The sequence below is a fragment of the Chrysoperla carnea genome, chromosome 4 (genome assembly GCF_905475395.1).
Source record: "Chrysoperla carnea chromosome 4, inChrCarn1.1, whole genome shotgun sequence".
Lineage (NCBI taxonomy): Eukaryota > Metazoa > Arthropoda > Insecta > Neuroptera > Chrysopidae > Chrysoperla > Chrysoperla carnea.
Window position 1 is genome coordinate 65,270,323 of NC_058340.1, and position 72,089 is coordinate 65,342,411.

The 72,089-nt window shown below is 29.9% G+C and overlaps 2 protein-coding genes across 6 annotated transcripts; both read right to left on the reverse strand.

Moving 5' to 3' along the window:
• Nucleotides 1-23,444: 23,444 nt before the first annotated feature.
• LOC123298504 (ubiquitin carboxyl-terminal hydrolase 10) lies at nt 23,445-34,526 on the reverse strand. 5 transcript variants are annotated; one of them, XM_044880528.1, is made up of 9 exons: nt 34,385-34,526; nt 33,663-33,879; nt 33,297-33,371; nt 31,481-31,790; nt 30,422-30,720; nt 27,942-29,144; nt 26,487-26,947; nt 25,905-26,397; nt 23,445-25,623 (listed from the first exon to the last, which is right to left on the reverse strand). In XM_044880528.1, the coding sequence occupies exons 1-9, from the start codon at nt 34,400-34,402 to the stop codon at nt 25,337-25,339; spliced, it is 3,363 nt and encodes a 1,120-aa protein (XP_044736463.1). In that variant the 5' UTR covers nt 34,403-34,526; the 3' UTR covers nt 23,445-25,336. The 5 variants fall into 5 exon arrangements, with proteins under 5 accessions (XP_044736463.1, XP_044736464.1, XP_044736462.1 ...); XM_044880529.1 differs by having other exon boundaries at nt 23,452-25,623; nt 30,377-30,720; nt 31,481-31,736; XM_044880527.1 differs by having other exon boundaries at nt 23,452-25,623; nt 30,377-30,720.
• Nucleotides 34,527-42,213: 7,687 nt separating this feature from the next.
• LOC123298520 (ras-related and estrogen-regulated growth inhibitor) lies at nt 42,214-46,874 on the reverse strand. Its single transcript, XM_044880549.1, has 6 exons — nt 46,749-46,874; nt 46,017-46,153; nt 44,861-45,022; nt 44,620-44,769; nt 43,350-43,521; nt 42,214-43,006 (listed from the first exon to the last, which is right to left on the reverse strand). The coding sequence occupies exons 1-6, from the start codon at nt 46,852-46,854 to the stop codon at nt 42,678-42,680; spliced, it is 1,056 nt and encodes a 351-aa protein (XP_044736484.1). The 5' UTR covers nt 46,855-46,874; the 3' UTR covers nt 42,214-42,677.
• Between the last annotated feature and the right edge of the window lie 25,215 nt (nt 46,875-72,089).

The following is a 72,089-nucleotide window of genomic DNA, read 5'->3' on the forward strand; positions in this document are numbered from 1 at the left end:
ACATTCTACAACCATGTTGAATTGTTGGCGTACAATTTTTTTAAAATAGAGACACACAATTGTTTAATATCAACAAAAACCAACAACAACAACAACAAAAAATAAGGTCGTTTGCTATATATTATAGTTTATAACTTTAAATTGTATTAAGATTTACATTTGAAAAAAAAAAAAATTTTTATTATTTTTTGGCAATATTTGTAAAAGACGATTTAATACAAGGCAGGGCATAAGAAAAATATCAATATATTTTATTTTAAACGGAACTGCTTACACAGGTTTCTAAGTTTCACCCAATATAATAAATTAGAAATGGGTAGGAAAATTGAAGAATGTTTCTTTTTGTAGAATAGTATATCTGTCACCATAATATTGCAATTTCCGTCAAATTGTAAACTAACTAGTAAAATTGTAAATTTGACTTCTAACAAGCGAAAACAAACAATTGGCCGAGTTAATTGTTGAAATATCATGAATAGGCAGTGTTGATTACTCTGCCACACATTACACATAAATACATGTCACACATATATAACTGATATTCCCATATAATACATACTATACAATTTGCGCATAATTTGCGCTCTCACGGGTGAACAGTGATATTTACGAAAAAATGTTTCAAGCGAAAGTTGTTTTTTTATAAAGAACATTCTTTATATTTAAACTTTTGTTCTATCTCTAACGGTTTACAAGATGGGTCCTGCGAACCCAAGACCCAATTAACCTATGTTGCTCATTTACGAACTCGACTTTTTATGTCCTAAGCACGCTATATAAATTTCGGCTAGATATCTCTTTTCGTTTTTGAGTTATCGTGCTTATGGACAGACAAACGACAGACAGACAGACAACTGGGAATGGACTAATTAGATGATTTTATAAACACCTATACCAAAATTTTGTTCATAGCATCAATATTTTTAAGCGTTACAAACTTGGGACTAAAACATAGTATACCTTGATATGTTTCATATATATGGTATAAAAAGAGCCAAAAAGTACCTCAACTCGTGCTAACTCGACCCGGATCAACTGAACATAACGCAAGGAGTTGATTTTCGTTAATAGATGTTGAGTAAATGCTAGTTGGAGTGAGTTTTTGTAACCAGTTTACAATCGAACGGAAATTATATTATTATAGTGAAATATACACTGATTGTAAATAGAAAAAGATTATCTTATTAACATTTGTATTGCTTGATACATTCGATAATTGGGAACGTCCAGCATTCGGAGCACTTTACGCCTACCAACACCTTTTACATCACTCTTTGCCATTTACACAAAAATGATATTGTTTCTTTGTATGTATGCCCCTATTTGTCATTTTGTAGTTACCTATTTTTTGTATCTCCAATTTCGATAAAACTCAGTATATAAGGTAATATTGACCCAAAGAGTACAAAAATCGGGTGCAAATTTGATGACTGGTCGAATAGTTTTTGAGATACGGACTAAAATCGTTCCAAATATTGAAGTTCCGGTTTCGGTTAAGTATCTTAAAAAACGTGACCTATCAACTTGTATAACTGTGAAAAATTTCAAATCGATATTCCTGTAAATAACGGAAATATGAGGATGTCATCATCTTAAATGCGACACACTGTATATTTAGGAGCAAGCCTACGCTTTTTTACGAATTATGACCAAAATTAGAACATACCTACTCAGAATATTATACAGGAAAAAATGTGAGACTCTTAAATAGGCGCCAATTCGATTACTAATAATTACACAAATGTTTCATTAAAAAAAAAAAATTATTTTTAAACGCATATTTTTAGAAGCTTTTTATAATATAACTATTTTTATCTCTACAAAAATAGATAAAAATAGATACAAAATTAATAAATTAAAACAAATAATAATAGGTATTTTAAATAAAACACAGTTTTTTATATCAATGATCACGAACTATTAAATATTATCTATTGAACATATAAAAAAGTACGTGTTATCATGTTTATAGATAATTGATTCTGAACTAATAATAATAATAATAATAATAAAACTATTTACCTACTGTTTGTGTTACAGTTACACTGTTACAGAATATGTTACATGTGAAGTCGATTTGTATATTTTAATAATTTAAAATTACATTAAAATTTACATTACATGTGTATGTAAACATGTATAATATGCCTACTTATAAAAAATTATGGTCCAAGAATCGATTCCAGTAAACGCTACCTTTGTAAAAATACCAAATGGTCATTTTATTACGTGTATGTATGAGGTGATTTGAAAATTAGTTTGCGCGTAAACGATGAAAATTTGAAGAAAAAATTGAAATTATATTACATTCTAGTCACAAAGTTTTCTTACAATTCTAAAAACTATGCAAGACTTGGAAATTTCCTTGAATACTTTCTTTTAAAATTTTCGATATGTGTTTTTTCGCTGAACAAATCGTTCTACTCGGTAAGAAATTTATAGCGTTTACTACAATTCTTGTACGGTATCGAGTCAGATACTATAGTACCTGTGTTAGCATAAGTAATACTACAGTATTCAATAGGGCTACCCACCAGAAGTATTGTGATATCGCCATCAAGTATAGGCCTGACGCTCGTACTGCCATAACTATTGCTAATGTTACTATTCCCTCAATGGTCAATTGACTCTCATTCTATAAAAATGTTTTTTGGAAATTGCTTGAATACTTTTAAAACTATGTTCCTTATCGCATGTTATCATTTTGATTTGCTTGTGAGTTGGGAGGTAAAGTCAAAAAAAGTGTATAAATAATAAAAACGACACCAAAAACCAGCCATTTTCACCTAGGCCATCTAGGAAACTAAAACTTTTTCAAGCGATTCAACTTGCCATGAATTTTGAACATATGCAAAAATATTTTTATAATTTATATAATCTACCCAAGTGTAGATACAGATGCACCCTCCTGAATGTAATCCTGCCGGCGCCCATGATTAAACTACAATAAATTTTAAATAAAAATGGTATCTAGTTTTCTCCTACGCTTATAAATTGGTAAAAAATGGATAAAGAGATATATAAAAATTGATTAATTCTGGTGATATCGAAAAATTACTATTGCGAAGCGTAAAAGAAATAATGCTAGCTGAGGTTAAGCTAGATGTTAGAAGACTTCAAAATTTTTCTTTAAGGAGGATTTTCTACAATCGGATCTCATACTATAAAAATGAAACACCAAATTGTAATATGTAATGATATATATTTTTTTAATGGAACATGTGCATGCATGCTTGGATTACATGCAAAATATTTTATTAAAAACATATCATTATATAATGTGTTCATGTTTTGTTTTTTTAGCCAAGAAACAAACCGTTTAGTTTTACAATTTATCGATTGCATTCTTGATATATTTTATTGATATCCAAAAAAACAGAAAAGTGTAAAAAAAATTCCTTTACAGAATTTTAAGGTATTTCCAGCATGGTATTTGCAGTTTCTATGTTAAAGCAATGGTACAATTTTTTTTTCGACAGAATTTAACGAAAAATTAAATTTAAGAATTTAATAATGCTTACTATTAATTCCCAAAGTTTCAGAAATTTTGACCGTTTAAAATGGGAAATAATTATGCCAACGTCCCAATTTCGATCAATTTACGTCAAAATTAATATCTCGAAAGTGAAAATTAATTTCTAAATTTTTTTTTTAGAATTGTATTGTATAAACATTTTTTTCTACTTTTTCTTCAATATATAATAATATCATAAAAAATAGTTGGAGAGACCGGACATTTTACATACTTTAAATGGGACATGACCCTCAAAATCGCGAACTTTGTCTTTAAATATCTCGCGATCTAAACGGTCAAAAATTATGAAATTTTAGGAATTCATAAATAAAGCTATTATAAACCCGAGAAAAAAAATTCGGCCAAATCTGTCGAAAAGTGATTTCATGCTGGTACTACCTTAAGAAAATTTTGATACTCTAACGATCACACAAATCAATTTCTTTGTTCGTTGTGTGTCTTTATTCTATTTCATTCCTATTCCTTCGGAAAACTGCCTGCATTTAATGTATTTCCAGCATGAATGCACTTGTCGACAGATTTGGTCTATTATTGCAAATTGCAGAATTTTTAGTCGTTTATATCGCAAGATAATCGCTACAAAGTTCGCGATGTCCTCATTCACTAGTAGTAAATTTTTTTAATGTTTTCTTAATAAGCCATGACAAATTTTAAATAGTAATTATCGTTTATTTTCACATTTTAGAGGCATAGTTAAAGTTTTGTACGATATACGTGTGATAACGCATTATTAACGTACTTCTACGATTGCCCAACTTGTGCTACGCACTCGTTGTGCAAATTTCGTAAGCGTACGTTAATAATGCTCTTATCCCACTTGTATAGTAATTAATACCATAGCTTTAGCATATACACTAATTCTAATTTTCTAATCCTTTATTAAGTTTTTTGTTCGCCTAAAATAGACAAACGTAATATTTATTTTGAATTTAAATCAAAAATAATAAATAATTCAAATTGCAATTAAATAATCATTTTATTCAAAAATTTCCTTAAATTATTTATTTTATAAACATAAGAATGTTGGCGCTTAAGAATTATTTTAAAAATATTTTCGAAAATAGATTTATGAAGTAGAAAATTACTACAAATTATAATAATTTTATTTAATTTTTATTACGAATAGTTAATTTTAATGATTGGATGCCTTATATATTAAGTGTTATCGAAATTGGAGATATAAAAAATTTATCGATTTTTTGCAATTTTTTAAGTACCCCTTTGAAAAAATCGAGAAAAACGCAAAAAAATTTTTTGTTTTGGAATTTGATGAAACTTAGTGGATGGGTTAATTTTGGTCCAAAAAGTATAAAAATCAGGTTAATTTAATGATTGCGCCTATAGTAAAGTCAAACAAAAAAGAACTTGATAATATAAGGATGAATATATATCCAATTCCGATAGATTTAGAAAAATCGAGAAATTGCATTTTCTAAAATAATTTAGAATGAAATCACTGAAAGATGATTATGATTCAATAATTATACTTTCGATGGAAATATTTGATAAATCTGTAGATTTTGAGAAAATTGCAGCTCCGAAAGTTCCGCAATTTGGTTTTTACTCGACCCTCCCAGATATTATATTATGCCGTTGAGTTTTAAAAAATTTTAGGGATAATTGAGTTAAAGTTTGAAAGAATTATGGAAATTATCTTCTTCGTATTGTATATATATATCTAACATTGTTATAGAAGGTCCTTTTCCCGTGATAATATTAAAAACATATTTTAAAAATGTGCATAATATTCTTTCATAACAATATTGATTTATCATCCCTATATTATTAGACCAGATAACATAGAAAATTGTCACATTTCATACCAAAAAAAAATCGTTATGGATATTCGCCTAAGATACCAGATCCATAAAACTGATTCAATAAATTATTATGACTGCATATTGATATATCTATTTTGTACGACTTTGCTTAGAAAATATATATCCCTGCAGGGCAGTAACGAGGGAACATTGCGCCGGTGGCAAGTATTTAGGTTGCGCCTAATATATATCGGGATCGGCTCTAACGATTTTGATGAAAATTCGTATACTTATAGTATTTACATAAGAGTAAAGGCAAAATGGGGCAGTCGCCATAATCGTGTCATTTTACCTTAAAGAGTCTGTACATTTAATTGATAAATTTTTTAAATTTTTTTTAAATGATAGAGTATTAAATTAAAGTATTGATTTCTCTCTACGTTTCCAAGCAAAACAATGAACTCTTTGCTCTCCTAAATGATTCTGGGGTATTTGAATAAGGAACTGATTAACCGCCAAAATCGAAATTTTGTTTATAATATAAAAAATGAATAATACAGAGTAATATAAACAACATTATATATTCGCTTTACATTAAAAGGTATCAAAAAGTACCATAATGGCAATTTTGTTAAACCAAGTATGTAATCCTACTAAGTTTGGGTCATACTTTTCAAATATGTGATCAATATTAACCCAGCTCTAATGGGTTTCCAGAATGTGGAATCCTAGTTCCGGAATTCAGCACATAAGTGATAACTAGCGAAAAACTGACATCCAGCTGATAAGAATGACCCAAAATTAGTGGGTTTCAAAAAAAATTCCAATTAGATTGGATAAAATTTGCCTGTATTATCAAAAAAATCGAATTTTTTAACTTCATGACGTCAACAGAATCCAAAAAAATTAATTTTGCTCTATCACATCCAAATTTTATCCAATTTTGATCATCCCAGTATGTAATCCTACTAAGTTTGGGTCATACTTTTCAAATATGTGATCAATATTAACCTAGCTGTAATAGGTTTCCAGAATGTGGAATCTTGGTTCCGAAATTCAGCACATACATGATAACTAACGAAAAACTAGCATCACAGCTGAAAAGAATAACGCAAAATTAATGGGTTTCAAAAAAAATTCCAATAAAATCGGATCGAATTTGCCTGTGTTATCAAAAAAATCGAATTTTTTAACTTTACCACTTTATGTAAATTAATAAGTGCCTTTTACATGATTCTTTACTAACTTTTTGTTTTACGTACAAAAATACGTTTTTCTTTGCGCGTCTATTTCTTATGCGCCGGTGGCGGGTGCCAACTTTGCCACGAACTAGTTATGGATCATTTTCCGTCCTTCCAAAACCTACTTTTCTGCGAAACAAGAATGAAACCTCATGAAGCCCATAGGAGATATCCATAAACCACGGCCACATAGGATGGAACTGAATCACGTATATTATGGACGCTCTCTTGATCCAAAATTTTTAAATGCTTTTATTATATTGTAGTAACTACGATTTTTGTTTTCGAGTTTCGAGGTAACAAACAAAAACTTTCAATCAGAAAGTTAGAAAAACAAAATTTCTCTCAATGATAATAATCCTCTTTAGGGACACATGTATCATAGAATATACAGCACGGAGGAGAGTGAAGTATATAATTCGTCATAATTTGAAAACATTCGACAACTATATGTCGACCAACACCTATCAGCCTGGTGATGATGTCACATATCTTTTCGATATTTTTCAATTCCCAATATTCTCATATTTATAGGATTCAAATAATATTTAGTATACCGAAAAACTATATCAAATTTTAAGGATTCAGTCTCTGAAGTTATGTGAAGAAAATTCCATAAAAATAGCGACGATTTCTTTTGAGTCCAATTGAAATTAAAACCATTTTCGAATGCAATTTTGACAGAAAATTTAAAAGTGAGGTCCATTTGATTAAGTGAATAGTTTTTGAGATATCGTATAAAACCGTATACGAAGGGTGATATTCCGAAGCGATGACAAATATCTCAGAAATTTTTCATTCCCTCATAAAACAAAATCAAACGTATCTATGGAAAATTTATGTGGGCTATAAACAGCTCATTTGACGATTAGTTGAGTATGTTTGCGGCTTTGAAAGAAAGACTTTTCGTTCACCCAGAAAATTTAAAAAAACAAGTCCCAAAATCGTATAATGGGGGACATATTCTAGAGCAAGTAATTAAGCCGATATCTTAAATACTTTTCGTTTCATCGAAAAGTAAGCAACTATTGTGTTTTTTACAAGTATCCAGTACTGCTGTGTTTTGATAAGAGTGTATCCCAAAGTGTACGAAAACAAAGCAGAGGAGGCAACGAAACAAAAAGAAAATACTATCATGCAAAATAGATATTTTTAAAGTTAATTGCTCAAAAAATGTTTCCGAAAAGTTCATATCATCAACGCCAAAAATCGAGAGCCAACCAAGGCACGTATGTAAAATATAAAGCCTTTAGAACACTCATGGCATGATACCCGCTTCATTCTTGACCGTATATTTTTTTTAATATTACGTTTGGAAACTGAAATAATAAAAATATTCTGCTTATATATAAATTCATTTCTCAGCATAGATAATAGATAGATACATCATACATCACTAGAAACCATAAATATTACGATAGCGAGTTTCTAGCTAGATATATTTGGTTATTTGCGGAGAAAATAAAGAAAATTTTGAGCATCATAAATTTTAAATAATAATAAAAATTTCCATCCTTTTATACCTCTCCGCCCATATGATTTCGATAGAGACATGGGTATAGGGTATGGGTATGGAGGTTAGCGGGCCATGCTCGAGAGTCACGCCTCGAAGCAATGGTTCAGAGCACCTAGCCAAGTAGTTCGATAGAGACATATATGACAGACTTTCTTTCTATTGTCTATGCGTTAGCGTAAATTTCTTCTTATTCCCTTCTCATTTTCTAAGATGAAAATCAAACCAAACTGTTTTCTATTTCGAAATGTGTACAAGTGACAGTATTCGAATGTTCCACTTTAGGTTCTATCGATTTTGCTACGAAAATTCAAGCTTGAAGGTTATTGCAATGATTCGAAAACTTGAGTAATTAAATTTATATACAAGGTGGTCCAAGTTGTGAGGGCAGAATTTTATCAGATGGTCGCTCACGTTAAAACAATGATAATTTAGCCTCACTTATAGCCGAGAAATCGTTCTCATAGATACAAAATGTTGAAATTTTGGAAAAAAAAGTATATTTTTCGAAATATAGCCAAAACGCTTTTCTGATTTTATCACAAATACAATAATGTTATGCTTGGGTCATTTTTGGGTCATCAGAACTTGTCCTTGTAAGGTAACTTTTAAATAAAATTTATTACTACAAAAGCCACTAGACCAAGTATTTATTTATCATTAAAATGGAACCATAAAATTTAACTTAGAAATGCTTCAGAAGCATTTTAACAAGCTTATAAATTATAACTTCCATAAATTCTAAGATATTATCTCCAAACTCAAAGACATTTAATTAATTTAAAATTTTATTTATGATTCACAAAATCGTTTTAAGAACAACAACAAAGTGAGTTGTTCAGTTGTTGTTGCAACGCTCATAGAAGCACTCACAAGCAATGAACTGAACAAATATACAAAATAAGAATCGTGAGTAGCAAAATAATACATTGTAGAATTAAAACAATAAAAAAAGCACCGTTTTGTTATAGAAAAGTAGTGCTGCCGCAAGAAGCGAAAACAAATTATAATCCACAGAGATTAAACGTAAGGTTTATTCAGGTCCGGACTTACAGGAAACGGACAAGCGGGAATTTATACAAGGCTCGACTCAAAGTGCAAAACAAGGTAAACGGATTCGTCTAGCAAAGAATTGACCAGTCACGTACTTCAATCTTGGGTAGACGTATTTGTTAACCTTTCCTTGACTCTGAGATAGAGATTTTTAACTCATAACAGCCGAATTTTTAAAATAAACAGGAGTAATATTGCACTTCCTGGCCAGACGTTTTAAAAACATGTTCAGAATTCATGTTCACAACGAAAACTTTGTGAATACAATTATTTTCGGGGATTTGGCGTGACACACGATTTGTCTGTTTTTCTCTTGATATAAAAACAACTTAGAAGAAAAATATCTCATAAAGTGTCAACCTGAAAAAACTACGTACATTATCAATGTCATCTTGCGACAACACTACAGACAAGTTAGAAGTAGGAACTGACTCAATATTCTATACAAAGTTGTTGGCGCTGTTCAATATTGGACAAATGCCAATCAAACATGCGGTCAGTATATAATTACTATACAACACTATGAAGTATGAGTTAACATTGTACTATAGCGAAACACGAAGCGAAACGACATTAAATTAAAACAATAGAATTCATTTTTATAAATGTTGAAGAGTCATATAGGACAGTAAAATAAAGAGATAGAGAGATATTATTTTAGACCTGTATCCAGTCCGGCAAATAGGTTTATGTTAAGTTAGGTTAGAGTTGATGTCCTGGAGTAATACCGAAAAAGTGAGTTGACCTATCCTCGACCACTTCATGAACCATTTAAAGCTGTTTAAGAATTCCAAGAGTGCTTTTACGTCAACGGACTTCAGATCGGAGAGCTGGGCAATGACAGAGAAAATGAGATATCGTTTCCTTTTCCTCCTCAATATGATAGCTCATGATGCACTGGTAGGGCCCAGTCGTATATCATTCCTTCCGCTTAGCTAATGTCTGTAATAGCCGTGACGATTTTACTTGTAGTGACTCTTTAAAGCAAGGTAAGATTTTCCCAATGCCTACGATTGTTTTCTGATCATATCATTGTGATCTAGAACTGCGTAGAATTCATTTAATTCAAAATTAATTAATAAAACATTGAATCATGATGAATCTTGGGGTAAAACGGATTAAAATCTAGCCAAAATCAGCGCAATGCGTATAAAATTATTGGTCTCAAACTGTTAGGTGTAAGATAATTTCGACACTTTTATGTCAGGCCAGGCTTGATTCGATTCCAAGCTATGTCATTTGAATCAAAATGGAAGAGGTACAATGGGGAAATAAAAAAAGTGAAAGACTAATGAGAAAATAACTGGCAAAAGAGTCCAAAGCAAATTAATACGCGTAAGATACCAACAATTAACTCTGGGTATTTATATCCAGCCAAAATCAATCGAAATTCTGAATCGACCGAGCCTCAGATGATCTGTAGCGGTATAACTGATCCATTTTTATTTTTTTGGAATTGATGACAAAGAGGAAAAGGCACCCTTGAGGCTGACCTTACAGCACAATGGTTAATTTGACATATTATAATTTTTAATTGTTTAATTGCGCTTCAATTGATGTTTGAAGAAATCCCAAAATCTGAAATGAGTTGCGTCTATAACAGATTTGAATTAACCTACATTAGAGCCACAATCCATTTTTGAGACTTGATTCCGGTCTACTATTATGGATGGTATTGGAGATATGGCAGATATTTAATAAATGGTGTCGTAAAATAATTTAAATTATTTATAAATGTCAATTTTTGTTCATATAATAAAATATTAGTATTAGTAGGACATTTTATTTGATAATTTATATTTGGGAAAAAATTTGCATAACATAGGAAAATAATATTGTATTTTATTATAGGTATTATATATATGTTACAATATAATATATTATTTTATATCTTTTTAATATACTCATTGGTTTTAAGTACAGAATGTTCAAGGGATTAAAATATATATAATTACTGCATTCAAAACAGAAAAAAAACCAAGCTGGGTTTGAAATATAAATGACTGTATATACAAGGTCATAAAATCGCAACGGCAAACAAGGTTCAGGCATATTTTGGCATCAAAATACCCGCAAACTTAAGCAATCCTACATTTGAATAATGTAAAATGCAGAAGAAAATCGTTTAAGTAAGGCAGCTCTATTGGTCGATCCAATGAATTTTTTATTTTTCCTTCAGTTATCAAAATTTATTTGTTTATTTACTTTTCTTAATTCATGCAGGATAAATATTCTTTTCTGTTCTGTTTTCCGCAGTACAAATATATAATTTCCCATTTCGGTCGTTAAATTTACTTTCAATCGCAATCAAATTACCATTTACCAGAAAGAGATAATGAAATAGTGTGTGTGACATGTACGCGTTGTCTATTTCGCACTTGCTTGAGAAAAACACTCACTTGTTGCACATTATACTATTTCTTAATAGTAATAAACTTTTTTCATGGCATTACAAACGAGAAAAGATAATAGGGTGAAATTTGATTATAAGAAAAAAAATTCAAAAGATGTTTTTGATTTCATTTTAACAATACCTACAATTTAAATTTCCGAGTATCACATAAGCCATAAAGGACAATAAGGGCTATGATCATGTCGTTAAATCTACCATAAACTACTTTACGGTATTTGAAGAAATTTTCATCGAAATATATGGAATACCTTGGTATAACTAGACAAGGAATATTAGCTCGACCTGTGTGGAATTACGCAGTGCGGTATCCGTGGCTTAAAACAAATTAGTGAATAATTTACTTTTTCTTTATTTATAGGCAATTTTATTACAGATATGATACACAAATTACAAAATGAAATCTTAATATTATCTCACTAGTTTTTCCCAAGCGGTATATTTTTAGACCGTGAGTCTATTTTTCTTCAATATCCATGAAAATGAAGGGTGGAATTTGATAAAGGCATAAGGGAAGATATCCCGTAGGCAGAGAAAAACAGGCTATAGAAATAATATATAAAATAACGGGAAGCTCTATTTCAATCGATCAAATTCGGAATTCCTAGTAATGAAAGCAACCAGGGAAGTAAAGACCAACTTTGTTATCTAGGACCTAATTTTCTCTAGCTAGTAACTACTTTATAGCAATTGACTGTTTTTTAAACTCTGTAATAAATAATAAATGAACGAATTCGGCTATGAATATTATGAAAATCCTTGATTTTTTGCATATGACAGTACTAATTATTATGAATAATAATATATTATATAACTGGTAGGAAAATGACAAAGGGTTTAACATTTATAATTTATTAAATATGAGAAAAATAATGAACTAATAAATTAAATTAAACCATAAATTAATTACGGTTTTTTAATACAATATATAATTTTCATTTTACAAAACTGTGGTTTCTATATTCAGTATTTTTTTTAAATAAAAAATTACACATTTTTTCTATTAAAAAAATATTTATATTTAACGAAGGAGTGAAAAATGTGGTAAAAGTAAATTTCTATGAATATTCTACGGGTGTTAAACCACAATATTTATCCAGATAGAAAAATTCTATAACATATTATAGTAAAAACCACTTATGATTCTAGAGGTGACCAATTTTCCACATATCTAACATAATCAAGTTCCTTTTTGTTCACAAAAACACCACATCGCCAGTTTAAAAATTATTTAACGAAAATCTAATTCAAGCTCACGTTAAATTTATAGTTTTTAAGTCTGTATTTCGTTTTTCGGGAATCAAATAGGAAATATTTTGAAAGCCATGAATTTTCTAATTTTTTTGACGTTTTTGTCTCCAAAATCCATGAAAATCATTTCTCAAGATCAATTTGGACCGAAAAAAAAAACAATACTCTAGTTCAAATTATACAGCAAATTTATTGTTTCAGATCTGGGATCTGGAATTCGAAAACTTAAAATGAGAAATATTTTGAAAATCATTATTCTTTTATAATTTTAAGTAGATTTTCTTAATTTGTGGGTCAACATAGCCCGGACACATCTTTTTTTTTAATAAGATTAGGTTAGGTTAGGTTATATTGGCTGTCCACGAAGGACACACTTAGGCTATAGAACCCAGTGAAACCATACATGTGTTTTACCACCTTTTCCGCTGATAATTTCATTTATTAGCTCCTCAATTACTTTCAGAGGCTGAGTTCACCTCCTTTATGCATATACCATGCACTACACCAGCCCTTCTCAATTATTAATTAAATTAATTTTTGTTGTGACGGTGGAAATTTTGGATAGAAGAAAACCAAAAATGTAGTCCAAATTAACAGCAAATTTGTTGTTTTTAAGATTATGTTTCAGATCTGTAATCTCAGATTAGAAAAACTAAACTTAGACAATTTTTAAGTGTCCAAATATCCCGGAAACATAATTTTTAATAAAATTGGACATCGCGCCATTTCCTCGATTTTTTTAAAGGTACAAATCTAATAATTATAAAACATATATTTTCTACTCTCCGGGCGGAAAGTGTTAGCTTCCGTCTCGTCACTGCTTTCCTCCTCCGTCGACCAGAAAAATAATATACACTCCACGAGACCAAGTAAAAAATGTCACAGATCTCATGTTCCGAAGCCGAGACTGGCAAATTTTACTTTTGCTACTTATGCTCCCTTGATATGTAATATACTAATTTTTATTGATAAAACAAAACGGTCACGCACTGCTCGATTTTAATTATCTAAATAATTTATTAAAATTAGATAAAAATCAAAATATCAGATAAGCTTTTTATTATTTGTTATGATAATTAATTTTTATGATCATTTAGATATTAACAAGATAATAAAATTAACTAAATTGTTTATCATTATAGTCATTAAGGGGGTTGAGAATGGTGGCAACAGTTTATGGGTATCGAATTACCTACATAATAGTATAATATAAATTATTTTCAAATTATATTTATTAATGAAAATAGACAAACTAATGAAATAAACAATTCATGGTACAATAAACCTGCAAAACATTATTTCATCTGATGATAAACAATTATGATTTGGAAAGATATTGAATTTCCTAGGATTCCGTAGAATGCAAGTAAAATTTACAAAATTTAAAAAACGCCCGACAAATTTGATTTATTCCTTGTAAACCGATTTTTGCAAACTTAGCTATAAAGTGATTTCAATCAATTCGGTTCGACTGTTTAGGGGCTACGATGCCACTGAGAAACACACAGACGCACAGATAAACACTTTAAACTTATAACATTCGTTCTTAAATCAATATCAAAGTGATGGTCAAGGACATCAGATGAGATGAAAAGGATACTTAGACAGTTATCAATTTTTGGGACAAATTTTTGGAAATATTTTAATTGAAATTGTAATATTTGAGTTGACTTTATTCTTTTGAATTATTGTTTTGAATTACCTAATTATTTTACCATTTCACTTTTCGAAATGAATTGAGCCAGGTTTATTTGACCATTCATTTCCATAGTAATTATTTATATGTTAAAACTATACCATGCCCTTTTCCAAACTGAATCGATTTTGAAGATCATCGCCAATTTTTTCGGGTACGGAAACCTAAGCTCGCACTTGCTCGCATAGTTAAGAACACTCTCATAAAAAGTTTCCGAATGTAAAAATTTCTAAGATCTTGATTCTAAGTGAAAATAAAACTATTTCTAAGATGTTCTAGAGAAAAAAATATATTTCATTTAAAAAAACGTACGTAGCAACAGATTTCAGAGAATATAAAGACCCTCAGTATATTGTAAAATATCTCGAAAATTCTACCATAAAACGGAAATCGATTTGTTGAAAAATCTGAAATGAATTCAACTCGAATCAACGAAACCCTTGATAACATTGCATACAGATTTCACACACTTATAAATAAAATTTTCAATTACAATAAATATTATACAATATACATATAAATATTATTATACCCATTTTATATACTAAAGGTATTAATTCTGAAGTACATACTCGTTTCTCCTCAGTTTTGAATAGATATAAGTATTCAAACAAAAAACGAAATATTAAAAAAAACAATCAAACCGTGATGAATACAGCCTGTTAAGCTCAGTTCACTAGCTTTTCGGTTATCTAAATTATTCGGTTCATTGTTAAGTCTTTTGGATGAAGTAAATTAAATTAAATACTGTTGTGTTCATTGATCAGTTGAATATACCTGTAGTTAACAACACGTAAAATTGTTTTATTTTGCAAAATTATGTCTGCCACTAATGCCCACCATATTGTTGTTATTTAGCTTTCGATATTTCGAAAACCGAGGCAGATATCGAAAAATTGTATTCTTATTTTTCGTCTACACTAATGAAATTATATCAAAATTCATCATCAAAGTTGAAATTAAGGTACAAATAATTTCAACCCTAAATCTAAAATTGCCTTGGTGCTTGTACTACCTTAAGTACCAACTTGTACTAACTCAATTTTTTACAGAATGCAAAAATGTACGCCACCAAATTAGCAATGAGTAACAAACAATGTTAGAGTAGGTTAGGTTAGGTTAGAGAGGCTATACTGGGGTGGGAAAAACTTAGACCATAGGGTCCGTTGTAATACCGAAACAGAGTTGGTTCATCCCCGGTCACTACTCCATGAACCATTTATAGCTGTTTAAGAACAGCAGTTTGACGTCGACGGACTTTAGGTCAGAGGGGTCATCAAAGAGAGGCTGGCTCAAGTAAGTTCAACTTCTCATGGCAAGAGCTGGGCAGTGACAAAGAAGATGAGACATTGTCTCTTTTTCCTCACTACTGTGACAGCTCCAGCAGTAGTCGTGATACACTTCCAGGCCCATGATGGTGACTACGTGTTAGGCGAAGTACGTATTTATATAATACAAAAATTGACCTGGAAAAATGGGGCAAAAATCGAAATTTATTTAAGACAAGAGTGTTTTAATGAGTGCTTCACTTAAGATTACTTTTAAGAGGATACTCCGCTTGAATGAGGATAAAAAAAATGAGGAGAAATTTTCGAGGTGAATATGTAAATTTTCTATCAGAATGTTGAAAAACTATAGTGTGTAGTATACCTACACAGTTATTTATCCTAAGTACTTTTCGAATATTACTTCTATTCTAGTGTTATTCAGAAAACTGAAGTACTTATAACTATATAGAATTGCTCTACTGTTTTATCATGCATCAAATTGTATTCAAGTATCAAACGTTAGGTTTTTTTTCTACCCATTGTGTTTAATGTAATAAATTAATATTCCTATAATTCCTTCTTTTCTCGAACTCTTCTGTAGATACAATGTAGAATTATTAAGAAAACGTAATTAAAGATTTACTAAGAAAAGTAATTGTTTCCATTTCTAGAATGAGTTACTGTCATACCCCTAGGCAAAGAATGTTTATCTTAGCTGGAAGCACCAGTCTTATCCGTTTCTTGGCTTTTCTTAGGAATTCAATCAAGTTGAAATAATTATTTTGTATAACATTATTTTGTATTTAATAAACAACAAGTTAAAACAAACAATTGACTTAGTTAATTGTTGAAATACCCTGTATAGAAATTGTTGAATGTCAATGCTGGCAATATTTTTAATAAATTAGAAGTGTTAAAAAACCAACACAATTATGACGACCTTTCGGGCTTTCGGGCTTTCGGCCAGGAGAATCTTTCACAAGACCACTAGTTGAAGCTACATGCAAATTTTCAACTGCTTATTTTTTATAGTTTTCGAGAAAAAGGTCACTAAAGTTTTAATTTTTTAATCAGTTGCGCCCTCTCGGGTAAACAGCGATGTTTACGAAAAAGTGTTTCAAAGAAAAGTGGATTTTTTTATAAGGAACATTTTTTACATTTAAACTTTTGTTCTATCTCTAACGGTTTACAAGAACTTGACCATATATTACTCATTTACGAACTCAAAATCACTTTTTACGTCCTGAGCACGCTATAAAAGTTTCAGCTAGATATCTCTTTTTATTTTTGAGTTATTGTATTTACAGGCAGACAGACAGACAGACGGACAACCGGAAATGGAGTACTTAGGTGATTTTATGGACACCTACATCAAAATTTTGTTCGTAGTATCAATATTTTTAAACATACAAACTTGGGACTAAACTTAGTATACCTTGATATATATTTCATGTATACAAGGTATAAAATTCTAAAATTTCTCTTAAAACGTAAAATAGTGATTTTTGACGTCCATCCCTTAATAATTTTGCTAGATAAACTTGACCCATTTCTAATCAGAGAAAAAAAATTTTCTATAACTTTTTGTAAGAAAAAACAAATCGTGTACTAAATCGCCTGTACTAATTTTAAATTTCAATTACAAATAAATTTAGTTCAATAAAATATTACCTCACACCGAACTAAAAATACATGTTTTGAAAATAAAATCAAAAATAATAATAATTAAATGTTTTAAATCAACAAATCACACAACAGCTCAGCTACCAAAAAAAAAACGCACTTAAACAATAAATATTTTTAAATTATCAAGGATTTTTTTTGGCTAAACACTCTAAATTTAAACTCAAAACAAAATTTTCAACTTACCAGATAATCATCATATAAAAAAACAAACTAAACAAAAAAAATTTCACCTCAAAACTGTATATCACTATGAAACATCACAGAAAACACCAAAACAAAGAAACAATAATTTTTTGGAGGGGTAAATAACCCCGTTTTTCTATATTGTTGTCGTTTAATTTACACCCTTGGAATGTCTTCGAAATTTAGTAAATTAGTGTGTCTTCCAATAATAAACACGCAATTACTAATATGTCAAATCGATAATTCTTATCAATATTTCATAAACCAATTTTCTACTATTTGGTAATCACATTCAAATTAACCCAATTCGAAACTGCTCGAAAAAATTAAAAAATATTAAAAAATTCAATTACCGAAGAAATTCTTTTTTTGGGACAGAATAAACATTGTTATTAAAAAAATGCCACTTTCGATATTGGTCACTAACTGGTATAAAATACTCACCTATACATAGAGATTATTGTTAGGTTTTATAAACAAGTCGTCGCGACGTCGTTTACTCTCACAAGAAAGAAAATCAGTTGTTATGCATAATGAAGAATATAGTATGTGGCGCCTGCGTTCTTTTTTTGTATTGTTTGTGTGTGCACAAAGTGTGTATATTTATAATTTGGTTTGTAACATTGGTTATATATTAAATCGGTAAATTTTCATTCGTAAGGTAGAAATGAGAATCTTAAATTAGAATTCTTTAGAGAGTATGACATAATTTTATTAATGTAGGTAAAAATCGTATAAAAAGAAATTTTTATCAAAAAGTATGTGTACTAAAATAAGCACTGTCTCATGTGGTTAGGCAATTGGTATTACATTTTTGTCAAATGTTTGCTTCATTTGTAATAACTATGAGAAATGCTTCTTTATTGTTACAATTTAGAAATTTAATTTCTAGCAGTTTCTTCGAGTTAATCCGTCAGCCACTAGCGTTATGAGCATTTTGGTGGTGCTCGATTTAAAACGTAAATAGCTTTTATTTTTAAAATGGTAAATGTGATGAAACTTTTTCTATCTTCATATACTATTATCTATTTTCGAATTATGATTTTTTCAGATTTTTTTCAACCTATCTATAGTATTCAAAAATATTTTTTTTAAAGTCCTTCAGATATTGTGAGAATTTCTCTCATTACGAGAGTAAAAGTATAAGCAAAAAAATATTGACTTCAGAAATTTTCGGGTCTCTTCGTGTGCTTTCGGTAGTTTAATAAAAGTCGTACTTAGTAAAAAAACTTTAAATATGCCGAAATAAGTTAAAATGAATTTAATTATGCGAGTGCTATCGATCGTGCGATTGACACGAGTGCCAACGATTTAAATACCCTAACTACCGGACAAAATACTCATTAACTAGACCTGATAATGTCGAGTTTTGACCGGTAATATATTTTACTATCGAAATTTAACTTCAAAATTACAAAATTATGTTCAAAACTTATTAAATAAATCTATCTTTTAAAATAAGTATGTGGTAATTTTAATTTACTTATAAACGAGGAACCAACGGAATACAAAATGAGTTAATCAAAAAATATGTTTTCGGAAAGAAATGGACTTTATTTTGGTAGGCAATTTGTATTACACACTTGATGGTATCGATACTCCAAAGCCAACAACTACAACAAAAGTAAAAACCCGTCCCGGATGAGGCGGTGACGGTCGAGGTGATATAAAAAGCATGTTACTAAAAGAAAACAGTATAGTCAACAACTATAGTTTAAAGAATAGTGACAAATAAAGAAGCAACAAAATGGCAGATGAACCACCAACAAAAAAACAAAAATCTACTCATGAAGAAAACAACGAGCGAAGTGAATCTCTACTGGAACTAACGATTGACAGAGTGGACACACCAGAACTAGATGGTATGTTTCGAGTTTTTCTATGTTGGTATTTTCCAACTTGTTTTGGAGTTGTATTTCAAAGTCCAAGTGATTTCCAGAACTTTTGGACGAAATCCCTAACAACTTTGAAAAAACGCCGGAACATCAAATCAAACGAATTATAACGAAAACAATACAAGTTTTCAACAATGTATGGACGAATCTAGAGTAAAAGGAAACTGCGAATGGATGCTGCACCGAATACTTCGATGCAGAAATAAATGAGAAATTAGTGGTAAAACCATTGATGTTGTATACCAACCAATTTTAATTTACTTATAAACGAGGAACCAACGGAATACAAAATGAGTTAATCAAAAAATATGTTTTCGGAAAAAAATGCACCTTATTTTGTTAGGCAATTTGTATTACACACTTGCAAATTGTTGGTAGGCAAATACCAACCAAATAAAAAAAAGTATGCTAAAAAACACCTTCTTTATGCTATTTGCATTACACTCTTGTAAAATGTTTGCGCTATTCATATTATTTTTGAAAACTCACAGAAAGTTTATTGTGTCTATTTACCAATAAATAAATGTAAGCTAATTTTATTCATTTTTTATCAATGTTACTGGGTGAAAAATGTATATTTTATTTCAATGTATTCGTTGTGTGCGTAGTCATGGTAGGGACAATAAAATCGATGCCAGCGCTTTAAGTGAAAAATTTTGGAGTTAAAGGGGGCTGTTATGACTAATTTGCAATTCTTTACAATGTTAATGTAATAGAAATGTCAAATTAAAATTATTGAAAAACACTATTTAATTAAACTTAATGCATTCAAAATTGTGAAAATAAGAAATCAAATTGAACAAATATTATTTTTCAAATGTAAATTATCATAATTATATATTTAAATTTGTGAGACAAGAATATTAAATTTTAAATGTAAGTCTTAAATGCAATCCATACAATTATATATGCATCCATACAATTCTATAATTAAAGTAGTGTATCGTTACCATGGAAACGAAACTCACGCACGGAGCGAATAGTGTGTATTCTGTAGCTATATATCGGGGCATTTTTTTTAAAAGCATCGACATTCTACTTATATTAGTCTGTGATTCGTATGCATTTTAGAGTCTTATGTATCTTTGTTTTAGAGATCACATTACAGTACTGGAGTAAATTAAGATAAAAGTTTGCTTTTATTTTTTCGAGTTGCAATAATTCTTACACTTAATGATTATTTCTAAAAATATCAAAATTTCCTACCTTGTTCAATGCTTACTTCAAACTGTTTCAATTTCCTACCTTGCTCTTTCAATCTTCCACACTCTGAAGCGTCCGGGGCTTCCAATAGATTAAAGTCGGCTCTGTATACTCTTCCTATATTTTCATTTTCTCAACAATATGTAATATAAACTGGATTTTCCACAAGTACCCAAGACTTTCATTAGCTTAAAGACGACTTTACATACTCTACATTTATTTTTCATTTCCTCAACAATCTATAACATAAACTGAATTAGTTCCGTATATTCATAATTTTTTCACACAGAAATTTTGAGAAATTCCCCTTGGTTCGAAATAGGTAATTTTTAAAATTTTTTTAGGGACTTAATCATAACAAAAAACATTTTTTTTATATCTAGTCTGGTGTTGATTTTTATTTATTAAAACAAACTTCAAAAGCATTGTTACAGTTTATAAATTATAAAAAATGGTTCCAATATAATTTTTTTTTACAAAGTTAATTAGTAATTATTGTTATAAATTTTATATTAAATTGTTTAAATATGTACATAACAATTTTTTTAAATAACAAGAGTATTTTTGATTTGAAAATGTTTATATTTTGTTCAATATATAAATGGTTTCTTAATTTTTTCTTTTCATATTAATCGATTTCTAAATATTTAAAAAGGTTTTGCCAAATCATTAAAAACAAATTTAAATAATTATTTTGGATGCAATCGATATTTTTTACCTTCTAAAATAGTAAATTATTATTACTAGCTTTTTCTTCGGATAAATAATGGTTTATTAACATAATATTTAGTACAGTAAAAGATGTTATAAAAATTGGCTAATAAAGGAAAATGAAATAAACCGCTCAAATGAGTGTTTCGCAAATGTTTCTATTTGTTCATCAACAATTAATTGGGTATTTGCAAGATTTTTTAAGGGTTCATATAAAATTGACTTAAAAAATGAACAAATAGGCAACTTATATTACGTATATGTATGCATATACCTAAGAAACACATTCCACCAGGTTTAACCAAAAAGTGAGCGGTTTATTTCTGTTACATTTTTGATTATACTAATTTGTTCGTATTTTCTTTCGAGATATCAAATTATTATAAAAAAGAAAAGTTTATTATTTTTGACTCCATATTTGTTTCGAAGCTTTCATAATATGTATATAATTAATGCTATCCAGAATGCGTCATTAAATAATTTGGCAATACAAGGTCGTATAAAAATGTGAAATAGTTTAAGATTGGCTACATTTAAAGGCGTACATCTAATCTAATTTTTTATTTACAAAAACCACTGATTACGAACTCGAGCGGTGGTAGTTTAGTTATGAAATCAATGATATAAATTAAAAACTGAATCGCTTCTGTAAAATATTCTGTATGGAAAAAAAAACATGAATGTCGTACTAACCCGGCAGAGTAGGTTGCAAAAATTTCTTGATATACACTCCAACTTCTGCAAATGTGGCTTTTTGCTTTTAATAATCCAACATGTGGCTACAGGAGATTCTATGAGCCCGGCTCGAAATATTTCCATTTTAAGTCGGCTTTTATTTTATTCAAATTAATTTTAACATTTCTAGTCTCACGGAGCTACAACCACGCCATATCGCAATGTTTGACCGTGAGAACTACATTAAGCCAACATTCAATTTTTCGAGTGATTTTTTTTAATATTGTACTCACTATTTTTAAATAACTGAAAATTTTATAGGGATTCCTATCTCTCTCTACTGGATGTTTCTCTAATTTATGAATTTCATCTGAATAATTGCAAATACTCCACACTGTGCCTTCGTATGCTTGCTTGTGATTTGAAACTGAAAAGCATTTTGTATAGAAATATTTTATCTTCACAGTGGTTTAAACTTCTCTCTGAAAATTATAGAATTAAAGAATTAATTCTCTTCGACCTCTACATTAAATTTAATTTTTAGGATTCTTAGAAACTTTATACAAAAAGGATTTAATTTTTAGTTTAAGGTATATTGCATTAAAAGTATGCTTTTGGGTTTCCGGCAAATGAATGTGAAAATTATTGTTGTATCCTTTTTACTTCTGCATAACTTATTAAATAAGAAATAATTTTTTTGCTACTATTTTTGATACTATTTTAATTACCAAAATAATTTTCAACTTTCATGTAATATTTGCCTGCTTGAGGCAAATTATGAAGACTCAGATCTGTGTTCGTATTGGAACGACTTTGGCAATTTTTACACAACACTTTACTTTTCTCGTGATTTTAAATTGAGGTAAATACTTTCCAGACGAAATAATTTAATTTTTTTTTATCAATTATTTATTATTGTAGTATTTATAACTTGCAAAAAGTAATGAACTCCAAACTTTTCAATGCTCAACACTAAAAGCTGTAACTTGAAATTAGTTTCTACTTTGACAACCAGGTGCCATGCCTCCTTTTGTCAGATCCCAATAGTTCGCAATATACCTTAATAAATGAAAATGTAATGTATATTTGCTAGAAAATGGCTATGTAAACAAAATACCTTAAATACCTTAAAAAAATTAATAAATAACAAAATATTTGGATTTACCAAAACAATATTTTTATATTTAAAAAAAGAAATTATAACAAGTACGAGTTTTTTGAGTTAACTAAAAGTACTTTCATTAATTATTAAATATTTTTTTTTTTATACAAACATAAATTACATATAAAACAAAAAATAATTGTTATTATTTATTTAGTTTTGTGTACATGAGTTTTTCTCATATCTTAATGTTGTGAATAAACAAACGTAAATTTTATATTTTTTGTTTTTTTTTTTTTTAAATTCTAAAATGATAATCTAGTAGTAAAAAAGGGGATAAGATAACAACAAAAATTTAATAAATATACACAAAGTTATTATGGATTCAAAATTAATTACCTTCGATAATTAACACTTCAGTTGAATATATATAAAAATTTCTCATCTAAAATAATTACTTTCTCAGGATAATAAAGGCATCAATATATTTTAATTTTTTTTTTACATATAGTTTTTTTTTAACACCCGATAAAATTTGTTTAACAACTTAATGATGGTGATTCGGAAGGGCCCGTAGAACATATTTTCTAATGAAATATTTTTTTTTACTAAACAAAATACACAAAAACAATTTAAAAATTCTTTCTAAATTGAGGTTTTTTGGAATAAGAACTATCTTTAAATTACGTTATTTTTTCTACACGATTCATCATTTTGTGTTATTCCTCAATAAGGCGGTCTATCGAAAGGATCTAACAAGAATGGTTACGAATAATATTAATTTATAATCTCTACTTTTCGATACGAGGACTGAAAAGTATGATTTTCGCGGGGCAAGATAAAAAATTATTTCTCTTAGGCGATTACAAATAAACATTATACGCCTGAATCAAATCTGATGATTAACGATATCAAGTTTTGCGGAAAATATGAAGAAAAACTCGATTCATAATATCCTTATAATCCCTTCTTTGCCCTATAATTTGTTTATCTCTCAATCAAGCCTAATAACCTTTGACTCTTAGAGATCCTAATATTTGGAAAAACTATTTTGTTTGTCTAATTTTTGTAAAATATTTGCGCTGTAAATCCCATAACCCAATCACAGAATAAAGAGGGGTACTAATCCAACTTCTAAAAATTACTTTCTCAAAAAGATGAAGCTTTAAATTTTCCTCTTAACATATGTCCGTGTACGTAATTTATAGATAATCCAAAAGTTAAAACCAAGCCTAAAATATTGTACAAAAATAAATAAATATTCTTAAAATGCACAATAAAACTTGGAATAGAAGATAGAAAATTCACCAACACCAATTTTGATTGACTTGAATTATAAATTTTCGCGAATTATCGGACGAAAATATACATTAAACGTTTAATGATGAATTAATAATTTAGTGGCCAGCACTATTTCGAAGTTTATTTTATTTTTTTAAATTCAGAATGGCAACATTTTTCATAATTTGTTCAGTTTAACATGAAAAATTATTCTTAATTCAACTAATCTAATTTTAAGATCATTTGGGCCATAAAAATTGACTATTTTGGCATGGTATTTATAGCTTAAATAAATCTTATCATTATCCTTATATTTAAATCTAAAAAAATTCTAAAAAAATTGTTACTTAGATGTCTACAATAAAGATCGTAACCAATTAAAACAGTGAACTCCAAAAAAACAAAAGTGGTGGTAAATATTTGTAGATCCACTTGTGTTATATTTTAGCAAATCCTAATTTACTTATTTTCAAAATAGTAAACTGAACATGGATTACATCTACGAGTCTTCCTCGATTCGCTACGATTTTAATAGTTCATTATTTTCCTAGTTTATTGTGCAGTCATATTTTTAATAAATAATTCCTACCACTAATAATAATAATAATAATTTAAGAAAATATTATCATAATTAGAATATTCTACGGGCCCTTCCTATTACCGACAGTTTTGCATTTTTTTATGTTTTTTTTGTTTTTGTTTTTTAGTAGAAATTAAATCAAAACCAAAAAATGTTTTTAGAGAAACTGAAACAAACAAGAAAATTGATTTAAACTTTAAATTTTATAATTTTCTTAATCACTGTTTTTTTTTCAATTTTTTTTTTTTTTTATCTTTTTTTTTTTTACACGCACACGATGGATAATGTTGTCTCTACTCTTTTTTTGTTTGTGGTTGTTGTGCTCCTTGATTTCCGATAGTGTCACATCGTCTGTAATACAATAAATAAGGCATTCGTGGTGCACGTGGTCGCAATACTTGTGACTCGGATACACCTCGGACGGAGCTATCATCATACCGTACCCATCCACCATAGCCAACATGGAAAGCATCGGTGATATAATGACCTTTTGTTGCTTCTTTACCATCATGATAGACAACAGCAAATAGTTTGTATTGTTTTTGTTTGTTCGTATACTTTTTATTTGCTGACATCAATTCTGTAAAAGAGAGAAGAAAATTTATTGAGGTTGGTATTGGGTTTTGCAATTAAGATTTCAGCGCCATAATGTTTAAAATATCTACAATCATCTTCGGTAAAATAGCTGTTTTTTTGTTTACGTATAGCAATAATGCCAAATTTTTTACTTTTTAACAACCATTTTTTTGGAATCGGCGAGGTTTAGGAAAAAATAACAAAGGACAAAAAATGCTAAGAATAGTTCAAAATATGAGATCCAATATTTTTTGCATAACTGATGATAAAAAAATTAAAACTTACTCGAATCAATCTTTAAATCAACAGGAAATTCTACATTCTTGATAATCTTCGAACATGTATCTCGTTCATAATGGAAACACTTCAAATGTAGAATAAGAACCAAAGGTAATTCTTCAATAGATACTTGTTGCCAAGCTTCCACAGCTTGTTGCGTACGTGAGCACGTAACACCTTCCAAACGATCTTTTCCAACCAAAATTTCAAGTGCTTCTTTAACTGATGTAGCTTTTTCTATATCTAATTGCAAAGTGAAAAATGGTTGTACATTATCTGTTGATTGATCACCAGCTCGCTGAACACGTGAACGTAGTTGACCCCGAAATATATCACTGACGGGTGATCGACTGAATTCTGTTCGTCTGGTAATTGATCCTTTATTTTTTGGTCCCATTACTTTCCATTCATCTTCATCGCTGATATCTCCACTATTTCCACTCTTTTTACCATCAGCCGGAGATGATTCGGCCATATTATCTTCCACCAATTTTATTAACTAGAAAAATTAAAAACATATTATAATAAAAACCATTTTCTACGACCTCGCATATTCATCGAAGCCACACAACTTATCAAAATACTTACCTCAACCATTTCATCATTCAAACTATTCAGCAAACATCCCAAAAACTCTTCAGCATCTTCTTGTCGGCCATCAACACTAAACGAGTCGGACCGAATCATATTCAATGATTGATACACACTTGATGGTTCTAAAGCTGGTCCGCAATTCACAAACTCTAGCACTTCGCCCTTTTGATTAGCAGTTGCAGCTGCATTATTCTTTTCGCGACGTCCAACACGAGCACCAGCCGGCAATGGTGAGAATTCATTGATTAGATCAATTATACTATCGATGATTGGATAAGGGGATTTTTCTTTTAAACTTTTTTGTTGTGGAAGAGCTTGTATTAAATTATAAAATGGCGGACATGCCAATAATGCTTGCAGTATTGAATTCACGTAACAAAAATTACTACGATTTGTCAATCCGCGTGGTAGTAAACTTATTGTACGGTTATCGATCACATATTTGCTGAGGAATTCTGTAATAAATAAATAAAAAGTATTATTTCCTTAATACATTCGAAGAACTGATTGATTTACCAACGTACAATCAAAATTACTAAAGTTAGGTTTGAAAAATTAATAAAAATTCGAAAATAATAAATCAGTTTCGAAAAAAAATTAGAAATGTAACTAAAATTCCTTTGGCTGATATAATTTGAAAGTATAGCAGCCATACACAATTGAAGTTTTACTGTTCCCACCAAGAGCACACTAAGAACTGCATTAATTAGCAGATTTAGCCGGCTTTACACAGATGGGGTACTTGACTGTACCTAGGATCGAACCCTGAACCTTTTGTTTACAAGTCTAACACGCTATCCACACAACTACAGAGAGCCATGTTAACACGTTCAAATATTTTGTTCAATACATATCAACTTTGAAAAAAAAGAACCCCATTATAAATAGGAAAAGATCAAATTTTTATAAACGTATTGTTCGGAATCTATTTCTACCAATTTTAAGGTTATGCTGCCAATCTAAATATATATATAAGCGAAATACTACTCCCTAACTAACTCATCAAGAGATCTTTAGTTCAATAGAGAGGTCTTTGGTAGACGTTCAATAAAAACAGATTTTAGAAATTTAACTCTTAAGATGGTGAAAAAGGGGACGATCAACGTTTGCTATAATATCAATGTTACTAAAGTTTTTTTTTTTTTTTAAACTTCATATGGTTTACAATATCTACAAAATAGAATTATAATTATTCTTCTCACAAATAGTTTGTTAGGAATGTTTTATTTACAAATCGGAAATCTTTAACTAGATTTTATCGTTGCAGAAAAAATAATTATAAATAAATATTAAATAAAAAGTTCAAGACTGACAGAAAAAGTCGACGACAAATCATCGAAGATGGAAACTTTTTATACAAGAAAGGATTTTTTGAAATTCAACCTCGAAGGCAGGCAAAATGAGACATACAAATTTCTAAAGGAAATAAAATGTTTTTATTTAACTTACCTCCCATTCGATATGAATTTGGATCATCGAAAAATGCACTACCCACAGCTTTTTGTGGTTTAGTTTGATTGTTCTTCAAATCTTTATTCCCAACCTTCTTATCTGCTTGACTATCGAATGGCAAAACTCTTGCTAATGGTTTGTTTACAACTTTTGGTGTATTTGCTGCCGTTGCAGTATTCGAAGAATTTATGGTATTCGAATTCGCCGTGTTATTTATGACTGGTGATGAAACTGAATTATTATTAGCTGATTTATTAAATAAACTAGCCCATGATTTTTGAGTACTGTTATTATTGGTTACACTTGGAGAACTTTCGATTATTTTAGGCGTTATTCCATTTACTAAATTCTTCTTCTCCCCGACAGCTTCCTCTTTAATACTCATCGCTTTATTAAATACGGCACAAATTTCTTTTGGAGAGGCGGCAATTACATTTTCTTTAAGGGTTGTATCGCCTTCTGGGATTTGAATTTTTGGTTTTTCGATTGACTTAGGTATAGTTTTTTGTTCAGAAGGTTTGATAGCAGTCTTTTCGATGGAAACCGGCTGTGTTACGGGTATTGGAGCAGCTACAAGTTGTGTTGCAGGAACAGGTTGAGTTGTGGATACTGATTTTGGAGGATTATTTACAACTGGTTTCGATTCTTTATTAATTGAGGCGATGTTCTGTACATCTTTTTGTGGTTTTTCAATTTTTTTTTCAACAACTGGCGTTGAAGGTTTACCATTATTAGCAGCTACCGTTACAGGGACTTTGGGCGTAGTATTCACAACTTTTGGCGATGTTTTTGTCTTATGAATTTTTTCAGACTTTTTCACCATATCCCCTCCGCTGGTAATAATTGGTGATTTTGTTACGATTGTAGTTGCACTAACTTCAGGGACTGGTGTAATTACAACCACTTCTGATTTTGTATCATGATGTTTTTCATTTGTTTCGTGTTTGATTTGTACATGCGTATTGATGCATGATGACTTATTGGTGTTCTGTTTTTGTTTGGATGGTTGTTGATTACTCACTATGATTGTGGTTCCACCAGGCATCGGATTTTGATATGGTTGGGCATTCTCACGTTGTGGATCAACGGGTATAGCTTCTTGAACAGGATGATGAACACCTTGGGCATCTGTTGAATATGGAAATTCAGGAACTGGCATAGGTCCTGCTGGAACGTACATACCATGTGGTGGATAAACGCCTGAAAAACAATTTTTGGAGATTATTGACTTAAAACTTGAAATACAAAAATAAAATTGGAACCAAATTATCCACGATATATGAGTATCAAAAAAAAAAAATAAATAAAATGTAACTAAAATTCCTTTGGCTGATATAATTTGCAAGTATAACAGCCATACACAATTGAAGTTTTGATGTTCCCATCAAGAGCACACTAAGAAATGCATTGATTAGCAGATTTAGCCGGCTTTACACAGATGGGGTAAATATTGCAAGTCTAACACACTACAAGGATAAAGAAAGACTCTTTAAACGATCAAAGATTTGTTCTATTCATAACAATTAAATTTCAAAAACACAAAATTATCTGTTAGGGCAATGAACGAAAGAAATGAATAAGGAAAGCAACTATCTGATAAAATAAGCATTTTTTTGAAAGCAGCAGAAGCATAGTTTTTATAATTGAATATTCCATTCGAATAAAAATTTGCAGTTTTCCTATAGTTTTTTGGAAAATGCACACATTCTTAATAGTTTTTCCCGGGAAATATAGAAAAAAGCTTTTATAACGAAATAATCAATAAAAATAAACTAAAAATATTTTTATTTCTGTGTTTTATTTAAAAAAAGGTATAAGTATATTATCATAGATAATAAATGAGAACTCAAAAATAATTCTAATTATGTTCTTCCCCCAATCAATTTTGTATTATTAAAATACGTATTTCGACTACCACATAGTCATAAACATGAATTAGCTAATCGTAATCATTCTTATAAGTAAAGTATATTACTGGATTCTAACTTGATTTTAAATACTATTTTACGAGTTTTAAGGCTAAACAGCTCACAAGGCAAAGATATGTTGTATATTAATTGTATAACGCGTATTGCTTTAACATAAAACAAATAAAAAAACCCGGCTGCAGGTATAATTAATGATTTATTTCTATTTCCACTTTTCGAAAAAACTTTTATAGGTACTCTTTTGGTATAAAATTTAATTCCTTCAAAGGATTTTGTTTAAGAGATCGAACAACTTGAAACAGGCGTAAATGACTTAAAAAATGTTACTCGTCTTTAGAGCAGTCGGGTAAACTATCTTTAAGAAAATAGTTTTCAAAAATCAACGTCTAATTTTGGATTTGGATTTTTAGATGTTTCGAAATTTTGTAGAATATACGAAGGATCATTAATATATTGTCCTTCGATGTGGTTTTTTTTTTATAGAAATTCATCGATTTTACGTACAAGAATTCGGTGAAAAATATGGTGGTGTGAAAAACAAATGCGAACCAGTGGCAAGTTGAGCCGATGGATGATGCATTGCAGCCGGTGGTGAGTAGTATGTGGCATACGGTTGAGGTTGTGGCATTATCAACGTTTTAAACATTGGTGGATTCATTGGTGGTGACGGATCCACTTCAGTCTGTCGATGACGTGATATATTTCTACTACGCATTTGTCGTCCACCATTACCATTTGTACGAATTTCTTGTTCGGTTGCCGCTGGTGGAGGTGGAGCTGCCGTTGGTGGTGGAGGCACAGCAGTCGGTGGTGGTGGTGCAAATCCTGGTATATATTGTGGACTAATGCTGTAAAATATAAAATTTGAATAAGACTAATTTTCATAAAGATTTTAAACTAATTTTAATCGCTATTTGAAGATCTAAGTGACTAAGGTTGAAGAAATTTGAGTGATTAGATTAATCAAGCACTATTTCAATTGATCCAAAAATAACTTCCAATTTTAACTTGAATTAATTTAAACTTTTGATGAAAATCATTAGAGGCTAGCTTTAACTCAAGCAAAACGAAAATCTAATAAAAAAAAATTCATATATTGTATAACTTTTGAGATAAATGCTCAAATTGATGTAAAAAATATAAAAAATGTAATCGAAATCCTCCTAAGAACTGTAAATTGAAAGTTAATAGCCTATCGTTAACTTTAATTGGATTTTCTGAATCAGGTCAAGACAAATGTGTAGCTAAAATTCCTTTGGCTCGAATAATTTGGAAGTATAACAGCCATACACAATTGAAGTTTTGATGTTCCCATCAAGAGCACACTAAGAAATGCATTAATTAGCAGATTTAACCGGCCTTACACAGATGCGGTACCTAAGATCGAACCTTTACACAAATCTAGCATATTTTAACCACTAATGTATCACTCTAACCAAGGGGGCTGTTATCAAGTTCAAAATGAATTTATATATCGTAAGTTTACAATGTGTCATCACAGAAAACATCCAAAATTATAGTGCCCTGCTAGCCTAATAGAGAGCTAGATAAAATTTTTTACCTATATTACACCCTTTACCTCTATTAATAATTATTTAAAATATTTACCTGTGGTAGTTGACATGCGCTGTTACATTGTTCACATAAACATTCTGTTGTGGATATCCAGGTTGAACAGCTGGGGCAGCGGGTATCGAGTAAACATTTGGTGGTGGCGGAGGGTGCTGATGTTGAGGACCGTACACATGTGGTGAATGTACAGCACCTCCAACACCTGAATGTGGTGACATGACGCCACTGCTACCGCCAGTTGATACACCCGATATCGATGGACTATCTCTTCCAGAATGTTGATCACTATCACCTGGAATAGGTGATTCAGTCATAGAGAACTCTTCAGCTATGTAATAAAATCCATCTTAAAGGAGAAAATAGTTCTCATTATTCACAACATTCGTACTTGTTCGTTTAGCGAAAAACATTTAACGATGAGATTTTAGTTAACACAGAAAAAAATTACAGAAAATCACAAAATCAACTAGAAAGTCCGTAACCAGGAATATTTTTTTTTTGGGAAATTAAAAATTTTTTCTCTGGCTACGTGCTTGAAACCTTTATTATCGTGGCAAACAAAAAAACTTACGTGAATTTTCGAAAAATGCGATGTGTAATTAAATGTGCCTTTAAGATCTTTTTAAAAAAAAAAAAGGTTTAGACATAAAATTAGATTGTAATTAGAATAGTGCCTTAGAAAAGAAACATTGCAAATACTAACAAAAATATTTCTTATTCCTGTTATGTAAGCCCTGTAATTTCAAATAAATGAAAAAGCAAGATAACGTGATATTTAAGCTATTCGCACCGTGTGTGAGTTTTTTTGGAGGCGTTTCCATGATAACGATACACTACTTTATAGAATTGTATGAATGCATATATAATTGTATGGATTGCATTTATAACTTACATTGAAAATTTAATATTATTGTGTCTCAAAAATTTAAATAAATAATTATGATAATTTACGTTTGAAAAATAATATTTGTGCAATTTGATTTTTTATTTTCACAATTTTTAATGCATTAAGTTTAATGCATTTTAATTGGACATTTTCTATAACATTAACATGTAAAGAATTGCAAATTAGTCATAAAAGCCTCCTTTATCGCCAAAATTTTGCACTGGAAGCGCTGGCATCGATTTTATTGTCCCTACCATGACTACACACACAACGAATTGGTTTGGAAAAACACAACAGGGCATTTGTCAGACACTATGATTACTTGATAACAAAAATAAATATTAGTTTCAACGCTTATGTGAAAAATACAAATCTTTAAAGATTCGACCACATAGATAGTATTAGATACCATCGATGGTATTGTTTCAGTTTAATTTAAAGAGAACTCGATCAAATTCCACGTACGTTTCAATTACGTTCGTGAATTTAATAATTTTTCAGTACCAGTATATTTAAAATTTTCTACCAAACGATGAATGTTCGACTTATTATCAAAACAAGAATCCTCGAACAGAACTCTTAAGTTTAAGAATTTGAATGAGTTATTCAGTATTGCATGAAGAAATTGCGCGTACCATTTGAGTGCTATTATAAATCAAACAAAATGGCATGAAATAATCTTTCAAATAAAAGACCTAAGGTATTCCATACGCAAAGTTCGGACACTCTCAATGAAAAACCATTTACAAATATAAAATATGTGAAATGTTAGTTTTCACTCATTTTCAATTCAAAATTTTGAATTTTGATGAAGCAATAATAGAATAATAAAAAAAAGTAGCGTCGTTAAAAAACAAAAATCAAGAAAAAAAATGTTAGTCAAACAAAATAATTATGAATATTAGAAAAAAATAAATAAATAAATAAAAATAAAATAAAACATGTCACAGTCAAAAATGAACCGACCTTCTACTGGATAGGGTTGAATAACAACTGGATAAAATGGAGTATGCAACATTCCACTGTGTGGCATCGGGACGCCTGATGTCGAATAACAGCGTTTTCAAATGAATTCAAATATGAAATAAAATTGCAAGTTTAATTTTTTTTTCTTTGTTTTTTATTTCTAAGCGAAAAACTTGGAATATCTCAGAAAGCATTTTTCTGAGGACAACCTTATTAAGGGGTAACTATTATTATGAATAAAATTTTTCATATTTTTTAGTTCTAAATTCGATCAAATTTGCAAAGGCATTCTGAAAAAGCGATGCTAAAAATTTTGAAATCTACAAGGGCATTTCCCCTTAAAAAACTTAAACAAAAAATACAAACCGTATTGAGATTGTTGAATATTGGGATGTTGAAGCCACTGTTGGGATGAATAATCCCCGACCGGTTCTGAATACTGGCTATTGTTACTTGAAACTGATTGATCCGATACCCAAGGTAATTGTAAGGTGTAGTCAAGTTGTGGATTACCAAAAATCTCCTTTAAGTGATTCCGTTCACTATCATCCACGTCGCTTAAGTCCAAAAACTCATAGCCCTCCTACAGAAAGTACAACACAACATAAAAAAAACGCTATTTTAATTTACCTAACCTAAAATTAACTTGAAACATTCTAGAAGTTTTAGGTGAAGTTATCTTACTTACCAAATTTTCTTATGTAAATTTTATGGATAAAACACAATTTAGATTCGCCAAAAACAAAAATATACTTGAGATTTCGAAAAAAAAACTGCAAGGTCAGAATGTAGGGCGGTTACCGGTAAAAAAAATAGGTACTCAAAAAATTTTTTTTGAAGAACTTCGTCAAAAAGTTTGATAACAGAACAACTGTTAATGTAAAACTAAAATATGTTATTCGAAACTAAAGAATCATAACCTAAACATTGCGAAATAATTCGATACGAAATAATATTTAGTTACACCACGTGTGTAAATATAGAAATATGGGTCGCCATGATAATACAGGCCTAATATTATTATCTAATAATAATACATTGTCCAAAATAATTTTTAAACATTTAATATATAAATTGATGTTATTTACCGATTTGGTAGAATCCATGACTGTTTCTTTAATCCATTTTAAGGTAAATTTTAAGCGAAGATTTCCATCATTATTTTTTTTTTTTGAAAAATTTATTTCTGCTGACTGCTTTTGTAATGGTCATAGACAACACTTCATTCCAGTTGCGTAGTTATCAATGCGCAGTTTTGCCAACTACAATACGAGATTTAAAAAAGTTATAATAATTACAAAAAACGTTTTTTTTCGTTGTAAATTCTCATTTTTCTACAAAACTTTGAAAAAGATTAACGATTTAAACTGTTGATATGTCTTACAAGATTTCTTAAGTTTAATTTTTAATCGATTTTATTTGTCGAAGTTCAAAATTATAATTAACTAAATTTTATCCAGCTAAACTAATAAATAGATATGTACGGTTTTCTTGTCTGCATATGCCGTATATTACAATTAATTATTTCAATTTTAATATTTATTTGTCTGTATATTTTATATGCAGAATTTTATCAACTGTATTTCAAGCGGTAGGTAAGATTATTTTTATAAATATTCAGATTCAACTAGTCTTAGTAAAGATGGCGGACTTATGATTTTATATAATAATGTTATATAAGAATTTGTAAAGATCACATTTGTTTTCAGTTTAAGAAATTACTCTAAACAAAAGGTAATTTTCCATCATTTACATTTTAATTTCTCCTTAAACAAATTTTAATAATCGTCTTTAAACATGTTACCAATTTGCTCTTAACAACATTAAAAGATGGCGTTAGTATAAAGAATGACTTTGTCTTGTGTTCATAGAACTTTCTATCCATTTGCATAATCGCTAATTAAGTTTTTCTCAATCAAAATCCTCTATTATTCTTTAACATTATCGGGTGTGTCTCGTATATAAAATGGAAAACTTACCTTCTTTGGAGAAAAGGAATGAAAACTTTTTTGTGTACTCTGAAACGTAAAACACTAGGAAAGCGGCCGGTGTTAAAATTTTTTTTTTTTGCAAAAATATTAATAGAAAATCTGTGTATTAATTAATTGCTTCTAATCCTTTTTTTATTGGTGGATTCTTATTCTTACGCACTGGAGCAAGTAAATTACTGCTAAGCAATTTGAAATAGATAAATAAATTTTATACCGCTCGGTCACTGAAATTATACAGAATCAAATCTCATTATACAAAGCGACGATATTGTTAAAAAACAGTTCCAGTAGCAAGTGGCGCTGGATTAAAAAGTCACTTTTTCGTTTCTTTGTAATGCTAACGAATATTACTCAGAGAGCGCCAATTTCGATTAAAATAGTTTTCGAAAGAGCGACAAAAACTCATAACGCCATCTACGATTAAGAAATGTTCGATCTCTCGTTATCTCAAATAATCGGTATTTTAACTCTCACAAAATTTGGCAATCTGCTATACAAACTGGATACATAAAATAAACATATTATACCCTTTTTGTATCCGATTATACAATCTGGCAGCCCTGGCGTAAATATTATGGCGAAATATTTCACGTGTTTCAGGATTATTGAAGTCCTGCGCAGTTCATAATAAAGCATTCATACATCCAATCAGAAGCTTAACTCATTTGATTTTGAAAACAATTGAAATCTTTCAACATAAAGTTGGCTCTTTCAAGTTAAACTTGGATTATTTTTAAGATAATAATGACTGATTTAACTAACAATATTAATAGTGGAGGGGAGAACTGTCCTCATGCGAAGTATGCAGAAGATCTTAAACATCAATTACAAAAACGTTTGTTTTTTGCTAAGTTTACCAAATTAATAACTTCTGTAATTTAATCACGTTATGAATTACTAACTAAATGGGTTCAAATTAGTTTCAGAACTTAATCGAATGTATATGGATATTAAATCACTTAATGAGTTACAGCTCAGAAAAGATGAATTACAATTGGAAAATTTAAAGGAAAAAATTGCAGTTTATCAGAAACAAATTCAGGTAAATTTTTTCGTTGATTGAATATCGTAGTTTTAATTAAAAATTCATAATTTGTATTTTTTAAGTCCTTATATTGGGAAATTTGTTTATGGAATATCCGTATTTTTATTTACCACAAATAATTATGTTAAAAATTATTTTCTGTAGGGAAATAAACATTGAGTTGATACGGATATTGACGTTTCTGGAAGCTTTCAACAAAGGCTAACCCTTTTTCTCAGTTTTGATAAAAATTTACCGATTTCACAAAAACTTCCAGGAAAAAATGGGAAGAGGGGGGGGCCTGTTATCGATTTCGAGGAAGAGACCTACTTTTGCTACCATTTATATATTTTATTGTACGCATGTGAGTTTTTTATTCAAGGTTCTGCTCAAAGAAATCGCACTTACAGAGTTCAAAATTAAGAAAGCTGAAGCAACGGACAAAGCAGAAAATGAATCACAACAATTAATGATCAGAAAATTTGAAGAGATCCTAAATTTAACAAAATCAGGAGAAATGAACATTGAAGACCCTGTTGTTTTACACAATTAAAAGTTGATAACAAAATTTTTGTTAATTTTATTTGTTTCACGAAATATTTAAGCTAATCTTACAGCGAAAAATTTTGTAAAAGTTTATAATTTATAGCAATAAGAATAAATAATTTTTGTTACAATTTGTTTTATTTTATTTATATTGAGATAAAAAAAAGTTTACCTTTTTTGGAATGAGTACTCAAAATATAAATAGTTCTTCATGAGGAGTATGAAATTTTATCCCGTACGTCGCAAGTGTTACATAACGAAGGTGGCTTTAAAAATTGATTTTCCTAGCTCGTACGAGATGGAGGGAAATTTCTTGACGAATTTCTATATTTGTGCTCGTCATGGATTGACTAATGAGGTAATTCGAGGTCTACCACCAGTTTGTTGGAACTATGCACCCTGGGTACTAGGCTCAAGAGTATTACTAGGTTGCTACATTCATCTCTCTAAGCTTTGTTGTCAACCCTCTTGAAATTCTCAATATTTCATGTAGCCTTTATTCATTCTCCCTCTAGAGCAGGGCTTCTTAAACTATGGGTCGCGACCCCATTTGGGGTCGCGTAGCAAAATTCTGGGGTCGCGAGAGGAAAAAATAACATTTTAAAGATAAAATTTTAAGATAAATACAATTTAAAGATAAAATAACAATTATCGTAGATAAATATATCATAAAATCTTCTAGTTCGGAAAGATTATTTGTACCTGCATTTCTATTAAGAGTATTATAATAACTTGAATAACATTTACTATGAATTATGAAATGTTATTGGAATTAATAAAAAATATAAATTTATTTTTGTCAATCTCTAAAAGCCGAAATAATCCCTAGAAATAATTATGAACAAAATTTCTAGGTTTTATTGCTGAAGAAACAGCTTTAACACATATTAAATCCCAATTTGATTTGTTATGCAATAAAAAACAGGCACATCCATCTCATTAAATTTTTAACTTATACTTTAATTTAAAACTTACCACGCAACTACTTGAATATATTCGAGAGAATTAAGACGGTCAGAATCCAAAAGTGGTAATAAATACAATTTTATAATTTTTTGTGCAATTTTTAATTTTAGATTTTTGTATGTTTCAAAACGAATTCTAAACTTATATATTTTCATATGTATATGTATATTGTTATAATAAATAAATCATCAAAAAATATTAATTTATTTTTCTTTTATATTTGTATGGGGTCGTCAAGAAACTCGCAATCATAAATGGGGTCGTGAATTACAAAAGTTTAAGAAGCCCTGCTCTAGAGGATTACCATTGAAGGAAAATGAAAAATAAATCATGAATAATTAATGATCTAAATAACCCCAAAGTGAACACTTACCTACGTGAAAAATTTGTCACGGCGTAGGCTAGCTGACGGAAGGAGACCTCTCTCGATCTTAGGTCTTCCGCTGTTTAATAACATACAAGTTAAAACTTACCTTGGAGTCTCCTATTTTCAATTCATACATTTTAAAAATTGTATAATGTAACTGCAGTTTCGTGAAACAGAACTTAGAATTGTTAATTTCGATTAATTTTGTAAAAGTTTGAAATTTCTAAGAATAATGTGTAAAAAAATAAAAAATTTTTGTTAACATTTGTTTTATTTTATTTATATTGAGATCAAAAAAGTGGTAACAAAATGCTGTATGTTTTTTTTAATAATAGAACACGGCGGTTGGTATTACCAAAAATGATCTTGTTTGTCATGCTAGCCAAATATTTGTCATGGCGACATCGGGCTAAAATGGCAAACAAATCATTTATAGCCCGAGCGATTTTAACAGAAACAATGGAATAAGTACTCAAAATAGAGATAGTTCTTAATGAGGAATATGAAATTTTATCCCGTCGTAGGTCTTACATAACGCAGGTGGCTTAAAAATAGCTCATGTTCGTAGCTCGTACGAGATAGAGAAAATTTAATATTACAATCTTATTCTTTATAAAGTATCAAACAGCTTTTGTTCGAAATATTTTCCCGTAAACATAATAAATGTCCGACAATGCGTTTTTGCCAAAGTTTAATTTCTTTTTGATAATCCATTTTGTTGATATTCTTGCTCTGATTGATATTATTGTCATATTTACTTTAACAGCATCATTATTCTCAAATAGAGTAGAATGTATTCTGCGATTATTTCTGTTAAAAAATGCTCGATCTATTAATTAAGGCTAAAAACACATCAGAAGCAATTAGCTAAATGACGGATGACAAAATGATGTAACTACGGTTTTAAAATTTGTAGTTCAATGTATCTAGAAAAATAATTTTGGAAATTTCTTCATACTCATATTTTTCTAAAACTTTTTCCTAAATACATTAAAGCAGGTAGGCAAAGTAGGCCTGTGCCTACGGCGGCAAAAAATTCGTTTCAATTATTAAAAATTTTTTTGTTTAATAAAAATGTAAAAATGTGAATTTTTTTCAATTTTAGTCAATTTTGCGTGAAACAATCTCATTTAAAAAAGTCGCCACTTCACTTAAACTATATCTAGTCACTATGTTCGCGAATGTCACTATCCTGGTAGTTTTAGAACGTTTCTCAGAAATACTATAATCTAATCTTCCGTCTTGTTTTGGTCAACTGTACCATGTCAGAGACTGTACTGAAGTATTTGAATCGTTTAAATGAGTAATGGTAGACAACGACTAAGCGGGTATCAGTACTCTAAATTAAGAAAAGAGAAAGAAGAGAAATTGAAAAAGATGTTGATTCATCGAGAAAAATCAACGACTTTTCAAATCGTCAACAAATTTTTGCTTATAAAAAAGGCGGCACTTTGATGCCTGCCTATGGGCGGCAAATTCGTAAATCCGCCCCTGCATTAAAGTAAACCTCAAGGTACCTAGTCTTTAGGCACTTAATCACAACCGATGTGTTTTTACCCTTACAAATATATATTTTTAAGGCGTTAAACATAAGTTTTTGTTTTTTAGCATTTCGAATGGCATGCATAATAAAAGAGCTCATTGATATACTTTTTTAGCAACATCAATTTTTTTTTTGAAACACCAAAAAAATAAAAAGCCTTGAACGGTCTCTACATTTAACATCCATTTTTTTTTTTAGTAATATTATAGGCATTGATATTAGGCGTTCAAAAATTTAATTCGCTGTGTTGTTTTAAAAAAATAGGTACAAAGGAACTGTTATCATTTTATAATAATGTAGAGACCGCTTCTGAATGTTAATTTCATAACAGATATTAAACGGCTTTACCAATGATTGCCATTATGATCCGAAAACCAATCGTACAAAACTTTCATTCAATGATATTTTTATTTTAATATTAAAATATTGCAATATCGGAGATATTGCATTGTTTGCGGAGTCTTTCTAAAAAAGGCCAAACAAACATTTGGATTGGAATTAAAATGGGTTGAGCCAGAAGAAGAGTAAGGTCAGCTGCTCCTCATTGGAACTGAACAACCTATACTTTTAGCTGGTTAATTATGTTCATATGACTAAGTATTGTATTAATGAAATTTTCCAACCCTTTTAGGTAAAAAATTTCTGATTTAACTTCTCCACCCCCTTATGCCAAAAAAATCATAGTTTGATATTAATATTCTAAAAGTTGGGTACGTCCATATATTTCGACGTTAAACAGTCAATGAATTTTTGTCCCCTTCGATGTATCTGGGATGGAGCTTAAAGACTAGACTCCATAGACCCGACGACCATACGCATGTTCGCGGTAGCCAACCATGTTGATAGTCGTCAACAAATGTCTTCTGTTTGTTTCATAGTCATAATACCATAGAGCTACAAAGTTGCCGCCCAAATGGTTGGTCGGTTGAATCTGCGCGCTCGGTTGTAGTTGCATTTATTGTTGGCTGCGAGATAGAGAGGGGAGAACGTTTATCAGTTCTGTCTCTTTCTTTTTGATCAAGAATTCACTTATTGCGTTTAATCTGTCTATACATCTCTATGATATTATTATCTCTATGGTTTGTTTTGACCTAAGGAGTTTGTTTGCCACGTCAATGAAGTGGCAAATACTCGTAGAAAGATTTAGTACGATTGAATATTGATTTTTTCTCTTATTTTTAAAATTCTTAAAACTAATTTGAACATTAAATTACAAATATGTAAAACATTTTTTTAAAACTTTTTTTTTTTTTTTTTTTTTGGTTCGTTAAAAGTCTTCAAATTTTAAATAAAAATATCACATACATAATATAATTTTAACAATTTTTTTTAATAAATATTTTTGGTTTAAAACTATGGGCTTGCAATAATATATCCATTGGCGTAGCTAGTGATTTGCCAAGAGTGGGTAGTCAGTCTGCCCTCAAAATATCCTCAGTGTCTATGGAAAAATATTATTTTCTTGAGTTGAACTTTTGACCAATAATTTTCTTTATATTTTGAAATTAAAATGATTTTCTTAACATAAAATAAATATTTGCTTTTCAATTACTTGCATTTTCCATAGTTTCGATAAATCGATACTTGAGATCGATACAATGCCTAAGAAGCTTTGCTTCTGCCGGATGAAAATGAAAATTGTAAAATTTTTCAATAGAGGATGGGCATTGCCCACACTTGCTCTATACTAGCTTCGTTAATGAATATTTCCAAGATAAACGAATTCAGGTCTCGTAACTGACTAGATATGAGTTCATTAATTGACTAGTATACACGTTTTTCTCAGTCTACCATATATGGAAGATCTCTTGATATAAACAAATTTTAAGAAACTGTACTGAAAAGTCTCTTTCGCTATAGGAGGCACCATTGTAATATAGTGCTACGATCTAATTATGCGCAAAATTATTAAATGCATAAAACCTTTGGTTGATAAATTGATAAAAAAAAAAGATTTTCTAGTCAGCTAAAAAGACTTTCTAATGAGCGATATAAATTTTTGGACACGTTTTCATAGTCCATTTTTAAGTGGGTAAAGATAAACCTGGATCGAAAAAAATGATCTTAGCTGATCTGACTTATTTTAGGAATAGTCTGACTTATCAGTACCGCACTTTTTTTTTCCTTTTTTTTTTTTAGTTTTTGCAAAAAGCGAACTTAATTATAGTGAATATTATTTAATTATAGTTATTTGGGACTATCCACAAAATATCCTAGTAACAAGAATCGATGCAAAATTTTTTGACAGTGAAAGTATGAACTTCCCATGGGCTTTTCATTTTTGAAGGCCATCGGTCCGATTGCCCTTCTGATTAGCCCATTGATGAAGTCGAATAACTTATCTCTGATAAATTAAATGCAAAAACTTTGTATTTCGTGACAGAAAAATGAGAAATTTTTTAAACACATCAATTTGTTTATATAATTTTCAGAAAGAGTGAACCTGTCTATTTTCTGTATGTCAGTAATGACGTGATCATAGACATAGGTTAGGTTAGGTTAGAGTGGCTGTCCTGAGATAGAACACACTTAGCCCGTTGTGATATGCTTATCCTCGGCCACTACTCAATCAACCCTTTGGAGGTGCTTAAGAACAGTAAGAATGCTTTATGAGTCCATGTCTTCATGGCAAGAGCTGGGCAGTAACAGAGAAGATGAGACACCGTTTCTTCCTCCTCCGCACTGTGACAACTCCTGTAATAGTCATGATACACTCTCAGGTCCAAGCGTTCAGGATCATAGACATAGAAAATGAAGTGAGTTTTAGATCTAGCTGCCAAAGGTAGTGCTGTGGCTTTTTCGATAAAACGTGGGTATTTTATGGATAGTCCGTAGGTAGTATTCAAAATTTATCAACTAAAGTTATCATTATCCAACAATAAATCGAATAATCGATAATACAGATTTTTCAAAAAATCGAATACTGGCGTAAATGTACACTTTCTTAGTAACTGGCATTGTTACCACGCATTGAGATACTCATACGTCGTTGCTGATGCGCAGGATACACAGTTTGTAATTCAGATAGCATTGATGTTGAAGGGCTTGGTTTCGATGTGGGTGGATACCGCCATTTCCATGGTCGTGAATGTAAATGTCCATCTGTAGATGCACGACCACGAAATGGAGTATCATGTAAATCCAAATCAGTGCGTGGACTACTTGTGCCACTATCTAAGCCTGTACTGCTGCTATCTTTACTACCTGGCCGTGAAGTTTTTGGATTCGTTGAGGATTCATCATTATCTTCATCTAAATTTGTCCAACGTGTACCTATAAAAATTTATTTTTGAATTATAAAAAAAGCAAAGTTTTGGAATGAGGATGATGACAAATTTTTTTTTTACACTTCAAGTAAATAATTCTCACTGCATGGATAGAAAAGTGAAGATGAATTTTGAAAATCTCTAGAAGTATTCAAAATCCAATCGTTTAAAATTCCTAATTAAACAAAGAGATATAGTGACGTCATTGCACGGTATCACCATAGAGATTACATATAAAACTCTGTTGTAGGAGAAAAACTTTCAAATGTTATCGTATCGAGTCTATTTTTACATTTTTATGAGTAATTTGGTAAATCAGCCATCTATCCCATTGTAATTTTTGCCCAAACCTAAATTTAATGTTAGATCTTTGGATGATGTGAAGAATTTTGTATTTTCGTTGGCTGGTGATGGTAATTCAGATGTGGGTGTTCGTACATCACTTGAACTGCGGCGTAATTTACTTGGACACTTATTATGGACTCGCCAAAATCGACAAACATCTCTGAACACATTCCATACCTATAACGGAAAAATTAGTCGAGTATTTTCAATTTCAAACTCTGATTTTGTTAGTTAGTTTTCGAAGCCAGCAACAAAATTGTTCTTTAACAACTGCACCACTATTATTAAACCGGATATGAATGAAATATACAAAAGATTAACATCCGTCATCTGAATAAAAAATATTTTCAATAAGATAAAATAATTCCTAATATTTTCCTTTCAAAATGTTGACATAACAATTTTCTACATCAAACAAAAACTTTAAATTGGGAAAAGTTTTCTTTTTGTATAATATCATAAATATTTTCTTTATTTTGATTAAAATTTTGTAAAGTATGTTTCTTTCATGACAAACTTGTGGAAGATATAAGGTGTCCCTAAATTGTTCGAAGGGTTCAATTTATAGAAAATTATTCTATATGCCACTTTTGGTGAAATCTACTTTTGGTGTCTTGGAGTCAAAGAAGCCTTAAGCAAAACTAAGCGATTGAATTATAGACTGGCAAATAAAGGCAAGGAAAGCTCATAGCTCCACTGCCGGTTTCGGACCTTAATATTTTTTTACCTGAGCTTACATCACAAGTCGTTTAACGAATATTAAAAAGTTCTTGAGAAATAAAGGTAAAAAAAAATATATAAATAATCTTCGAATATCTTTAAAATGATCTGTAACATTTTTTTCACAATTTTGGGATACTCGGTATATTTGAAAAATGATATTTCAATATTAAGTTGAACGCAGCTGTAATTTTAAACCGTTGAAATTGATTCCAATTATTTTTCGACTTTATTAAAATTCTTGAAAAGATTATCCATGTAAATAAAAAAATAGGATTCCGTTACTATTATATGTAGTTTTTTTTGTTAAGAATCGAATGAATACTTTCAGGGGCATCGCCAGCTAATTGGTCAAAGCTGGGCAAACTGAAAGATACAGAATCTGAATTATAAGAATCAAATTTTGAATTCAGTAGAATATTACATTTATAAATCCAATGAGTGGACTTTGTATCATTTTTAGGATCTCTAGGCGACGCCCTTGAATACTTTCTCGTTGCTCAATATTTTCTGACAAAGTAATTTCATAAAAACAAAAATCTTTCTCTCGTTTACCTGTTCAATACTTTCGCGTACACTAATTTCATGAAAACAAACACAACCAATTTCTTTTGATCTACGTTGACCTTCTTCGGATGAAACCATTCGTTCACCCCATTGATCAATTTTATTACCAACTAATACAACTGGAACATCTAAAGTTTCCTAGAAATAAAAATTTTCGAATAGCGATAAAAATTTGAACTTTTCTTCATCGGAAAAGGAGAGACATGTTTGAATTTTTGGGAATACATACCTTAAATGTATTTGAACCTAATCTTCGACGTTTTTTATTATAATTGATTAAAAATTTCAGCCGATTACATTCGTCAAACGAACATTTATCAGTTACTGAATACATTAAAATGAAAGCTTCTGCCCATCTAATGTTTGTTTCTAATGCTAAACATTCCGTTTCCTGGAACAAAGAGAATTAGATATATTTTTATATGAACATGGCAGGTGAAAAATAAAACTTGAAGTTTTTCTTTTAATATTAAGAAACTGGAAATTTTGATAATTAGTTAATTTTTCTATGAGAAACATAACTTAAGTTGACTAGTTGACTAATGCGATTGTCTCAACTACATTACTATTTTGCAATAATAGTAGAGTTGTTAGAAAATGTATAACTCTCATAGAAACATAACTTAAGTTGTCCCGTCCACTCCTGGGGTTATGTTAACTACATCACTCGACCCCTTATGGCAGTTGTATCACTTTCGTGGTTCGATTGGCTATATTTGCTCTCACGACGAAGATGGGACAAACCCTCATACCGGTTGACGATAAGAATTTATTGTTTCAGTGTACGAATATTCAATTTCAAGAATTAGTATAATAAAAAAAAATTTGCAAGTGCTGAGTGTTGATTTGGAGCCTTCTAGCTATGTTCTAAATTGAAGGGGCGATTATAAGGATCGAACTAACAACTTGTTTCAAAACTAAAAAAAGTTAGTTTTCCGTATCAAAAGTTAAAATTCATTTTTATTGTTATTAAGTTTCTTGTGGAAAAGTGATAGGATTATTTCCCGCTCTGAAAGGCTTCTGATTTTAAATTATATATAAAAAAAATCATCAATATCGGACTGCTATTGAGGACTCCCGAGTAAAAACATTCATTGATGCGACTATAATATAGTCATTAACAATGTATGATCTTTAATTACAAAATTGGTTAGGTACTCAATTTATAGACAGCTTTCAGGCGTATTAAGCTATTACCATCATCCATTTATGATTGATGACACAAGTTGTGTCACACAACTTATAACAATAAGAAACACAAAGCTTTGTTTGTTGTCGTGTGTTGTTGGAATACCTTCTATAGTTGTTAAAATATGTCGTTAAAATTTCTAGTCATGAATTATGTAAATTTATGTAATAGAATATTTAATGTTATGTATACTTACATGTGGTTGTCCAGCTGTGTCTAATACATCAAAATAAACCATTTCGTTATCCATAACCGTATGAAATGTATAGATACGTTCTAAATTTGGATCATATTCACCTATATAACGTTTTGTTATAAATCGTACAACCATGGCTGCAAAAAAATATATAATGAAAAATTGAAATGGTAATTCATTTTAAAGTGCATTTTGATTTAAAATTCATAGCTGGTTTTCTTGTATACAGAATGTTTGATTTACATCTAGGCATATAAATATCACGAATGTGACAGAGTACATGCCTTAAGTAATGCATCTAGGTAAGAGGTATAATAGGTGTTATATGAAATTGCAAAAGTGACTTGTATCGTGGCTTATCTGTTGTAGTTCATCTATTAAAGTAAGAAACTCCCACTCTCCAAGCATCTTACAACAATCTCAACGCATATTGAAGCTTCAACACATGTATATAAAACCTCTCACTTAAATGCATTGCTTAACGCATGTTTTCTGTCATACTTGTGATATTTATATGCCTAGATGTAAATCGAACATTCTGTATAGTTTCTTGAAGTCAGATTGTTTTTATAGTCAGCTTCATCAGAGCCGGCTTTATGAGGGATCCGGTAATTAATCAAAATACCAAAGTTAAGGTGGGTGAATTCAATTTTAAGCCAAATGTAGCCAAAAATCTACTAGAGATTTAACAAAGTTGAATAAAGACAAAATAAAAATATTGGTGTTAATTACCTGATTTTCCAACACCTGCTTGACCAAGTACCATAACTTTTAAGGTTTTTGGTCTTGGATACAATCCTAATTTACATAATGGTGATTTTGGTGACGTTGCATTCATTGTTTTGTTATAAAGTACAAAAAATTATTTCTATTTGCATTGTCATTTAAATGGCGTTAAATCTGAAACAAAAAAGACAAAATTGTTTTAACGTATTTATTTTATTTACCTAAAAATTGAATATTTCTATAATTAATAATTTCTGAATAACAAATATAACAAATGTGAATGGCTCAATATGCCTTATCTTAATTCGTTCTTTGTTGAAGTAGAGTATCGGAAGTCGAAATACATGATTTCTGAAGTCTCCTGATCAAATTTGGGGAGATGGCAACCCTATTTAATATACAAAATAGAATAATGTCTTCAATTTACATTTTTATATAATAATGTAGGTAATATTGAAATAATTATTCCCAAACGTCAACTAAATTATTCCCAAATGAGTCTTTTTTAAATGGACTATAAAATAAAATTCTTTTTTCTAATGAACCTAAAAATTTTTATTCTATATAATTAAACAAAAAATGAAATAAATATCCATAATTTTTGAAAAATATTATTCGCCACGTTAATCGTATAAAAAATTGATAATGATAATTTATGTCTTAATAAAAATTTTAGTTTAATATCTACTAAAAATCTGATAATTTATACTTGAAAAACCACACTTTATTTTGTTTTATAGTTAGAATTTTATTTACAAAGACGTGATGTTTTTAATGTCCAATAAATTGTACCTATTCGAGGAATACTTCATTAAACTATAGGTACTTCAACTCTAATTAGTCATTAAACCTATACGCTCACCTCTTCAAATTTGATCAGGGAACTCCAGAAATCGGGATAGTTTCTTTCGACTCTCGAAATCAGCATAAATCCTCCAGAGTTCACAGTAAATAAAGATATTTTTTGACTATTTCTTTCATATTCATAGTTCTGAGCAGTTTTTATTTTAAATTGGGTATATTCGTTGTGTGCGTAGTCATGGTAGGGACAATAATTTCGATGCCAGCGCTTTCAGTGAAAAATTTTGGCGTTAAAGGGGGCTGTTATTACTAATTTGCAGTTCTTTAAATGTTAATGTTATAGAAATGTCAAATTAAAATTATTGTAAAACACGAATTAATTAAACTTAATGCATTGAAAATTGTGAAAATAAGAAATCAAATTGAACAAATACTATTTTTCAAATGTAAATTATCATAATTATTTATTTAAATTTGTGAGACAATAATATTAAATTTTCAATGTAAGTCTTAAATGCAATCCATACAATTATATATGCATCCATACAATTCTATAATTAAAGTAGTGTATCGTTACCATGGAAACGAAACTCACGCACGGAGCGAATAGAGTTCAAAAATGGTACCTATATAATTTTTTGTTTCATCCCTTTGCCCCTCCCACTTTGAATTAGAAATTTCAAATGACACCGCCTACCTTGTGATACTTTATTTGAAAGAGCATACAATTTTCTTTTCAACCATGGTAAAAAATGAAATCGATCGATCAGTTCTTAATGTAAACTACACAGAAGATAAAAGGTATGAATTCCACCTGCTGGGTAGTCTTTCTTAAGAACCAATCGATCGATTTTTTTATCATGGTTGAAGACAATTGTATGTCCTTTCAAAGAAGGTAGCACAAGGTAGAGGTGCAGTTTGAAATTTCAAATTTAGGGTGGATGTGAACCTAGAATTTTCTAGGTACCAATTTTGAACTTCCCCTACCTAAGCCGACGTGTTTTCAATCAAAGTAATAATAACATCAGGACAAGAGCTATTAAGAGTGGATAACTGGTATCTTTTGTGCACTTTATCTTAAGAACGAATCAATATCCTCCTATGTCCTATGTCCTTCCCCTGGCTCGAAACTACCTCCCTGCCAATTTTCAGCTAAATCGGTTCAGCCGTTCTTGAGTTATAAGTGGAGTAACTAACACGACTTTCTTTTATATATATAGATTTTGTATTGTCAGGGGGTCATGGAAAAACATACAGAACTTTATCATTTCATTTCTCGTTTCGTGAAAATACTAAGAAGTAAGGATAAAGTATGGACAGTAGTGGTGGTTCACTGACATCATGCTATTCTGGTTAAAATGCATTTAAAAAGTTTAATAAATGTATAATTTAATTAAATAACGAATACAATTTGTTTTAATTATTGCAAATAGTTTTCGTATACAATACAAAGGCTTTGTGTTAGAAAGCATTCCTAGATAATACTAAATAGGTATATAAACAGCACCGCATTTAACTTTTTGATGCTCTAGGTTTTTATAGTAAGTGGTAACCTAGTTTTTCATTTAATATTGGTTTTTTTATTTGAAGTAAAATATTTACAATTTTTAAGATACAGTTTAGTGGCTGAAATACTGTTTACCTGACTTTTTAATAGCAAATCCCTGATAATATCATCAAAATTGATGATTGACTAGTAATATACTATTTTTTAATATGCTTTTATTAGCTGGGAATCTTTGAACGTGATTTTCACCTACTATTATCCGTCCGTCCTTCGTAAACTTATAAAGAACCGATGACAATACAATAATTTAATAAGTTTGTCCAATTATCCTGACCAGGATCTTCAAAATTAATGGTTAGCTAAAAACTTTGATGGTGGAAGCGCAGATAACATTCTATAATAGTTTAAATAATAGTTTAAAAAACTAAAAAACACGCTTCTGTAACTAGCTGAACAAAAAAGAAGAAAATAATTAATGGTTTACAAAAACTAAAAAAACACGCTTTTGAAGCTAGCTGAACTAAAAAGCAGAAAATAATTTCTATTAAAAAAAATTGAGTTATTAAGAAAATAATTATTTTATCGAAAAAAGTGTGGGTTTCTAAGGTATTTTATAATGAGTATACCTTTACCAATATCTGTCAATAATTATAAAAGCGTGTTATTAGTTTTTTTAAACTATTCTTTTTCCATAATCTTAATATATATATTTCTTGTGTGCGTGTGTATGTGACTGAACTCCTCCTAGACGGCTGGACCGATTTTGATGAAATTTTTTGTGTGAGTTCAAGGGGATTCGAGGATGGTTTAGATTTACAATTTGGTCCAGTACAACTGTTTTTGAGGGCTCCGTACCAAAAAAATGAAATTTCATTAAATGGTGGGAGTGCATATAAATCATATTGTGTACTATGTATTTTTAATAGTATTCAGGTATTGTCAATAGGCATTTATTAGAGCCATATGCGAGCGCAGCGAGCTCTACTATCAAAGGTCAGGCCAAAGGTCGAAGGTCAGGCCACTCCAATAAATAGGAGTTAAATTGGGGTTTAGCGGGATGGGTTTAGCGGACAGGCTAAACGTAGTATAGGTATTCATGAATTGGAGTTACGTTTTTACGGGACAACGTCCGTCGGGGCCGCTAGTAAAATATAAAATTATCAGATGTTTAATAGCTGATGTTTTCTTTGCGTAGGCCATGTACCTTGTGTGCTTTATTATTAATCCAACCTTGTATATACAAATATGATTAACATTTCATTTGCATATTACTGTTGAATAGTTTCATTGTTTTGCATATAGAACAACATTAATCAAAATTCAAAATATCTACTATTTCAATAATAATAATATTACAGGTTTATTCAATAAGATGTTGCCATGTAAATGAGAGACATATATTGTTCAAAATTAAATTGGTAAGGCGAGAATTGGTACAGTAAAAAATTTTACAGGTAAAAGAAAATGAAAGAAATCGCTCGCATTTTGCTAAAACCTCATGGTATGTGTTTCTTAGGTGTCAAATATCATCAATAAGGCATGAGTTAATTGTGCAAATGTTTCTATTTATTAATAAACAATAAATTGTTAATTCAATCAAACGATCAATGTTAAAGTTGACTTACAAAATTCATAAATAGGCAACTTGAATTACGTATACGTTATACATGTATAATAGTTTTCGATTATTTGGCAAACACTTAACATGTAAGTCATACAAGTTGCCTAATTACTACGAAAAGTGTTTGGAAATAGCATTAGCTACGAAAAGTGTATGAAAATTCAATAAAATTGAAATATCTAGTCAATAAGTCCTGTTTGTTTCATTGATATTAAAAATATTTTTCTTTATTTTATTTTAATTTAAAATTATGAACGTCTAAAAAAATAGTCTTTATATCTATTAAAAATTCAAATTTTTATCTTCTTTTAATTTGAAAGAAGAAATTTCCTTCCCACGACAAAAGCTTCAACAAGCTGTATACAATTAATAAAAAAAATCATTTATTTATAAGCCTTTGACATAATTCTTTCTAATAATAAATTTAGAAAAATTTTTATATGCGTGGGCAGAGCATATTTACTTTGAATCCTTTTATGAAAGAAATAAATAAACTAAAGCCAAAAGAATGTTACTTGTATTTAGAAATCGAACCGATAATAAAATGTGCATTTAATTCAAGAGATATTTTTATCAAGAAGGGAAGGTGTTGTACCTATCTAGAATGAAAATTTACATTTATATATTTTTTAAAGCCATGCATTAAAATATCACAATGGGGAATTTCTCTGTTAATGGCACTGTTTTGACATGCATTTTTTTGTTAGTTAAAATATGAAAAACTATCGATAAAAAGGTATGAACCATGGTACATGATGTGCAACAACAATACAATATCATAATGTTCTATGGTTCACGCCATAATGTACTTAGAATCACCCCAACCGATTCTATCTGCAAACGATCTTTTCAACTTGTAATCATCACAGTTCACTCAAGAAGAACTACATCAGAATAGAACGTGTGTGGTTGAAACATCGAAAATCCTAAACGGTTCTCTTACAAGCATCCATCTGAGCGTCCAGTTAAAAGTTTCAAATAGTTTTTTTTTGAGAGTGGACGAGTGAACTGTTTTTTCCCACTTTTACTTCGCTTACTTGGAAATCCATAAAACAGAATCATGTGAAATTTAGTGCATATATATAACCATGTATAAATGGTATATTCAAGGTACATAAAGTTGTTAGATTCGAGGTACATCACTTTGCTTTTATAAAATTGTTTTCTACTCAAAATTTAAAGTTACCTAAAAACTGGAATATGATAAAACAAATAACTCACTAATAATCAATGATTTACGTTGAGTATACTTTTTAAAACAATTTGCAATGGTCAGTTTCATGTAAATAGCCAGTCAGAAGAATAAAAATTTTTAATTTTCTTCGTAAAATTTTTAACTTTTAAGTAATGGGTCCGAAATTAAAATTGGCAACATATCTTATACGTTTCATGATCAGGGCATGTGTGTGTGTGTGTGTTTGTGTGTGTCGATATCGATCGAACAAAAAAAGAAATCGACTTCGTCGAGGAGTCGATCAAAGCGTATTAACGACAATTTTATCCAGAAAGAATTTCGTAACAATCGTCGTTTCGAGTCGGTCGAGTACTTCTTGTTTTTTATTCGAAAACAAAATAACATTGACAATCAATCTTCAACCTCTCTGCATTCTCGTTTCAGTATAGAAATATCTACCAAGAAACTACAAAATACTCAACGTATATACATTTGTTTTTACGAACTAGAGCTTACCCTTATATATTTATAAACATTTATAGAAATACCACTAGCATTAGCTTTTATTGTTTAGAATATATATTTGAAATTCGAATATACGAAAGCTTTTCATGTTATTCTATATACGAAAGCATCTCCATTTATAAAACTACGACCCACTACTTTATAATATTAATCAAATGACACAAACAATTACCATTTTATTGTATTTCAAATGCAATTCTCTCTAAATCTGTTTTTAGAACTTTAAATGAAAATTTCTTCTCGATATTGAAATAAAAAATAAGCATAGCAGGAAACTCTATAATCAGTTATCTTGAAAAAAAGCTTTTCGTAAAAAACTATTTTGTACTTAGTATAGTACAACTATGAAACTTTTCGTAACGTGTTTATAGGACCCCAAGGAACATTCAGGACACTTAACCTAGTTATAAGGGGGCATAGGACCCAACAGCATATGGACCCCAAATTTTTTTGAAATGCTTATTTTGACATAAAATTTTCATCTAGTAGGTATTTTTGGCCGTTGAATTTGAATCCGATGTCAGATGAAACGAATTCTGTCACGTATTCCAAAAATCGTGCCATATTTTACACGAAATTCCTCTTTTTGGCACAACTAAGTATTTATCGGCCAAACTGTTACCTAGAGCAAAGTTTGGACGTTAAATACTAAGTTTTCCGTTTTTGTGTCAAAAATTGAAAATTCTAGTAAAAAATTACACGATTTTTGGAATACGTGTCTTCAATAATTATGGTATAAATCAAAAATTTTACCCTTAATTTTCGTCGAAAGTTATTTGCATATGCACATTTTTTTAGACACTAAAAAAGTACAAAATATATTAAAGTTTAAAAAACTAAAAAAAAATACACGCTTTATTGCGCTTAAAAAGTGAGTAATAATTTTAATTGTAATGTAAAATTTAAAGCGTTGATATCTGTCAAGTTTGTTAGTTTAATGAATGAATTTACAGATCACTCCACGCTTTATTAGCGTATTGTTTTATTATACACTTTATTAGTGCAATAAAGCGTGTTTTTTTTAGTATTTTAACCAATAATTGTATTTTTCTACTTCTGTACCTTGTAAGTGAAATAAAATTATATATAGGTACAAGAAAATAATAATATGAAAATAAAAATTGTTAAAAATTATGATCATGTTATTGTAAGTACTAAAATATATCCAACTTAATGGATATTTGCTTTTAAAAAATTACAATTTTTTTTATAGCCGTTTGCATAATAAAAAGTATGTTAAAGATCTGTGTATACTGAAGTGAACACTATTAATAAATAACTTAAGTGTGGGGACGGTTACACCAAGAGAAGAAATATTATTATCATCCAGAAAATTATACCGTAGGGTAATCAAATTTTATTTATTCTACATCACAATCAAAAATAATGAAGTACAATGAACTTCTAAAATATATAATACTAAAATTAATATCCCGTCAACACTTCATTAAAAGGTATCAAAAAGTACCTCATTGAGAATTTTATTAACCAAGTATGTAATCCTATTAAATTTGGGACATACTTTTCAAATTTGTGATCAAAATTAACCTAGCTCTAATAGGTTTCAATAATGCGGGTCCTGGTCCCGGAATTAAGCACAAAAGTGATAGCTAGCGAAAAATTGACATCACAGCTGAAAAGAATGACCCAAAATTAGTGGGTTTCAAAAAAAAATTCCAATAAGATCGGATCCAATTTGTCTGTGTTATCCAAAAAATCGAATTTTTCAACTTTATGACGTCATCGAAATCCAAAAAATTTAATTTTGCTCTATCACATTCAAATTTTATCCAATTTTGATAAACCAAGTATGTAATCCTATTAAATTTGGGACATACTTTCCAAATTTGTGATCAAAATTAACCTAGCTCTAATAGGTTTCGAGAATGTAAAGTGCTGGTCCCGGAATGAAGCACATAAATGATAGCTAGCGATAAATCGACATCGCAGCTGAAAAGAATGACCCAAAATTAGTGGGTTTCAAAAAAAATTCCAATAAAATCGGATCAAATTTTCTTGTGTTATCAAAAAAATTCGAAATTTTTTACTTGATGAGTTTATGAAAATTATTGAGCGCCTTTACATGATTCTTTATTAACTTTTTATTTTATGTATAAACATACGTTTTATTTTGCGCCTCTATTTCTTATACGCCTGTGGCGGGTATGTTTGTGAAGCTTAAGTGCGTACTCCCATGCCAGCCTACTCTACTTATTTTATCACGGGCGCGCGTAGATAAAAAATCAAACTATGCACATTATTTATTTATTGATTTTTGTAAATTTGATTTACTCAATCGGAAATGATATAATTTATAGGTATTGTCAGATTAAATGTTTTTAATTAAATTGAACCTGTTGACTGTTTTAACTTCATCAATTCTCATATTCGTATGAGAGATGATAGATAATATAAATGTAATAATATATAATGGAAATTGAATATGCTGCAGGTATAACAATTTGTCAAAGCTGTTACAAAACATCAATCAGATATTTTAAGCCACTTGTAACAACTTCGTGATATAGACCATGAGGTCACAATGAATTGAAAACTATAATACTCGTCTCTCATTTTGAGGATTGATAAAGACAAATGGAGTAAAATTTAAATAGTTCGTGTCCTAAAAATGTTCCTGCTTGCCGTTTTTGTTAAGATAGAGCTTGGTTTTAGTCAGCAGTTCATAAAAATATGCTAATACGTACATGTATTTGTGACAACCCACGCGTTCACTTAAACATCGGATAAGAATCATCTTAGACGAAAAAAAAAGGAATTTTTGTGTACCTCAACCTATTGGGTCAGTTTTTTTAACCGTTCTGGAAGGTGCATAGATCAAAATCAACATCTCACTTGTTGCTGCTAGAAAGTTTGGTCATTGCTATTGGACAAATAAACAAGTTATTGAAATCCATATTTGGGGTGATTTTTGAAAATTTTAAAACATTGAAAATATTCAACAAAATAAAGTATACTCGGCGGTTTTTGGGGTCGTTGAACTCGATTCCGAAGCCAGAATTCCGATGTATTACCCCTCCTCGGGTAATTCACCTCCTGCAGGTAATGGGCAAAGCAAAGTATACCCGGGGGTTTTAAGGGTCTTTGATCACGATTCCGAAGTCAGAATTTCGATATACTCTTCCACCTTGCTGGGATAGTTTACTCTCTGCTGGTCCAAAACAGTAATTTTCTTCAATAGTTTAATAAAATTGGCCAAAAAAGTATATTCGGGAGTTTTTAGGACAAGAATCGTTTTATCTTGTTACCAAAAAATTTGGTGACAAGTGCATTCACGCTGTAAATACCTTAAAATATGGATGGCAAGCAAAAATACAAACCTCAAAACACAAAAACGATAAACATTAATTGAAAACCATTGACGAGCTTTTATTTCTATGACAAATGAATTTTAAATACAAATTCGCCGAAGGCAATGCCAATTAATAAAATTCTATGTATTATTGCGTCAATGAACCAATCATACGCATGACGATTTCATCAATAATGATAGATTGTATAAAAATCGTAAATGATGTTACATCAGTAATGACAGAAAGAGTAAGTTGAAGCCATCCTTTTAGAAAAAAAAAACTTAACAGTTACAAAATAAAATATTGGAAAAATTTTCTCAACGATAAATCTCCAAATTTTTTTTAGGCAAATTGAAATTAAGCAATTGACTGGACCATTTGTTTTTGAGCTATGTTGACTGAGCTATGTTGAATATAAGTGTTTGCATTACTTTTAATAAAATAGAAGTTGAAAAAATCAACAAAATTATGGCGACCTTTTCGAAAATTTTCGAATGTATTTTCTAGAATTTTTTTCGTTTTTTGAAAATCTTTTACAAGACCACTAATTTGAACCTACCCGAAAATTTTTAGCTCCCTATCTTTTATAGTTTTAAAATGAATACCAAAGTTTTGTCCTAATTTGCGTAATCACGATTAAATAATGTTGTTTTCGAAAAAATGATTCAAACAAAAGTTCTTTAATTTCTTATAAGAAAAATGTTTACATTTAAACTTTTTTTCTATCTCTAACGGTTTTCAAGATGGATTCTACGAACTCAAAACCTAATTGACCTACGTTGCTCATTTACGAAATCACAACGCCCGGAGCACACTATACAAATTTCAGCTTGATCTTTTCGTTTTTGAGTTATCGAGACGGACGGACAATATTTCTAAGCGATTCAATCTTGTGACTAAAATTCGTATACCCTTATATATTCAGGATTTCATATATATGCAGGGTATAAAAATGGTTAAACAAAATATAGATAAACATATCCAATGACCCATATTCATTGACATAAATATTTATAAATAAATACTTTAACAAGTTCTTCAGCTGTCCATCTTTCCTCCGCCTCTATACGATGTCAATCCTTTTTATTTTGGGTGACATAAACTTTGTAAACATTTGATTTAATAACAACAAACTACGTAATCAAAAAGTTTTCATTCGAATTCGATATGACATGGCATTCACAACTAATGTGAAAACACTTTATAAAATCAATTGTGTTCCATACGAGCTTTAGGCATCAAATCAATGTTTTCTTGATTAAAAATGAAAGGGCAGAGCGTAGTACCCGGGATTAAAGGATTTTACACTAGAGACCACAGTAGAGATCAAACGCGTGGGCCTGATTTTGATGATTCTTACGTCAATCAATTTCTATAAATCTTGAGAAGGTCACTTACGGTAGTCAAATCCTACATTCAAATCGCAAAACGAGATTATAAATCTGATTTTTGGTATGGTATTTGGACCCATTACAGGAGTGTGTAACTACGTTTTGCAAGCGAAAAGATTCGTATTGCAGGAGCTGCGCTTGCTAAGCGAATAACCTCAGAGATTGAAAAAATACACATTTTTTTAAAAAAATATTGTATTTTTAATTTTTCAAGAATTTTTATTTCAAAAACTAAGCGTTTAGAGAAGAAATCACTTTTGAGTACTTTTTTTGCTTAAACTTTGCTGTATACTTTTCATATTGATTCAGTCAATCTAGACGAAAAAAAGGCCGGACCTGGAAAAAATTTCAATGGTGACTCTGAGGTTATAGATCGTTAGGGGGGCATGTAAATAACTTAAAAAAAATTAAGAGAATTTTTCGTTCCGCTGTTTTTGAGAAAATCCAAAAAAATTTTGGCATGCGTTTTTCTCGGAATCTATTGGTTTAAAGGAAAAGTTTTTCAAATAAAAAATGTAGAGGACATTGTCAGCTACATTTTATGTCATTGGAGCAACGTCATGCGAGTTAAATTACAAAAATTAGGTGGCGCTAAAGTATCAAAAAAAGGGTTTTTCACGATTTTCATTAAGAAAAAATGATTTTTTTGTAAAAGTGTAAATAAAAAAGTTGTTTGACTCAAAATTAGCTTCAACTTCTATTTGAATAATTTTTATGAAAAACTTACCGTTTCCGAACTATAAGCCAAAAATGCAACGCACCGTAGTTAACGGTTTTTTTGTCACTTTCGCCGGGCGAGTCGGCATAGTACGAATAAAGGACCGTTTTCTAACATCTGCCTAACTGACTAGGAATAGTACAATTTTGAGTTCTTATGTGAGTTTTGGAGAGTAAAGGTCTGAAAATTTTTCTCTCCAAAAATGAATATCTGTTTCGTGTGTAATAGAACTGTTGAAGTGGGTGAATAAAGAACTGTGGATTCAAAAAGTCGGGAAAAATTAATAAGAGCTAGAATAATCAGAGATGATTTAACAATCGAAAAATTACTCAAGGATGAAAGCAAAACAATCGTTGTTCACATCAAGTGCCACGAGACGTATGCTGATGGAGGAAATTCAAGGACTGCGTATGGTCGAAAAAGAATTTGTTCACCAAGGTATTTACTCATTTATTTATAAATGTAATAGATTGAATACACGTGCATTTTTGAAGTTTATAAAATATGAATGTTTATGAAAACAAAAACAGATGTTTACATAATTATAAATTTTTGAAGTTTATAAAATTCGATGTGTACTCTTCAGCAAGCTGTATTTCAAAAACGGTAAGTTTTACAAAAAAATCGTTTGAATAAAAGTTGAAGTTAATTTTGAGTCAAATAACTTTTTTATTTACACTTTTACAAAAAAATCATTTTTTCTTAATGAAAATCGTGAAAAACCCTTTTTTTGATACTTTAGCGCCACCTAATTTTTGTAATTTAACTCGTATGACGTTGCTCCAATGATATAAAATGTAGCTGACAATGTCTTCTACATTTTTTATTTGAAAAACTTTTCCTTGAAACCAATAGATTCCGAGAAAAATGCATTCCAAAATTTTTTTGGATTTTCTCAAAAGCAGCGGAACGAAAAATTCTCTTAATTTTTTTTTAAGTTATTTACATGCCCCCCTAACGATCTATAACCTCAGATCCACCATTGAAATTTTTTCCAGTGGAAATGCCAGATTGCATATACTTTGATTATTGAGAGTTCCAAGACTTACTGTTCATTATTATTAAAATATTCCCTTTCTGCAAAAATTATATCAATTCGACTGTCAACATATAAACCTTCATCTTGAATACATTTAACAATGTCAATATCAACGGTCTGAAACTTTTTTTATGTTTGCTTACACAATTAATTTTATGTTAGCTTAAAAATTTCCACGCATGGTCTCCTTTGTAGCCTTGCGCCCGTAGGCCTACGTGCCTACTTTGCCTTATGGATAATCTGCCTCTGCTCTCGTACCAACAGTAAAATTTTATGTCGATTTACGAGGCAAATACAGTAAATTTCCAAACCTTAACGGCTCTTATATTCAAATGTAATATTCTGAAATTTATTTACTTTTATGAACTCAAATACTGTTTATGAATTGTTTTGTGTTATTTGAAGGTTTTATAATATATTATTACATAATAACAATAATAATAATAATACATAAATATAATATGTGTTAGTGCAAGTGGAGGTGTGTGAAAATAAGGGATGATGTCATGTGACGGAGGGATGGGTAATGGAGGTCTCATATGTTGTTCTCTGGAATCAAATAAACAACATACCCGGCCAACCACTTGTGTTGTGTTAAATTTTTAATAATATACCTTTACAATGCAGTAGTTTCATTTAAATTACTAGCTGAGAACTACCCAGTTCGCTGGGAAAATTCAATTTTAAATACAAAAATTGGCATATGTAACCTTCACTTCATATGCCGTCACTTTCTCTCCTTTTGTTCACAATTTCGTTTAACCTCTTAAACCTCGGTGTTTCTCTACTATATTATGCATGTATTACACGTAAAAACCTTCATCTTGAATCAATCTATCTATTAAAAAACCCGCATCAAAATCCGTCGCGTAGTTTTAAAGATCTATACATACATAGGGACAGACATCGGGAAGCGATTTTGTTTTAAACTATGTATTGATATGAAATAATGAGACTTTGAAAGTTCTTAATTTTGGTATGATTATAAATCTTAAAACTTAAGGAATATTGATAAAAGTTTTTTATGTAAATGGTAACATTTTAAAAGCACTTATTGATTAAAAACAAACATTTATTACAACTTCTCTATATACCACCATGTAAAAAGGGCTGCTTTTTAATAATTTCTCGTAAACCGTACAGAGAATCGTCTTGAAATTTATACAGAAGACGTAATAAATACTCATTAATTGACATAAAATATTTCAAATTTTTGTTTTGATATCGAAACGCCTTTGGGAAAAAATTTACTTTCAATATTCTAGTTCATTAAGATTAACTTTTGTCTTCTGGAGGATTGTATAAAGTTGCTTTTTGAGAAACTATTTAAAATGATGAATTAAGTTTTAATAGCTTTGTACTTTCTAATTTCTTTGAACACATTGTAATTCTATATTATAGCATAATGAGGTGACAATATTATATAACAATAGAAGGATTTGTTGCGGCAAAAGAAAAAGTATTTTTGTTTTGAACGTTATTCATTTATGGGTTTAACTTTCTTTTTGAAAATAAAATAGTATTTTATTTAAATTATATAGAAACAGAATAGAAAATAAAAAAATTTGTTTGTTTTAATTTTAATTTTATAATATGCTTTAGTAGTGTTGACTCCTCCATAAAAAAAGCTCTAGGTTTGAAAAAGGACACGTAAACTGGGTTAGTGGCCAAGGATGTGTCTTTTTCAAACTCTCTTCTCCCTTTTTTTTATATCGAAACAATGTCTTTTCATGTTTTTTATGGCTTGCAACATGAGTACAGCCACTTCTAATTAATAGCTCAGTATCCCTTGGCAAATTTTGCGCGACAAAATTGAAAAAATCAGAAAAAATTTATACAGAATTTGTAATTTTAATATTTTTTTTTTAAACAATTTATTAAAAAAAGGGAAAGAGGGAATGAAATAAGCTACAACCTGGTAGAAAGTGCCCGATCACTGTCTGACTTGCGACCAGCACCCGATCGGGGAATGAAAAGAAGGCCCGATGACGTGAACCATGAAGAGTCTCAGATCGGTGTCGATTCTAAAGCCCCGACTATCGAAAACTCTGCAAGATAACTAGTATAGTGAGCCCGAATATCTTAGCTTGACAGCTGACAAAATGTAGTGAAACCGGATACATGAACTCGGACAGTCACAAGCAGCAGCTAATCATGCTATCCCGATTAATTTTGACCCAAAGAAACAACTAACCGGGCAAAATATCGTTAACCCTGGTGTATAAATCTGATCGGGCACCCACCGTGATTAAATACTAGTGAACTCGATCACTGTTATTTACTCAAACATTTAATTGAGTAATTTGGGGATTATTCGGCTGACCGTATTTCGTAGCATCCTATATATTCATGTACATAAACAATATATAAATTCTTATGTATATGCAATTAGATATATATTCACTAGAAAGCTGTTAAGAAATAGCAAATTGAAATTTATAGAGGCTATCAATCAAATTACACTTGGGAATTTATAAAACATGGCACGAAATCAGCATTAAGGAGGTTGTTTACTCGGTAGGTAATATTATTGAACCGTCAGCCCATAATGGAGTCACTTTTCCGTGACTCTTATTGTCTGTCTAATAATCGAATAATCGGAGTCTCGGGTTAGGTCAATCGAGTCTTGTTTTTGATCTTGCATCAACCATGATTTGAACTTTCGATTGAGTCTTCGATCGAGTTAATTTATTTACATTTACTTAGATATAATAAAAAAGCACATTGAAAAATTCTCTATGAGCCTCGGTCTTGCGCACATAAGTTTTGGTTTTGCAGAGTTGGGGCTTGGCATTGATCTTTTCATATAGATACGGTCTTGGTAATGGTATTGTCGAAGTGATACTATTGATCTTGAAAAATTTGCAAGTCTGCAAACCAAGACTGCAATGCCGCTCATGAATACTTTCCGAAAATCAAAAACCTGATAAAAAAGACGCCATTTTATTCTACATTAGTGTTTTTATTTTCTAAAAAACGCAAAAAAAAAGATCATCATTAGCTCCATCATTAGCTCACCGTCAAATATATCATCTACGCTGTGTCTATAGTATTATCTGTTACATAAGTGTATTAACTTCTGTCTGATAATACTTTGATAAGTGCAAACGATTTATTCTTTAGACAGTAATGTACCATGACGAACAAAATACGCTATTAAAATCTTTCGTCTTCTTTTTTGAAAGTAATTATTTTTAATAGTATTTGTTTCTAGTTCTTAGAATAGAATTTTCTGTTAAAATTAATGATAATCAAGTCACGATTATGTGTATATTAGATGTAGATTATGTGCGTCCAAGGTGAAATAAAGAAAACTTCGATTATTCAAAAGCCAATTTTGCGTTTATCCCATTATAAACAATTTTTACAATATATAATAATAATGGGGTTTAACCTCCATTTTTCTGACATACACCTATGACAGAAGCCACCCATATCATTATTTTTTTATCTCAATTTTTACAAGCTTTTTGCTTTTGTCATAAAATCAATCAGCGTTTTCAGAACAGGACCGGAACTTGAGTTGGTTAAAACTTAAAAATCATTTGTGATAATAATATGAATATACAATTTAATCTCCACCAAAAATCAATTATTGTTTTATGATAGTCTCCTCTAGATTCTCAAGTGACACCTACTAATTTAATGGATTTTATAGGTCTGTGAATTCATGAACCTTTCTATTTTCCCCATAGCCACATCGATCGAATCAGGCCTCAGATCGAAATTTGGTAAAGAGGTTTTCCATTTGTCTTGGTAAACTTAATTTACTGGTATAATTTTCTTCCATCAATAAAAAAACACCCTGTATACGTACTATAGTATGGTGATAAGCCAATAATTTTTGACTGCAGTACTGGAAAAGAAATATCTTACCTATGAATACTATGCGTATATGATAAAGTAAAAACTGGAATTTATTTTAGAATTTACATTGATAAATTGTTGAAAATAATTAAATAAAACAGGATTGCGTGGGTACTACAAGGACGAAGGATTGTATAGTTAAAAATACATATCGTTCTTTATCCTTCGTCCTCGTATGCTGTATATTAAGATAACGAAAAGGTTTCATCAAAGGATATTCGACTGTGAATGAATACATTTTGAGAATACCTTCATACAATTTCTAACTAAGTCATCTGTAAACTGAACTTGATGATATATGTATATCAAGATGTTGATATATCTTTACGAATCTCATTTTTTATATTTTTATTAGTACTTGTGATTATTTTTTACAGAATGTTTATTTTCAAATGATACACTCTCAAACTGAAATGTTTTCACTCCAATTTCGATAAAACTCAGTATATAAGGTAATTTTGACCCAAAAAGTACAAAAATCGGGTGCATTTGATGACTGGTCCGATAGTTTTTGAGATACGGACTAAAATCGATCCAAATATTGTGATATCTGATTTTTATACTTTTTGGGTCAAAATTACCCCATCCACCGAGTTTCATCAAATTCCAAAACGAAAATTTTTTTTGCGAATTTCTCGAATTTTTGCATAAAGCCCTTAAAAAATTTGCAAAAAATCGAGAAATTGTTTTAATCTCCAGTTTCCATAAAACTTAGTATATAAGGCAATTTTGATCCAAAAATTACAAAAATCGGGTGCATTTGATGACTGGTCGAATAGCTTTTGAGATACGGACTAAAATCGATCCAAATGTTGCGATATCTCAGAAACTCTGCTTTCAATCATTAAATTAACCTGATTTTTAAATTGTTAGAATACAGCACCCAAAATATTCGCTCGAGTACTTCTAGGCACAGTTTGTTGACATCGATATAATTGAACAAACCAAATACCTATGTTAAAATTTTTTTCTGTCAATCGTTCTAACAAGATGTTTTTTTTTTTCTATATTATACAACTAACGAGTAATCAATTTTTATATTAACAAATAATAAGGACGAAAAATACGACGAAAATAAATTGCGTTAAAGCGTAAATAACATGTTTTTTTCTGTCTGTATTTGACTTGTATTTAGGTAGGTACAATTTTTTCATAAAAATTATGTTTGCTGGAATAAATATAAATATTTTATGGTATTTAAACATCGTATTTTGTTTTAATGAATTTTCAATTTAGAAGGCAAAAGAAACGAAATATTTACAAAAACTGATTTTCGTGATCTTTGACCTTGAATATCTAAAGGACGCGCACACATGACCATATGTGACTTTTGAGACAACATTTGTACTCTCAAAATAAAAGTTTGTATAAAAATTCAGTTTATTCCGTTAGATTCCCAGGTTGGCCACTTTTTTTGATGATCGGGTTATGAAACTTTTAACAGAATTTAAAAATGCAATTTTTAATCAATTTAAAATTACAGTCTATCCTGGATAAGCGAAAGTTCAAGGGAGCACAATCTCATTCTCGCTTATAGAGGTTTCTCACTAACCCGAGTTTCTCGCTAATGCAGGTACATGGGTAGCGTTTCTCTCTTATAGAGGTACGCAGCAATAACAAGTCACAGCAAGTATCTTTTATGTATGTATTTATTTTTATTGTAGCTATAGTTCCTCCTAAATAATATAAATAAATAAAGCGCGACTGTCGCTTATAGAGGTATAGATAAGTAGCAGTCTCACTTACGGAGGTCTATGAGGGAAAAACGACTCTCTCTTACAGAGGTTTCTGTTTCTCGCTAATAGAGGTTTTGGGAGCTTAAAATGACGGGTCCTGGCTATTACTCTCAATTATGGAGTTTTCTCACTTATTCAGTTCTCACTTACCCAGGTTTGACTGTATTCAAAATTTAAAATACTGTTTCCCTATGAACGCACATAGCAAAACAGATTTGCGAATGAACGTCCTTAGAATAAAATAACTCTCTAAAATACAGACGATCTGCTTTAAAGTGCTTTTTACAATATTCTAGAATTGTAGTTTTTGTACAATATATCGCTTTTATCTGCTTCTTTTGTCTTTTCTGTTCTGATTAAATTCAATTCTTTTGTAAGATGAGTGTCAATGAAAACCACATGCATGTTTTTGATATATTTAATTCTATGGAAATAATTTTTATGTAAACGCATACATAAACAAATCTTTTTATAAATGTATTTTTTTTTAAATATAAAGAAAATTTAGCTAACATGCGGAGGACGCTGAAGCGAAAATTCTATGATTCGTTCTATTTGTGTGTTAGAGAATTGATAAAAGTACATTTGTCATCAAGTCTTTTCAAGTGTCAAATTGGAACAAAATAATTATTTGATATAAATTAATAAAATAATTTTCAATTTTTGTTCTTAATCCAGGGGATAAACAAGAAATAAAGATCAAACTTCGGAAAAATTCCCGGAATGCTGGATTTTTTTATGAACCTTCTATTTGCGGTTCTTAACAAAATCTCAAAAGTGCTCATCAATCCGTATGCCGCTACAAAAGTTATCCAAGATCAAAGATCACAAAATACGTTTTTTTTGCGAATATTTCATTAAATATAAAATTTGTATATTAGGAAATTTCCTACAAAAAATGTCATATTACTTTTTTTCTATAACTAACGATTTTTAAGAAAATTCTATTCAAAAAGTTGAAGAATGAAAATGAAAATGGAGCTAGTTCAAACTTTGTGACCTTTGGCCTCGGATAACTTTTGTAGCGGCATTCGGATCGATAGAGAATTTTAGGACTTTGTTTGTAACCACAAATTGAAGGTTCATGCAAAAATCCAGCTTTCCGGAAAGTGAAATTTTTTTATTCTCTGTAATATATTTTGTTTCAATGGTGTTAAAAATATATTTTGACAAAAAAAACCGGCTATTTGGTTTTAAATCAAATGAATTCGATAAAATGACTTACTTGACTAAAAGTTTCTTAAGTATTTAGACGTTCTGAAATGAATGTCAAATATTTCGTTTGACCCTAGACAAAATAATTTTTAGACATTTCTTTTGTATATCATTTTTTGTCAGTAAAAGCCGCTATGTTTTAAATGAAATTTATTTTAATATGAAAAACTTTTCTCCGGATCAAGTACAGATAACAACAATCAAGAGGAACTTTAGAAAAAGCATCATATGATGCTGTTTTAAATTAAATTTCTCTGTAACTTTTCTAATACAATATTTTTCAAATACTTAGAAAAAAATTCAAATGTTTGATTTATATGATTTATAAAGTAAATTAAATTCTTGAAAAGTTGGAAAATTCAATTTCAAAAATGTATGCAAATATGTATTTATTTATGAAATTTTCATAAATATTCGATGTAATATGTTCTCAGTCCTTTTATTATGCCTTTAAAATGGGCATAAACTTTAATAAAATTATTAAATTTACGAATACATTTTTTTACATTCTTGAGGGTTTTACAATGGCTGAAAATTTTAAAGATTCTTATCTAGGCTTCTTCCCTAGGAAAAAGGCTATCTAAGCTTTGTTCTAGGAAAAATTTGAGCTCAAAATTGATGAATTTTAATAGATTATTCGTTGCAAAATTTCCCAGAGGTCGGTGTTTCTGTCAACTAAGTTTAAGTTTACTTTTAAGGAAACCTTTTTCTTATTCAGTTATTTAAATATCGTCTTTAATGAATCTCAATTTTAAGTCTTGCGTTGTCCTCATCAGAGATTTTTTAAATTGTTTTTTTTTCTTTTCTGTTATGAATTTCAGTTTTAAGTGATTCTGAAGTTGAAATTTAAATCCTCGAAGCCCAACCACCAAATTTGTTTGAAATATTTTCTTGATATAAGTAATTTTTCCAGTTATTTTCTTGTTTCAGATTAAAAAACATCAGCATAAATAAAAAAGCATCGTTTATTTTTCAATCGGTTTCCGTTTTTCATACAATATGTACATTGTATTTGAATAGTTTTTCATAAAAAATCAAATAGACAGATGGATGTAGTACTCCTGTATCTGGTAGCAATGATGTTTCTAGGTATTAAAAAGGTCGAGCTTTTCAAACAGAAATCTGTTTCATTTTATGAGTCAGGTTTTCTGCTTGTACCTGATATCTAAGGAAAACAGATTTGGAAGAATTTATACTTTTACGGATGATATTTAACGAGATACACTTGTGCATCTGTTGGAATAATTTTGAATATCTGGACAGAAATTACGAAAGTCGCAGTAGGACGTCATGGCAGTTTTAAATAGTAAAAAATGACAGGAGTCTATGGAATGATTAAAACAAAAAGTTTAATAGTAAGTATGATTAAAATACGGAGTAAGACTTTATGTCCTCTTAATTTAATGTGACGCCATGTAGCTTATAACCAGCGGATGATCAAGACGCTTTTAACGATATTTCATTTGTCAAACTATGATAAGTAGTTTAGAAGCTAGGAGGGAACAAATGAACATACATACATACCGGTCAAGCACATAACCCTCGCCATTGTATAGTTGGGGTAAAAATAGGTACCTAAAGTTGTCTTAAGCGCCTCGAACTTCACACTCTACTGTTACCGGATACTGGAATATGACATGGAAATATGAAATATGTGTGCAATGCGGCATTAAAACTAATGTAAACTTTTCTGTGATTTTTCAAAACATAAATATTTTTATTAAAAGTGTTAATAAGCTTTACAGTTCAAGTAAAATATGAATGAAATGCCAATAAATTTTTCGTGGAAAACCTACATCACAGGATTACGATTATTAGCTATAAACTAGAATGTTTGTATTGTCGTCGAAACGACAATTTCAATTGGTATCACACGAGTCGTGGTCATTTTTAACCGACTTCAAAAATGAATGAAGTTCTCAATTCGACTGTATTTTTCTTTATGTTTGTTACTTCAGAATTTTCGACTGGGTGAAACGATTTTGATGATTCTTTTATTTGAAAGCTGGTGCTTCTCATGTGGTCCCATTTTAATTTGGTCTATAGTTCTGACAATGGTATTCATGAGAAAACCTTATAAAGCCGACAAATGGGCGAATAACTCAATATAATGCTAACCGATTTCGATTATTCTATTTAAAACGACAAATTTGTCCAAGTGTTAGGTATTTCAGATTCACTAAAAATCACAAAATAAAAAAAAAAAAACAAAAAAAAAACTATTCCAAAACAAATTAGCGTGCACTAAAAAGTAACAAAAAGACGATAATATAATGTAGTAACAATTATTGTTAATTTTGGAGCCTGTGTCAGCAAAGTTGATGTCAGCTAACAAGCTTTAACTGTTCTGTTACAGTCGTTTCCTCGTCTGACACCGACTCCAAAATTAACAATAATTGTAACTACATTATATTATCGTTATTTTTTTTAAACTTTTTAGTGCATTTGTTAATTTGTTTTGAAATAGTTTTTTTTAAGTCGGTTTTGTTTTTTTAGTTTTTTTAACATGTGTTGCACAAGTAACAAGTCGACAACTTCAAATTGGTATATATATATAAATAATGGTCTTAAAAATACGTGTGATAGCATGTTGGATTCGAAATGATGTCAAGAAAAATGTGATAGAAGCGAATATTTTATGAAATATTGGCGAAAAACGAAATACCTTTTTTTTCATCTATAATTGTTTATTTATTGAAATTTTTTATGAGTTGAAAACGCTTCTGAAATATTTTTCTAGACATCTATCCGAATCCAACGAGCTCAAAATCACACGTATTTTTAAGATCATTATTTCTATATTTCACCAATTTGATCTTGTCGACTAGACTAATATCCTATTGTGTCACTATTGATTTTCGTGATAAAACAGTTTTTATTTACAAAATGTGTTCTAAAAACTTGTATAATTATGTGTATCACTTTCAAAGCTTATACAATTAAGTTAAAAATAATTATAATAAGATAAAGTAATTTTTTTATCAAAAAAATCGAATTTTTTAACTTTATGACGTCATCAAAAACTAAAAAATTTAATTTTGCTCTATTGCATCAAAATTTTATCCAATTTTGATAAACAAAGTATGTAATCCTACTAAATTTGGGTCAAAATTTTCAAATTTGTGATCAAAATTAACCTAGCTCTATTAGCTTTCAAGAATGTGGAATCCTTGTCTCGGACTTAAGCACATAAGTGATAGCTAGCGAAAAACTTACATCAAAGCATAAAAGAATGACCCAAAATTAGTGGATTTTAAAAAAAATTCCTATAAGATCGGATCAAATTTGCCTGTGTTATCATATCAAAAATTTATCCAATTTTGATAAACTAAGTATGTAATCCTGCTAAATTTGATTCATACTTTAAAAATTTGGGATCAAAATAAACTTAGCTCTATTACGTTTCAAGAATTTGGAGAACTGGTCACGGATTTAAGCACATAAGTGATAGCTAGCGTAAAACTGACATCATAGCTGAAAAGAATGACCCAAAATTAGTGGGTTTTAAAAAAAATTCCAATAACATCGAATCAAATTTGCCTGTGCTATCAAAAAACCGAATTTTTTAACTTTATGACGTCATCAAAAACTAAAAAATTTAATTTATTTTTTATTTATAATATTGTAAATTAATGAGCCCCTTTAACCAAATTCTTTACTAAAAAACATCCTTTTAACGTACAAAACATCATTTTTTTTGCTACGCCGCGCCCGCCCTAGTTACGGACTTGCATACACCCTTTAAATTCTAAACGAAACACTAAACTACACCTTTTAATACACATTATTAGAAAATTTCACCTTTATGTTTGGTGTTATAGCGTTGGTTTATAGTTTATCGTTTCATCCTCTTTGATCTTTGTGCTATCCAAATGTAGAGTATTAGAATATTCGATAAAATTAAGAAACATTAACTTGTATACTAGTACAGTTAGATATAATAGTCAAAATAATCTACGTGAAATGAATATATACATCATTAATGAAATATGCATTATTAATTTTAGACCCAGGCTCGTAACGCCCTCGAAATATTGATTTTACGAAAAAAATTTGGGTATAGGTATTCATATAAAATCATTTAATTAGTTCATTTCCGTTAGTCCGCCCGTCTGTCGTCTGTCCGTGATCACCATAACTCAAAAACAAAAAGAGATATCAAGCTGAAATTATTGCGTGAAAAGTGAGTACGAAAATGAGCAACAAAAGTCAATTGGGTCTTGTAGCTTGTAAACCGTTAGAGATAGAACAAAAGTTGAAATATAAAAAGTGTTCCTTATGAAAAAATAAACAACTTTTATTTGAAACATTTTATTTTGTAAATATCACTGTTTGTTTATCAATGAGTGCGCAATTTAGGACACACCTTTGATGTCCATTTTTTCCAAAACTATAAAAGATATCGAGTTAGTTACACACAAATACTTAATTACTTCCCAGTGTGTCAAATTTACTTTTTGGGATTTTTGACAAAAAAAAAAGCTTCTAATCGAAAAACAACGTACTTGAGAAAAGTGAATACTTGCGAAAATGTGCAAAGATGTTACACTACCTACTCTACAAGGAAATCAGAATGAATGGATTTGAAAATTTTGTGAGCTTAAGGTAGTACTATCGGTAATAGACTTTGCATTCTGAATTTAATGAAACTTGGCATAGTTGTTCACTATTATATCATAATTAACCAGTTAAATTTTTAGGGGCCTTCAGAGAACTGAAAAAAAGATATTTTAAAGATATTTTAACATTGATCCTTATGGGAAATCACAGATTTTATTTTATTTCACAAAATTGGACGTTCAGATTTCCAGTTCTCTGAAGACCCCTAAAAATTTAACTGGTTAATTATGATATAATAATGGACAACTATGCCAAGTTCCATTAAGTTCTGAATGCAAAGTTACCGATAGTACTACCTTAAAGAAAAAATTTTCGGCGCAATACCTGAACACATAGAAAATTATTTCTTTCATTAATATATAACTACCTTTTCAAATAAAAATGGGGTGATTGCTTACCATAGGAAATAGAAATATATTTTCAGGATAAAAACATAAATTTTCATTGTCCCTTCATTGAAAGTTGATTTTGTTTCTTATACATGCGTGTGGTATGTTTCGTATTTTTACGCTGGTTGTATATTTTAATATATGTCAAAATGTCGTTCGAATTTTTGTTAAGACTGCATATATATATAAATTTTTATGTTTTTTTTATTAAAAAAGTCATTGAAACAAAAACCTACTTTCTATATACGATCTACGAAACTTTTCTAACATATATTTTCTAACGACGAGCTTATCTACTTTAATTCGTATGTTTCGTTGAACGAAACGATTATAGGTAGGTATATGTGAGTTACATTATTGGAATATTATATTTGAAATTATAGTAAATCTGTATAAATAAAAAATAAATTACATAAAATCAAAATACCCGACAGTCAAAATAAAAAACTGAAAAGAAAAAAAACAAGTCCAATAGTTTACAAAGCGACTTTAACAGTCGGGACCGGATCAAATCTTTCCAATAATGGGTAACGACTGTTATAAGGTTTACGAAAACAAGTTATTCGTTCCGTTAAGAACGAAGTAACCGATTCCACCCACATCAAAATGTAAATATGTTTGTAATTAAATAAATCAGAGAAACGGAGGTTAAACCCCATTATTATTATTATTCTTTCCTGCTAAATTTTGGTCATACTTTTCAAATTTGTGATCAAAATTAACTTAGCTCTAAAAGGTTTCAAGAATTTGGAGTCCTGGTCCGGGAATAATTCATATAATAGGTGTTAGTAGCGAAAAATTGACATCGCACAGCTGAAAAGAACGACCCAAAATTAGTGGGTTTCAAAAAAAATTTCAATAAAATCGGATCAAATTTGCCTGTGTTATCAAAAAACTCGAACTTTTTAACTTTATGACGTCATTCGAATAAAAAAAATTTAATTTTGCTCCAGCACATCCAAATTTTATCTAATTTTGATAAACCAAGTATGAAATCCTACTAAATTTGGGCCATACTTTTCAAATTTGTGATCACAATTAACTTAGCTCTCTTGGTTTCACGAATGTGGAGTCCTGGTCCCGGAATTAAGCACATAAATGATAGCGAGCGATAAACCGACATCGCAGCTGAAAAAAATGACCCAAAATTAGTGGGTTTCAAAAATAAAGTCCAATAAAATGGGATCAAATTTGCCTGTGTTATCAAAAAAATCCTATTACTTTATGACTTTATGTAAATTAATTCGCGCCTTTTACATGATTATTTACTAACTTTTTGTTTTACGTATTGAACAGACGTTTTGTTTTGCGCCTCTACTTCTTATACGCCGGTGGCGGGTGGCTCCTTTACCACGCCCTAGTGGCGTACCTGATAAAATTTCTCTTATCAACCCACCTCCTTTGTTGGTAGCTTCAAATATTGAATCTATTGA

Bases quoted from the DNA above. Each gene is read 5' to 3' on its own strand.
- LOC123298520 (XM_044880549.1), bottom strand. From the start codon at position 46,854: ATGAATGCAACGTCACCAAAATCACCATTATGTAAATTAGGATTGTAT. The intron at 46,154-46,748 runs GTAATTAACACC...ATTTTTTTGCAG, and splicing joins AGCAGGTGTTGGAAAATCAG to CCATGGTTGTACGATTTATA. The intron at 43,522-44,619 runs GTAAACGAGAGA...TTTCCGTTATAG, and splicing joins TACGCGAAAGTATTGAACAG to GTATGGAATGTGTTCAGAGA.
- LOC123298504 (XM_044880527.1), bottom strand. The intron at 30,721-31,480 runs GTAAATATTTTA...TATATTTTACAG, and splicing joins GCGCATGTCAACTACCACAG to CATTAGTCCACAATATATAC. The intron at 26,398-26,486 runs GTAAGTATTTTG...TAATTTTTCTAG, and splicing joins TGAATGATGAAATGGTTGAG to TTAATAAAATTGGTGGAAGA.